General features: G+C 38.8%; 2 protein-coding genes across 5 annotated transcripts; one reads left to right on the top strand and one right to left on the bottom strand.

Annotated features, from left to right (window-relative positions):
- Positions 1 to 7,515: 7,515 nt before the first annotated feature.
- On the top strand, positions 7,516 to 18,205 carry LOC135462801 (uncharacterized). Of its 4 annotated transcripts, XM_064740070.1 has the most exons (3): positions 7,516 to 7,683; positions 12,583 to 12,723; positions 13,173 to 18,205. In XM_064740070.1, the coding sequence occupies exon 3, from the start codon at positions 14,476 to 14,478 to the stop codon at positions 15,883 to 15,885; it is 1,410 nt and encodes a 469-aa protein (XP_064596140.1). In that variant the 5' UTR covers positions 7,516 to 7,683; positions 12,583 to 12,723; positions 13,173 to 14,475; the 3' UTR covers positions 15,886 to 18,205. The 4 variants fall into 4 exon arrangements, with proteins under 4 accessions (XP_064596140.1, XP_064596141.1, XP_064596142.1 ...); XM_064740071.1 differs by lacking the exon at positions 12,583 to 12,723; XM_064740072.1 differs by lacking the exon at positions 7,516 to 7,683 and having other exon boundaries at positions 12,347 to 12,693.
- Positions 18,206 to 23,727: 5,522 nt separating this feature from the next.
- Positions 23,728 to 70,171, bottom strand: LOC135462858 (atos homolog protein A-like). The gene is made up of 12 exons (XM_064740144.1): positions 69,996 to 70,171; positions 38,824 to 39,005; positions 38,277 to 38,485; positions 37,010 to 37,144; positions 34,385 to 35,831; positions 31,843 to 31,962; positions 30,673 to 30,746; positions 29,756 to 29,885; positions 28,838 to 28,996; positions 28,157 to 28,225; positions 27,677 to 27,867; positions 23,728 to 26,114 (listed from the first exon to the last, which is right to left on the bottom strand). The coding sequence occupies exons 1-12, from the start codon at positions 70,009 to 70,011 to the stop codon at positions 25,958 to 25,960; spliced, it is 2,889 nt and encodes a 962-aa protein (XP_064596214.1). The 5' UTR covers positions 70,012 to 70,171; the 3' UTR covers positions 23,728 to 25,957.
- Positions 70,172 to 72,089: the final 1,918 nt, after the last annotated feature.

Genomic DNA, 72,089 nt, shown 5'->3' with positions numbered 1-72,089 from the left:
CATCATCGCCATAGCTTTTTAGTGTAGCTTTGCATTTCGTAAATCCGAGGCCGTTTGCGCAGATTTTACCCCGTTCACATGGCCAAAATTTAAACCCGTTCAGATTAAATCAGTCATTCGTAAAAATGCCTGCGTTCACATGACCATGTGGCCAAGCCGGTTTTAAGCAAGTTCAGGAATTTGCCCGTTCACACGGTCAGATGTAAGCCGGTTTAGAAATTACGACATCATCCTGACCTCCACGTATCTGGGGCATTTAATCCAGTTGCCGTTCACACGACACAGTTAAACCGGCTCAAGACCTGAAATTGGTTTAATGCCACGTCGCTAGCAGTGGCAAATAAACCGGATTAAATACCCCCTCTTTGCGTTTACACGGGTGACGTCAAACTGGCGCAAAGCCATTTTGGCAAGTTAAACTAGCTTGATTTTGCTTAATGCTCGTGGAAGAACACCGATATAGCGCGCAGGTCCGTACATCACACATGGGGAAGTTTGTCATGGGGTCTGTAATTTGTCCCAGGCAGCCCCGGTTTCATGGAATCGTAGAACTAAATGTATAATAACCATTGTATTATTGAAAAATTAATTAGATTAAACCCGCAGGTTTCTCTTTCTATGTAACCATAACCAGCTCTGACAACCCAATGAAGGTATCAAGCATTGTGTGGAAAGATTGATTGCAAGCAGAATTAATTGATGTTTACTAAACTCCCTACTTTAGATGTGTTCAACGGTCAGGTTTATGAGTGCAAGGAGGAAACGGGTCTGTCTGGGGGAAACTTGTGTGCATGGAAGAAATCGGTGTGCCTAGAGGAAACTGGTGTGCCTAAAGGAAACCAATATCTCTGAAGGAAACTGACATGCATGGAACAAACTTGTGTGCCTGGAGGAAACTGATGTGCATGGAGAAGACCGGTATGTCTGGCGGAAATGGGCGTGTCTGAAGGAAATTGGTGTGCATAGAGGAAACTGGTGTGGACGAAGGAAACTGGTGTGCATGGAGGAAAGCGATGTGCATGGAGGAAAGCGATGTGCCTGGAGGAAACCGGTGTACACAGAGGAAACCGGTGTACCTGGAAGAAAACGGTGTGTATGGAGGAAACTGGTGTAAATTGAGGAGACTGATGTGCACGAAGGAAACTGGTGTTCATGGAGGAAATCGACGTGCATGAATGAAACCGGTGTGCCTGGAAGAAAACGGTGTGCCTGGAGAAAACCACAGACGTTTACCGGAGTTCTTTAAACATCTCTTGTAAAACAGCGATAGCTGGATTCGAACTTGCGACCTCGTTCTTAATTCCTGATATTCGAATGCAGACAACGCTCTATCCCTTCACTATGGAAAGTGGCCAGCATTAGAAAACGGCGTAGATTACCAATTAAATGTCAAAAATGTCTAAAATCGAAGTACGCATCACTTAAAAGGCCATCTAAAACTATGCATAAATATACTTTCATGTTTTTTATTTTTTTAGATTTTTGTGAAGAGTTAAAGTCGTTCAAACGTTTGAAGCCTAAGGTGGGCTTTATGGACCATACTATCAGAATTTAGGAGCAGGAAGTTTTTCCAACCGTAATCACGAAATTGAATGTTGGAAGAACTCAATTTACCCGAGAGTAAAGGAATATTGAAAAAATGTTCTAAAAAAGTCATTTCTTCCGGTGAACATCAGGTAAAAGATGTCATGTGACGTCAGAATTCCTAGATACAGTCAGTATGGCTCATCAATCCCACCACAGAATTTAAATATTTGAATGCCTTTCAACTCTTAAAAAATCTAAATAGTAAAAAACAAATGAAAGTATGCTTATGTATCATTTTCAGTTGTCTTAATGATGAACCTTAGTTCATATTTTAGCCTTCTTTTACTTTTAAAGTATAACCAAAGCCGTATTTCACTCACAGTATAAAAGGCTACAGGATGGAGAGTATAACCAGAGCAGCGACGACTTTGTGATAGTTGGCAAATGGTCACAGCTAAAACCGGTGAGACACGATCTCTTGTCAGTTTACCTCAGTTAACGTTTTATTTCAACTCTTCATCCAGGCATCACGGATGATTATAGTCCACGACGCAGCAGAATTCTGGTTTATTCAGGACTGCGTTGTATAAAAGACAAGGCGTCTCCGTGGCCGAAAGGGTTAGCACGACAGCACGGCGTAATGACCCAGGAACCTTCCACCAATGCGATCGTTGTGAGTTCAAGTCCAGCCCATGTTGGATTCTTCTCCGATCATACGTGGGAAGGCCTGACTGCACCCTACGGATGGTAGTGGGCTTCCTCCAGGCTCTGCCCTGTTTCGTCCCACCAGAATGCTATCCGCCGTCGTATAGGTTGGAATATTCTTGAATAAAATAAATAAATGAAATAAATAAATAAATATAAAGACTATAGCATAAATAGAGAGTAAAGCCAGATCAGATTCACGCATAACCGTGAATACCTGTGTGGTGATGAGGTCACGATACTGTCAAAATGTTGGGTTTAACACTATTTGTTGTCTGTTGCAAGTGTGTATATACATGGTTTATCAAATAATACCCGTACACAATAGCCCATAAAACTTTTTATTGAAAACCATTTAATCCAAACTGAAATCATGTCTCCCTCAAAACAGTCCTCTGCAAGAGCTACATATTGTTGCCAATGACTTCTCAACTTTTGAAAAGCACACCTTGGAGTCATTTGTTTAATGCACAGCATTGTAGCTCTAGCTCTGCCGTGCTGAAGTGCAAATCACCTCAGCCATTTTAACATTTACAAGGAGAACAGCAGCGCTTAAAAGTGCTAATCTGACACAATACGATTACAGGGGGTCTGACAGCAACCTGCGGATGGACATGAGTTTCCCCCGAGCTCAGTGCGCTGTTTTCTCCCACCATATTGCTGGCCGCCGTCGTATAAGTGAAATATTCTTGAGTATGGCGTAAATCACCAATCAAATAAATAAATAAATAGAATACAGCGTTTTTTTCCCCCATTGTTGTTAAATGTTAAATATCTAAAATGTTGTTGTGATATATACTCAACACAAAAATAAACGCAGGAAGCAATTTTATATTGTATCAGTATAAAATAATGTTTTAACTCAATAATTATAGAGGGTAACTACTTATTATCAAGTGTGCCTGCAATTTCCACCATATTTTCACATTTATTTCCAATAATCGAGGAGCTATGGCAGCGTGAAAACGGAGTGGTCGGTGAAAATACGATAACTCGATAAATACTGCTTCAACCTTGACATATTATACACCGTTTGGCCACAATGTCCAGACCGGATCCCAGGCCGGGCGCTGCCGGTTCAAGTTTAACAAACTGACTTTGTTACCTATCCCCGGATTACGGTCTGGAACAGAGTAGTTTGTTACTGTTAACCAACAGCGTGTTAAAAAAATCGTTAACAAAGTCAACTCTGTTAAAATTTAGTAAAGTAGTATTTTCAGTATTAGCAACCGAAATAAATACAAATGTCCACCTCGAAGATTTAAGATGTCACGTGCCGGCGCATATATACGCATCAAATTATCTGTAGACTACAGAACGTGAGATATGTCTGACCTTTGACATTGTGTGATAACATAACTGATACGCCAGTGAGATGTAAGGTCCATTGATGATATGAATCGCGTGTACTATACACTTCAAAATCTCGACTAACCGTTTGTTTACACATACTGATATGTCTGGGATTCAAGTGGCATGTATATATATATATATATATATATATATATATATATATATATATATATATATATATATATATATATAGCGACGAGGAGTCATTGGCTGTTTGCACCAAGACACATTATATACTGACACCGAACCAACTAGTCAGGTTTCCTTGCTCTATCCTCTCAGTGCTGAGCACCAAGAGGCTGCAACAAGTACCATTTTTTATGTCTTTGTTTTGACCCGACTTCGAGGCGGACGCTGTAACCATGAGGCCACCGAAGTGGTCGGTGGCGCTTGGAAGATGGATACACATTGTGACGCGGAAGACACCACTGGACAAGCTTTATCTTTAGAGCCTGAGAGACGCACGTAGGCTTATTTAAAATATAAGTAAATATAATTAGTCTCACCACGTGTGTCCTACCGCGGAACTATATTTTATCCGCATTCATCAATAAAATTGTTTTAGTTAAAATCATTTCGTATATACTCTTAGATATTAAAAGAGAATGCATGCGAATAAAGTAAAGTTTGAGACGGATTGTGTGTTTTCTGACATCACTTCCTGTCTCATCACCGTGACCCAGTGACCTCGGCGTTGTTCAAGGTTTCTGTACAAAATTTACCAGCGGGGGCAGTGGAGAAAAGCCGAAGGTAGAGAGAGACGTATACGCTGAAAGGAGTATGGAGTTTGCCGAAACACTAGAGGCCTACTTATGTAGCGCTCAGCATCAGTGCGTGTAACCTGGGATTAAGATAATCCCAACTCTTAATCCCAGATATAACCCACCTCCACTGGGGCAATTTCGCTGAAAATAACCACTCGACTGCGTACTTATATTTGGTGTGCATTCCCTAAGATATCCGAAGTGATTATATGTGAACTGGTACCTTGCCGGAACTTGGCGGAAGTTTAAATTTAAAACATGGCGCACGTTGGTTCGACTTGTTCGATTCGAAAGATTAAAGGACTAAATAACTTTTATAATATGGTTCATTGGTGCTGGCTTTGACATATCTTCACTTAACTGGTTAATCTGATGATTTAGGGAACCAATGCATACCAAATATAAAGAGGCATTCGAGTTTTTATTTTTAGGGATATTGTCCACGTGCATGTTACACCAGAGCTGTGCGCTACTTTTGTGGTGTCTTAGCTTCAAGTACACGGCCTCAGACCCGTATTAATTTCTCATAAGCGACAATGTTAGCGTTTAGTGCTGTAACTCAGCCCCAAACATTCCGTGGCCAATAAACTTTGGTGCATACCTGACCCAGCCTGTGAGAAAGCAACCATAATAATCTTGGTATAGGTTGACCGTCAAAATGTGGATCTGTGTGTGCCAGCAGCTGGGAGGGGTGCCTATATCAACGCCCCGCTGACATCACTCGCACCCTCATCAAAAAAAGATTTTACACCCTAAAATACACAGAATTACATCGTCCGCTCTAGAGACGCTCTAAATCGGAAATGATAATAAGGTACTGATTCCACATGCAGCGTGGGCTAAAGTTGCCATTGCGCAGGAAATGACGTCACATTGAAAACGGGGAACGCTCCGGTTTATGACATGTCCTTGTTTATTCTTATAATATAAAGTTACTTGATTGTTCTTTACATTCGACTGTTTTTCACTTAAAGGAATAGACGTCCAATAATCGAGGTAGGCGTCACTAAACAGAGCACTTAAAACTATGCATAAATACACATTCATTCATATTTTTAGATTTTTGTGAAAAGAGTTAAAGGCGTTTAGACATTTGAATTCTAAGGTGGGCTCTATGGACCATACTATTTGAGTTTAGGAACTCTGACGTCATAGGAAGTTTTTTCAACTCAAAAATCACGACACTGAATGCCGGAATAACTCGTTTAGTAAAATATTACTATTTAGTAATTATTATTTAATTATTTAGTAAAATATACTGAAAAAAGTTATCCCAAAATTTCCTTCCTTGAACATCAGGAAGAAAGGTGTGTGATATCAGAGTTCCCAGATACCGTCAGTATAGCTCATAAAGCCCGCCATATTTTTCAAATTTTGAATGCCTTTCAACACTCTCAAAAACAAGAAAAACAAAAAAAATTGAAAAAAAATAAATGAAAATATCTTTGTCACTTAATTGTTGCCAAATCGAAGCGGTTTGCCCCATTCATAGTTTTTCAGTGATGCATAGCTGCTCTGAGCCAATCATCAGCACACGTGACTAAAGCACAGGAGGTGAGTTCAACGTCGTAATTTACGATTTTTCAGTCATATGACGACGAAGGAATCCTTTGAGTGCATGTAATGTGCCTCCAAGTTGCAGAGGGATTTCCACCGGTCTTTTATGTAGAGACGACTGACTGAAGGTAAGTAAGCCGTAATTCTATAGCCGTAAGTCGTAATACTATAGCCGTTGCACTATCCTCTTCATGCTGAACGCCAGGCGAGGGAGTTACAACTTCCTCTTTTCAGGTCTTAGTTGTCCCTCGACCCAGGATTGAGCCCGGATCTACCGCTCCCGAAACGGGGCTCTACCAACTGTGCTATCGGGGACGGTTCACAGGAGTTGAAAGGAAAGTGAATTTAACCCAGGTGAGATAGGTATGGTAGACGATCTCAGCATAAACAATGGAAAAAAAATTGTTTTCAGGTAAGAAATTATTTCCGAAAAAGTAATCAGTGTGTCTAGCCTTCAAATATACTAGTTTTAGTGTCATGTAGTACTTTGAAATCTGCAAAAATTAGCATTTCGCCCATTTAGCTCTATGTTATTATCACTTCCTGCTGTTTGCCCAGGAATCAGGGTGCTCGAAACTCAGAATAAAGAGCGGAGGTCCCATTCTTTTTATCCCTGGAGACCCCGCTGGGGCGTTGCATAAAATGCGTAAATGTGCTTTTGACATTTCACGGAAAAGTAAGAGTTATGCTATAACACTCTCACACAGACCTTAAAAAATCCAGACAATACATCCAATACTCAATTCAGAAAGGTTGAATTCTACACTCCTGAAATTCGATCGTAAATGAGTTACAATTGCAGTCTACATGCTTGCACGCGTGAATGCTCTTTGCGACCTGGTTACTCGAAGCGTGAGAGCACCCCGAGACCACCGTGGAAATTTATAGAGATTCACCCTGGATAGTAGACGAGGCAAACACGCCCAGGATACAGGCCTACAGTACACCCGGTCCGTGTTTAAAGCGGCTGCAACCAGGTAACGTTTCGTCGGACAAGTTGAATCAATTTCAGTCATTGTGTATATCATCGAACCTGCGCGATTCACGTGTTTGTTGATTTCAATTCAGGCGGACTTCAGGTGTTCAGTAACTACGCCCTTAATTAGGTATGTGAACCATTACATTTGCATAGGTCTTTTATATACCTTGATGTGTTCTGTTGACCTCTATATCACTTTACAAGACGTTGGTAACACCAATTTCATACAGAGCTATGCTAGGTGTGTCACGGCTGTATAGTTGGCCTTTACACTACGCTCTACATATAATGCGATGCTTACAACATTAAATATAGGCCTTAAATGTTGCGTACGAGATAATAATCATAAAAGAGGTATGTCTTCTGAAGCGAGTATACATGTAGGACAACAGTGTAGCTGCCGCAGTAGGGCAACCCCTTCACCCTCACCCCCTTTCCCCCAACCCAACCTTCCCCCAACCCAACCTTCCCAATAGTCATGTGATTTAGGTCTACAACAGCTATCACAGTAATGCACTGAAGTCGGCCTAAACATGTTCCTTTAACCTGGCGACGAAACTATACAGGGACCGTAGCTACCACTGGAAGCCTCCACGGTGGTTATACACGCATATAGTCTGACATCATGCCTGTAGCAGTATTTACAAGTATAGATCAGTTGATAGCTGGCTGTGTCATCGATTAAGTCTTGGGCTGGGGCGATCAGGTAACACAAATACCTGTCCCCCGTGTTCCGTATGTCTATTGTAGCTAAGCAATTGTGAGCTCAATAGCGAAAAGCTGTCCCGGACTGAACAGGTGAGTTGTTGTTGTTGTTATTGCCACCTTTAGACAGGAAATGATCACTGCAACACAATTGGGGCCACCGTGGCTCAGTTGGTTGGCGCGCTAGGGAAGCGTATTGAGGCTCTCACCCATGCGGTCGCTATGTGTTCAAGTCCAGCTCATGCTGGTTTCCTCTCGGGTCGTACGTGGGAATGTCCTGCAGCAGCCTGCGGATGGTCGTGGGAGCCCGCGGGAAACCCACCATAATGCTGACCGCCGTCGTATAAGTGAAATATTCTTGAGTACGGCGTGAAACACCAAATAAATAAATAAATAAATAAATCACTGTGAAATAAGGACGGTAGATACGTATATGCATATAACTATTGGCCTATATATACATATACATGTGTACGTGTGGCTGTTTTGTCAGGCGAGGCTCAGTGTAAGTAACTATTCTTAAGCAACGTGGGGTGCCGGCTTACAGTCAATTTCCGTCGTTCCGTTCACACGCTGTATGTATAGTTTACATGGCGGTATCCACTTAAAGTCTGGAGTCTAATTCATTTAGTTCGCCTTTTACATGGCGGTATCCACTTAAAGTCTGGAGTCTAATTCATTTAGTTCGCCTTTTACATGGCGGTATCCACTTAAAGTCCGGAGTCTAATTCATTTAGTTCGCCTTTTACATGGCGGTATCCACTTAAAGTCCGGAGTCTAATTCATTTAGTTCGCCTTTTACATGGCGGTATCCACTTAAAGTCCGGAGTCTAATTCATTTAGTTCGCCTTTTACATGGCGGTATCCACTTAAAGTCCGGAGTCTAATTCATTTAGTTCGCCTTTTACATGGCGGTATCCACTTAAAGTCTGGAGTCTAATCCATTTAGTTCGCCTTTTTTTTAACTGTATGTATATAGCGGCACATTTTTTCTTTACACTCGGTTATACCACTTTCTTTATATGGTAGGTTTTAGTTTAATTTTGTGGTTGCCACGGGTGATATCATAAGCGTGAGACTTTATTTTCACTTGGTTCATCCAGCTCCCAGCATCCCTTTTTTCTCTTCCCAGCATCCTCCTCTGACAATACTTAAGGGTTGTCGTTTCGCACCCTTTTCGCATTTCATTAGTTCACTTCCTAGCCATCATGTCATAGTCTCGTCAAATTTGTTATCCCTCTGTCTCACCCCATATACCAATTGATATATATTTCTGTTTGTGTATTTTCTTCTTATTATTTTTCCTGCTTCAAGTTTTGGTATATATCCGTATATGTGTGTCATCTATGGGACCATCCACATTTGCATAATTATATTTGCTTCTGGGCGGACCTGCATTATACTGCATATAGAGGTTTTGGTCCACTCTGTAGTGACACAGACGTGCATGTTGGGTTTGGTCACAATTTCTCCCTCAAATTCAATAAAACAAATACTATATTTGCACTTAATTAGAAACAATGGCTTCATTCACTGCATGTACGCTTTGATAACTGCAGTCAAAAAAAAAAAGAAGTGCCCATTGTTTTAGTACTCGCCCCGAGTCCTAAAACAATGGACACTTCCTTTTTACTGCATATTGACCTGCATATAAGATTGCGTGACTTCATGTTGATGACGTCATATAGTTTGTTTTCATACGTTTAAACTGTGTGCCGTACCAACCTATTCTCCCTGCGGTTAAAACAGCCGCGCTGAACTCTATGACGTTACTCCACGACAGCAGCGGAGCGTCGCTTGAAAAAATTCACTGGATATACGGTCCGATATATGCAGTCGACGTCCCTGTTCTCTGTGTAATAAGCATTTGGCAGATGTGTTAGAATTACAGACTAAGAATTATCTGTTGAAGCCATAGTGCTAGGCAGACGTGTGGGTTGTTACTATATAATTGTTTACATGAACAGCTATAATAAAACCCAGACCTAGGTAAATTGACAAGAGGCCGTATTTCACCGGTTAGGTGTGACCATTTACCAGTTATCACACTGTCGTCGCTGTTCTGGTTTTGCTCTCTGCGCATGCTGTAGGCTTTTCACATCATTACATATGTAGGCCTTCGTGTATAGCTTATAGCCTGTTCAGTTGTTCGCATACACATGGTATATGCGATTACAAAAGACATACACCACATACAGTAAAACCAGCAGCGACGACAGTGTGATAATTGACAAATGGTCACGTGTGACCGGTGAAGTACGATCTCTTGTCAGTTTACCCGAGTTGGGGGTTTATTCTACCTGATCATGTATAATGCTTAACTAGTACCAAGTTACACGCCCCCTAGAACCACTGCTTACGCAGAATCAGGTAAAATAAAAACGCATTCGTGTTAGTGGCAATTTATAAGACGTCACTGGTCTAGGATTATGCATAACATAATCAAGAAATACAGACAGAGATTTGTATATAGGCCTACTTCCGTCTCCGGTATTACCCCTGCAAAATGTACTTGTTTCCGCATGTCTTTTTTTTTGTCCCTAAATCAATCGTTGCCTGGCATCCTACGTCATGTAGGTTGATTTATAAACTTATTGATGCTGTCATGCTATAAATCAAATCGCACAGTACGCAAGGCATTGATCAATTACAAGCGGTATTGTTACAAATAGGTCAACAACGGATGTCCCACACATTGGTTTCAAATGTTCAATATTTTGTGACGTCATGACGTCACAATTGCTGTCACCGTGAATGGAATCAAAATAGACCCAGGTGGCTGTTTCAACTCCTCTTTTTATACCCGGCTCGCGGAATAACTTTTGATAAACCATAGCCCGCTTCACGCCATGTCGGATAAGTCCTTTCTTAACGATGTCTGCAGTCCAAAACAGGCGCCATCTGTTACCTGTCAGCTCGACCGCACACGCAACATCCAGGTATGTTCCACTTGGTAGTGATACACCAGTCCCGTATTCGCGATATTACAACCTATTTCACCTAGGCTAGGATTAACGCGCCTGCGCCGTCCAGGAATGACAACTTTTATAGGACCCATTGTTATTAGAATATCAGATTGTGTCACATTCAACATAACTTCCTGATCTAATATAATGGTTATGTTGAATTAATAATATGTGTGTTATATTTAACAGAATAATTTGTTGTAATAGCTGAACACATTCTAGCATCACTCAGGCAACAGTTTTCTGTTAAAAGTAACAGATTAATTTTTTGGAGTGGGAGATTCAAATGACATCACGCAGTACAGATTATAGGGTAAAGCGAACGGAGGAATGCTCTATATCTAATATCGGTAAAAACTTGTTTCCGACCGTTATATACGGTACACACATAGTAATACACTCAAAAAATTAGTCTGTTAAATTTAATAGAAAGTCTGTCGTCTGAGTGATGCTAGATTGTGTTCGTTTATTAAAACACAATATTGTGTCACATTCAACATAATTTCCTTTTAGTCTAATTGAATGGTTATGTTGAATTAATCGAATATGTATGTTACATTTAACAGAAAAATTTCCTGCAATAACAAAATGCAATCTAGCATCACTCAGATACTGACTTTCTGTTAAATTTAACTGTTTATTTTTTGAGAGTATGACGGTTTGAATAAACACACAGACTTCAAACCTTGTTGGCTGTATCTAGACATACAAGCCACACCTGGCGTATCCATTAACTTGATAAGACACTGGGTTATCATGCAACTTGTATATACTTGTTCCAGTAAGTGCCGTGAACTGGAACGTACTGGATAGCACAAGTCTGACAGCTTTGCGTGTCATGCGAATGTTGTCACAGATTTATATAGTAAGCGTATTTGTCGGGCGTCTCATGCTGCGGGACCCACACTCCTTACAGCGCATGCTCTCTGAGCTCGTTATACATCACGGTCACAACTAGACAAATTTGACCTTTGAGTCACGTGTTACACAGGTAGGCGTGTTTAGGCTTAGCCTCACTAGTGATCCTCATACGGAATTATGATCAGCATTCATTAATAAAACTTGTTGTGCATATTTTAAATAATAAGGATTCATATGTACCTTTTTATTTTGAAAAGTGTACAAATCTTTTATATCTGTATGCATGAAGTCTTGGTCGAAATATTGATCAACATCTAAGCTCTATGAAGGTTGTTCTGCAGTTCGACTCCTCATTATGCACATGCGCGATCTTGATCTCTCTGTCTTGTCATTACGCTCACAGCTGGCTTCTTTGAAAGAGAAAAAAACCCAAAGTAGTTCAATACCAAAGACTACACAGCAACGGAGAGGAAAACCAGAGCAGCTGTGACACTGTGGTACACGCAAAAAAATACTCTGTTAATTTTAACAGAGAGTCAGTTGTCTGAGTGATGCTAGAATGTATTCCGCCTTTGCAGCAGGTTGTTGTGTTAATTATTACACACATAATCTATTAATTCAGCATAAAGATTCTATCTTAACTATCTTGACTTTGACAGAATATTGTGTTAAAATAACAGCATACATTCTAGCATCACTCAGACAACAGAATCGCTGTTAAAATTAACAAATTATTTTTTGAGTGTAGAATGCATTATATTATTATTAGATAAGACTGTGTCATATTCAACATTAAGTTCTGTTTGTCTAACAGAATATTTATGTTAAATTAATAGAATATGTGTGTTATGTTTAACAATAATCAGTTTGCGATATAACAGAATACATTCTAGAATCAACAAACCTTCTGTTAAAATTAACAAATTAATTTAATGATTTATTTACAGTAAGGTGCCGTAAAGGTACAACATCGCCTTTAGTTTTTAGTTTTAAAAATGCTGAAAAGATACAAACATTATTTAAATATAGTCCTGCATGTACACCTGTATGATGTAAATGTACATCTAAAATGAGTGTACCTAATTTAGTGGTAATTCAATATTGTAAATCCACTGTAGATATATTCTGTTTGTATTGTAGTACTATTTCCTGTCGTAACTTACAGAAACACACTGTGGAATTTCGCCCCAAAGTGCATTTTGGAGGAAAATATGGTTTTGGTGAGGAAACCGACATTTTCCCCTTAGGATTGCATCCCAACTTTTCCTAAGATGAGGTAAAACGTGAAACTTAGACGACGTTTTAGGTCAGTTAACATCTTTCTTGCTGAATGTCTCTCTGTCTGTCTGTCTGTATGTCTGTCTGTCTAGTATAAGGACTAGCTAACGCAGATTGTCCATACTATCAAAGAGTTTTCCGTTACATGCGTTCCCAAAGGTATGACGGGTTGTGATTTAGTTGATCTAACAGACTTAAAAGAATAAGTAATTCTTATTCTCATAGAGCTCATAGAGCTTACGACAGCAGAATGGACTCTAGCATCACTCAGACAACAGGCATTCTGTTAATTTTCACAGTAATTTTTTTTTGGAGGGTATACGGTCCTGAAGAACTAAGAATTTCTCCACCACATGAACATGGTCACCGCCATAACAGTGAAAACTTCTTCAATACAGTGTTAAATACCAATCAAACAAATAAATATATATGCCAATAATAAAATATAACCGTGTGATTTTGGGTTTGTATTTTCAGAGGACACCGCTGCTAGTCATTGCTGGTTGATGTCAACGCAAGACCGGATATACACACCTAACCTAGCTGATTTCTAGAGCCCGATTATTGGATCGTTACGCTCACTTAATTATCTCAATAAAGCCAGTCACCGTTCTGGCATAAACCTGCATGGTGCCGGACAGGGTACGATGGTCTCCAACTGCGGTAGCCAAGACAAAGCTATTCAAATGTTTTGACGTCTTCTAACAGCAGGGTTATAAACACATATGTGCTTGCTTGCCAACAGCCCTGTTCTACCGAGTTTATCTGAGAACGCTCTGGACTTGAGGCCTATTAATAGAGGAGTTTTAGGGTTGACCGTTGTATTGCGCGAACATGACATCTGATGCATATATGTCAGGATAACAGTATGTCACTGGACAATATGACGGCCAAGGAAACCATGTGTTGACGATCAACTCAGATGGAGATATAGCAGGGGAGTTAACACGGGACGATAATCAGTCGCGATTCATTGTTTTATTCCATTGTGGCCTTATTTCCGTTCGGTTGTTGCCATGGGAACACCGGCGAGTGTTTTGAATGGAATAACTCCTCACATATATTTCCTTACAATGGATAAAGTGAATGTGCCCTTTGCATCGCAGTGTGACCTGTAAAGACCAAACACGGTTTCAAGGAAAATTCCGTTCATTTCGCCCTTGTGTATAAGGGGTGGCCAATATACAGGGTATTTTTGTGTAGCCAAAACTGGTCTCTGTATTGGCAACTACAAGGAAATTTCCATCCCATTGTGAGAGTGTAACAGATAATCTTTACCACAGATAATCTTTACCGCTGATAATCCTTACCGCTGATAATCCTTACCGCTGATAATCCTCACCACTCATAATACACAATTTTACCGGAAAATTCCACACCTGTGTACTACGGATGGTCTTATCTCCTATGTAGCTTATACGGAATTTCACGGAACGTCTGTGCATGTGTTGGCTTTACAGGTAAATTTTAAAAATCGGAATAAGCTGCAAAGACTTCCATAGGAAAAACGCTAAAGACCCAGGGGTTTGACGCCTTACTGACACAAATATCTGGATGTGTTACTCTGTGAAAAGTTTGAACTATGTGGTGACGTGTAGGCCTACGTTGTCCATTGAAACCTAATCCTAGATTCATATAGAGTCTATCTGTGTACTGCCCTTGGAATACCTGGTTCTTAAAGTTTAATTTAAAAATCCCGTCCAAGAAGTATTTCACCTTTGCATGTTTTGTAAATATTATCAGGCGGAGAATTGTGGAACTATTTTCTGAATCGGCAATTATGGAAAAACTGTTCACCGCCCTTATTACAAGCATAGCAATCGTGGCTTTGTTTACGGTTTGGGGTCTTTGGAGAACCGGTCAAATCCCGGTGTATCCCAAGGTCAGCGGAATCCAATTAATCACGGTAGAAGAGATAAAGAGACATGACATCTTCAAGAGGTCAGACGATGCCATGACCAATCATCATCGCAAAATCCTCGACTCTAAGGTCAGATCTGGGTCAAATCCGTCTGGACGCGCAAACAACTCCGGAAAGCAAACGAACGACAACTTCAAATGGAAAAAGAACAAACAAATGGAGATTCTTGCCGGGAACGGATCCAGAAAAGAAATCGACAGGAATCAGAAGTGGTCACACAAGAAATATGCAGTGAGTTTTAAAAGGAAACGGCAGAATAATAATGGTACAAAAGTTCACAACATTGGTAAAAAGGTTCCAAACAATGCTACAAAGGTTATCGATAGTGGTAAAAAGGTTCCAAACAATGACACAGGGGTTATCCGTAATGGTAAAAAGGATCCAAACAATGGTACAAAGGTTCTCAGAAATGATAAAAAGGCTTCCGGTAATGGTGAAAAGGTTCCAAACAAAGGTACAAATGTTCTCGGTAATGGTAAAAAGGCTCCAATCAAAGATACAATAGTTCTTATGGATGGTGCTAAGGGTCCCAGTGACCGAGAGCAAATCCATAGTTCAAGGGAAGTTCTCAATTTGCAGAGGTTACATGAAAGTCTGTATTATAATTCCGGCGATGAGCAACCACTTGAGCGTGTGCATGAAGAAGATTTAAGGGAAAAAACTGAACAGGTCAACGATTCGACCAATGTAAAATCAAAACTGAAGCAGCGTAAGTGGGCGTCAACATCTAGACCAGCATCAGGTGTGCTAAAACCAATGAAACTAATGAAGGGACGCCCTCCTGCTAAGCCAAGACTCTCTATGGCGTTTTCCCTAAAAAATGAACGTTATTTTACGTCAACGACGCCTGCGAACATCCAGAGCAGTACTTCACATTCCGTGTTCCCGCGAGGTCATAATTCTTTGCGCCCCAAAGATCATTCCTCTGCGTCAAGAACAAAAACTAAAATTAACATTAACAGTTTTACCAAAGCAATCGTGGCTAGTACTTCTACGCCCTATTTAGACTCAAGGTCGTTGCCTAGCAACACGAAGCTGATCAAGGCGCGGAAGTCGCGGAAGCCAGTGAGGAGTGACGTCAAGGTCACAGTGACGTCACAATCGCTGGTTAAGTCATCTCGCGGCGTAACAGGCGTGCCCCGGCGCCAAATGTCAAGGTTACAATACACCAAACATCATGAGGAAAAACAAGTTGTCGACAAAATGCCATCGGACGTTCAATATGTGTTGAGATTCTCAATGGACAACAAGCGGAGATCTAAGTCCTGATCGAAATATAAGATAGTCATCATAGTTTTAATCACTGTTGAAACAAAAATGCAATTGTGATGGGATTTTGTGTCATATGCACAGCCTTCCTCTTTGCTCTAAAGTTTTTTTTTCTTTTTGGCGTTGTTGTTGTACGGCATTGTTGGTGTTGTACAACTTCAGTATTTTGCAGATATTTCGAAATAAATCTGGAGACAGTATGTCCAGATGTACTGTGTTAAAAGGTCACATGAGTATAACTATACATCCCTTATCTGCAATTTAGCTATCAACGTGTATCTCAGGTTTACTGCCTCGAATCAGCATGCGCGAATAACTAATCCACCCTTAATCTCCATGACGGGAGAACTGGGATCAAAACCTGGTCGGGTCATACCAAAGACTTTAAAAATGGTAGGGGCCTAATTGTTGCTGCCTCGTTTGTCGCTCAGCACTGAGAGGTTAGAGCAAGGAAACAGGATTGGTGGGCTAGGTGTGAGTTTCATGTGACTCGATGGGTTGTTACCATAATGCTTCAGCGGCGGCAGCACTTTGGGAGCATGGACAAGAAGGCACGGTAAATGTATATATACAGACACACTCACTTAAGTTTTTGAGTAGGTCGTAAAACCCAAGAATACCTACATTCATATTCGATATAGCTGATGAAAATTAACAAACGCTGTGTCCAATCAAACTCGTACGTAGTTTTCCCAATGGTGGGCAGAGACGAAACAACAACAACATTCATACCTTGTCATATATGTTGTCATACGCGACAAAATGTCCTCACTGTATTTGGAACAACAGAACCCGGTAGTTGCTGGTTTGCTGTGATAGACGTGATGTGGAAATACTTCCTTGGGAGTGCAATCGCCTTCTGAAGTTGACCGGCCACGTGTTAAAGTGCTTTTATTATTTTGTGTATTTTATTGGTGCGTCTGAAATTTCCAATTTGCATAAATTCTTTGCCCGCTGATTTGATAACTGTGACTGTCTGCAGTTTTAAATCCTGTTGGAAGACGTTTACGTTGGCTCAAGAGAGTAAACGGAGTAGGCCTAATATAAAGGCGAAGTACAGTGCACCTTGCGTCTGGGCTGATTTAATGAATGTCAATCAAGTTTAGAGGGTTGCTGCTCGAATAATAAAAAAAAACCTCTCTAGAGGTTTAAAAGCCTATACTTGTTGGTTTGAGGAGCAGGCAGGAGTCGTGATTATTCACAGTCTGTGATCTCGAGCTTCATTTCGTAACGTCACATACAAATCCCCGTATGTGAGTTTCCCCTGGGTTCTACCCAGCTTTCTCGCCATAATGTGATATATATGTAAGTGAAATATTCTTGAGTACGGCGTCAAACAGCAATCAAATCAAATAAATCTCGGTATGATGCTTGATAAAAAAAAAAACTCCCCATGAATGAAGAGGCAAAGAATGAAATCCTCAAGATCATTTTTTACTTCCTCGATACCTTTCAAATCTGCTCAACTTGAATATTATTTCATGAATTTAATTCCTTGCATCCTTTATATTAATGCCGGACTGTGTTTTAAAAGGTCTGTAGGCTGATCCCTGCAATATTTTTAGTCTTTCCAGTGATGCATATTTATATTGATTACTATGTATTTGACAGTGTTTGACACAAGTGTTTAAAAGTAATTTAATTTAAGATTTAAAAAATTTACTTTTTATAATTTTACCATAACTCAGCGGGGTTTTTTTCTGTGTGTCAAGTACACTCAAAAACTCAATTTGTTAATTTTATCAGAAAAGTCTGTTGTCTGAGTGATGGTATAATATTGGTAGATTTTACAACAGATTATTCTGTTGGATATAACACGCATATTCTATTCATAACAGAATACGCTCTTGCGTCACTCAGATAACAGTCTGTTAAAATTAACAGATTAATATGTGAGTGTAGTATTGCATATATGTGTATTCTGTAGCATTGTCCTTTCAAAGGGCATTTATTTAAAACAAAAGATTTCGCTTTTCCCATTCTCCCATTTTCGCTTTTTCCCATGATGAGATTTTCTTACATTTTTCATGGAAAAGTGTCATATACGTTCATGTTTTATAGATAATTTGTTTACATTCATAAAGTGTGCTTGGCGCTGGTAGGAGTGTACATCTAAACTCACCCAATATGACTACACAAAGGTCAATACCAAGCAAGGCAATATGGATTTAAGCCATGCGAATGTAAACGATATGGATGTAAGTCATGTAAATGTAAACAATATGAATGTAAGCCATGTGAATATAAACAGTATACATGTAAGCCGTGCGAATGTAAACAATATGAATGTAAGCCGTGCGAATGTAAACAATATGGATGTAAGTCATATGAATGTAAACAATATGAATGTAAGCCATGTGAATATAAACAGTATACATGTAAGCCGTGCGAATGTAAACAATATGAATGTAAGCCATGTGAGTATAAACAATACGAATGTAAGCCATATGAGTATAAACAATATGAATGTAAGCCTGTGAATGTAGACAATATGATGTAAGCCACGTGAATATAAACAATATGAATGTAAGTCATGTAAATGTTAATGATATCCATGTAAACTATGTGAATGTAAGCTATATGGATGTAAATCATGTAAATGTAAACGATATATAAGCCATGTGAATGTAGGCTGTGCAAATGTAAGTATTATGACCCCAGCCCCCATGACGTGAGAAGAAACAACATTTTTGCTCGTGACTGTGTACTTAAACATGGCAGCTTAAACTGTCTATTTTTATTAGTACTTCGAAATTCAGAAAAAAAGGCATTAAAATATAAAAAAAAATTCTCATCATTGTAGAATGATTACCATATAATTAAGTATACTGGTGCCAGTCGTTATGTCAGTTTTTCACTCCTTCAAAAATGCCTTTAAAATCTTAATCATGCATTCATATCCATGACAAACTGTAAAATATTCCAAAACAGCTATCTCTTGGTCTTTAAAAGTCTTGACATTGGCCTTCATCATAAGATATAAATTTTTATTATTATTAATATATAGAGATAAAAAGATACATATGCAGTTTTTCTAGATAAACTATTTTAAAAAATGTAATGGTTTTCCAGTTTTAACTGTTTTGGTTTTTCTTATCTGATTTTAAACATATCCAAAAATATTTTTGTTTTGTATTTGATGTTTTCACTATTATATGGAAAAGGTGCACCGTCTCGTGTTTTCACATTTTTTCTCGCCACGGTATGGCCGAGATATTACTAATGCGGCGTTAAGCCATAATCATCCATTCATTCATTCAAAAGTCTTGAAGGAATTGAGTTTCACGTTCCCAGGGGAATGATGGTGTTTTAGGAAAAAAGCTACTTATAGGTTAGCCGCTGGGTAGCCTCTGACAAGGCAAACGCATAATGAAGTCTGATGTATACTAGATTTCCACATTTTCAAAACATTCACAAACTGTTTGGTGCATTTTTTAACATAAATTTCCCATTGATGCATTTTTGCTTTGTTACTTGCCGTGGTCTGTCTTCTTTTTATTTTTTTTTCCTGTTTTTTGTTATTTTGGGGTTTTTTGGGGCTCTGGAACGAGCTCTTGAAAGATTTTATTTTGTAATAAACGAAAATTTTAAAATTCGTATTGTGTGATTGTCTTTACTTACACTATACAGTAAAAAAATTTCATCATTTTTTACTGGTATATTCCAAATTTCTACATTGAGAAAACATATAATGTATTCCATTCTGCAGATTAGACAAGGATAAATTTTTGTGGAATAGCATAATGAGAAAGTGGTCAAGAATTGGAACTTACTTTCCAAATAGGGGACCTCCGTGGCTCAGCTGGTTAGCGCGCTAGCGCAGCGTAATGACCCAGGAGCCTCTCATAATGCGGTCGCCGTGAGTTCAAGTCCAGCTCATGCTGGCTTCCTGTCCGGCCGTGTGTGGGAATGTCTTGCAGCAGTCGTATAAATGAAACACTCTTGAGTACGGCGTAAAACACCAATCAAATAAATAAATAAATACTTTCCAAAGAGTTTAATGTAGACCAAAGAGAATCCCACCAATGCGGTCGCTGTAGGTTCAAGTACAGCTAATGCTGGCTTCCTCTCCGGCCACGTGTGGGAAGGTCTTGCAGCAACCTGCGGATGGTCGTGGGTTTACCCCGGGCTCAGCCCGATTTCCCCCCACCATAATGCTGGTCGCTGCTGTATAAGTGAAATATTCTTGAGTACGCCGTAAAACACAAATCAGATAAATAAATAAACAAAATTATGACAAGTTTTAATTGAAGAAATTTGTCTCTTCGTGCAGAGAGATTTGCTAGAGAGACAAAATAACGATTTTGTCTAAAAAGAAATAAAAAAAAATACTTATTTTTTCTCATTTGAGAAAACTTTATTTTGTTTAGTTGGTTACAAAAAATAGCCTTATTACAATGTTTGACTTCACGCAAATTTAACACAAACGTGACTCGTACATGTACCTTACGCCAATGTGGCTTAAAGGCAGAAGAGTGACCGCGCCACGTTAGCCAAAACAAGCTTCTGAGCTTCTGTAGAAGAAACTCACACCTGATGGGTTTAAAGTGATAACATTTTCATGGTGTGCATTCTTGCTTACTTTGGAATACAATATCTCGGTCATACAGCCTAACAAAAAGTATGCTTTTAACCTTTATTTGGGCTGCTTTATGGATGAATGTACACATTTCCGTGTTGGTAGTCTTTCTTCTAACAGTCTCGTCTTTGGGGTGCGCACCTCGTGCACAATGCCCTGTGACAAATGTTCTGGATTATATCAGGCTGGACCCCGTTTTATCCTTACTCTCGATACAGCGCATATGCTTGCGTTACCCACCTGGTACCACTAGACAAGCTTGACCTGTGGAGCATGTGCGACGCGCGTGGGCTTGTTTAGGCTTAGCTTCACCAGTGGTGCCCTCGCGCGGAACTATTTAATCAGCAGTCAGTAACAAAATTGTTTCAGGTGTTGATCAGAATCAAGTTGTGGACACTTCAGATAAAGGAAATACACGAACAGAAACTATTAGTAGTACGAAGGTTGAGACAAATTTTTTTGCGATTCAGAAATCAAAAAAAAAATTCTGTCAACCATCACTTCCTGAACTTCACCTTGACCCCAGTGACCTTACAAATGTTGTTATTGATGTAAAGCGAATGTAGAGCGCGGCGCAACAGCTGTGAGGAGTATATATTTTTTCCCATCCATAAACCTGACAGAGATTAAAGGCGAAGAAAACAAAAAAATTACACAAAGTTCAGATGAACGAGTGCATTCGAAGTTTGTCGTAAATGTGGTTCACGTATTCAACAATTCTGGAATCCAGCGATTCCATTCCACAAACCAATTTCGACTCGCGTCGTCATTTAAAACACAATACTCGGTTGCTGGTGCTGAAATTAACTGAAATTTTGACTCATTGATCTAAGATAACACTTAGAATACATTCTAGCATCACCTGGATAACAGACTCCGTTAAATTTAACAGATTAATGAGTGTACCCATGCCCACACCCGATGACTCCCGCCACCCTTCAAAACAGACCACGTAACACTGTATTACATTCCGTATGTTTTATTTGTTAACAACGCCTCCATGTAATAAGTTAATGACTACGTTACTCGGATCTTGAAATAAATAGTTTTAACTCCAATATACAATGCACATGTACGTAATAATTCCAACAATGTACGAGTTAACCGGCACAACCAATTAGAATCGAACACCAGCACACTTTCGGTTGGCGCTTCCAGAACTCAGGTGTGACGTCACGGGTCAAATATACGAAGGAATCCCTTTCATCATGCAGTACTACATGTCTCTAAGTGATGATCGTGCGATGGTTTAACACTGGAAGCTTTTGGCAAGGTTATTTACAATTCTCATTCCAAATAACCAGAAAACTTCTGAAATTATATTTTAAACTAAATGCTTAGTAGCGCAAAAGAAACTCCGAGGTCAGCAATCAAGATAAAATAACTACAATTTACAAATGAAACAGATTTTTCCTTCGTGAGAACTATGTAAACCAATGAGACAGGTTTAACATTAACATTTCTATGAAAACCCATACAACTGGATTTTATCTTTACACGAAATCAACAAAATCCAACCCAAATGTTTACGCATCAAAATGAAGCACAGGACATAAACAAATAATGGCAAAACACATGTACAACAAAACCGGATCCAGCGGTTACTTTCGTGAAAGTTAACCCAAAACGACCAATCTTCTCAGTTTAGGGAAAGACAGAAAATACATCATCTTGATTGCCAGACGTGCTTTGAGGAACCGCGACAATTTTAGTGCTATATAAAAGAACAGGCTTCAATTTGTTTTTGCCTTCAACCAAACCAGTGCTTATTTTGGTACTGGCACCATGGTAAGATTTCTGGCCTGGTTAAGGTACTGGCTGCATAGAAATATTAAGATCATATGGCTAATATACTATAAGTATTAACTTAATTATTAATTACAAAATCTTTATTAAACTTAAAAGAGATACAATCAACAAATTAGCATTTTGAAAGACAACTTATAAACAAAGAATCACAGAGTTGGGAGAAAAAACATAAATCGAGGGAGGAAAATAACATGCAGCCCGTTGTAATGAATTTATTTATGTAGGCCTATACCCACAACTGGCTAGGATTGACTGATCTGATCTGCTGGGGCACGTTTCACAAACAATTTCGGGCTTTAGCCTAAAATTTTAACGCAAATTAACTTCTTCAATACATGCATCGAAGCAACCAAACTTTGGACTAATGATTCTAAGATGTGATAGTACAATCTAAGTCAAAGTTAGGCATCCGGTTTCAAATATTTCGTTTTGTGGTGAAATATTAAAGTTTTGGACATTAACCCAAAATGGCTTTGTGGAACGGGCCCCACGGATACGGGGAATGCTAAGCTTAGCCTGCTGGATGCGAGTAGAAAGAGATGGCTGAAGATTTACTGGATTGTACCTTCACACCCACACTTCAAACCTGTCTGTATATAGCAGCCAGTCAGAATTAGCTCTGTTCACATGTACGGTAAATGCAAGAATGAGAAAAGTATAGTTTCATAGACTATCAAATTTTAGAAAATCTTGCTATATTTCCCCAGATTTAAGCGAAATGTACATCTTAAGTCAAACTTACACAAAACCAATGTTCATGCACCAACTAACCATATCCAGTTCCATAATAAAAGCTCTGAAATCCTGCAATAATGGCGCTGCACACGAACCACTGAATACGAAACCAACACACATGCCAAGTACATGTCAATCCAACAAATGTCAACCAATGGTTTCACCGAGCATATAAGGGGCACACCGGTCTCGTAACCAATCACATCAACCATTTCATTCTGGGCGCACCGGTCTCGTAACCAATCACATCAACCATTTCATTCTTTAACAAACAACGATAAGAAAGTGCATTTTGTTATAATCTGTCATCGAGCTGTCAGATTTGCTCAAAGTAACTGGAAGCAAAATGTCAGAACAATCTGATGATGCTGTTTTTTTCCTGCTGAACCTAGCACATTTCTTTTCTGGAATGATACTTTATACCATGGTGATCTAACATCATTTCATGTAGGACTTGAAACTTTGCACTGTCAAACATATACGTTTAAGTATCGTTTACAGGTATACATTAACTGATGATGGAGAAATGTGTGTAGGCTATTACAACTGTCATTTTCGTTTAGAGGGCACTACAGCAACTAATACGCTTACCACCATGCTATGCGAGACTTAAACAAGCCCTTCACCAAATCCTCCAGCAAACAACAACAACTGGCACCCGGACGATCACTGCTATCATTAACTATTGTACTCAACACTTTCTAAAAAAAAAATAGAGCATCGATATATGACAGCTTATCTCAAATCATGTTAGTGGTGACCCACTCACTACACCCCTCCCCATCAAGACCACACCCCTTCATGGTAAAACCACACCCCTTCATGGTAAAACCACACCCCTTCATGATAAACGGGGATAAATATTTCCAGAAACAAGAACAGTGGCAGTCAATTAAATACATTCACAATAGCGCCACCTGGTGGACTGCAGCCGGTAACATTTTTGTGATGCCAAGCCAATCTCTCAGGGCTCCTACTTCCTTATACATCAGTACACCCTCTTCAAGAACCCTCAAAATCTCCTGCACGTACCAAAACCCCTTTTTGTTGATTGTTTTTAACTACTGAGCTAAATATCTTGTGCGAAATTTTCTTTAAAACACCAAGCCGTATAAAGTATACAGCACTGCTCATTAATCCTGAATTTCATCAGAATACTGGTTATTAATTCGCCTAACAGCTGGTTTCCTGGACATAAACTGTTAAAACATCATTCATAACCCATGAATTTCATCAAAATACTGGTTATCAGCACACCTTCCAGCTTGTCTGCCTCTACTGTTCAACGCAAAGCATGAATGGATCCAACACATCTAATGTCCCACTGCCCTTTCTCATGACAACGTTACTTTTCATTTCATACCCAATGAAAGTAATAGTGACGTCAAAAATTGAACATTTGTAACCATTGTGTGGACATCCGGTTGAAATATTTGCAACAATACTGCTTATGATTGGTTAATTGTCTGTTCTTGATTGACAGTTTGGAATGATCCACTGTACTAAAAAGCCAACAGCAGCACTCCAAACTAGATCACCAACATGTGTTTCATCAGCTAAACTCATTTCATTAGCAACCTCATCAAATTCCCAATCCATCGGTAATGTATTTTTTTTATATCCTTATCCACACGATATCAATGTTTTCGATGGCATGGCATTTACTCCTGATGGCATTTGACACTGACGAGCAAATCCATACTCTATCCACAACAAAATGCCACCACAAGCTACCTGTGCGCATACACATCTATCTTGCCAGTGAGTCAGTGACATCTGCTTACAAAAACCTGTTTTACACTTGCAACAACCTGATGCGTCTTCAACAACATCAGAGTGAATTTACAGTAAATGACCTAAAATTTCACAAATGTCCTAAAATTTGCACATCTTGCCTGATTCTGAGAGATCTATTGATCGTAGTAAGGTATTTTGAGGTTTGTTTGGAAGGTAGAAATATTTTCTATTTGAATGAGCGATCTATTGATCGTAGTAAGGTGTTTTGAAGTTTGTTTGAAAGGTAGAAGGATTTTCTATTAGAATGAGCGATCTATTGATGGTAGTAAGGTGTTTTGAGGTTTGATTGGAAGGTAGAAGGATTTTCTATTAGAAGGAGAGATCTATTGATCCTAGTAAGGTGTTTTGAGGTTTGTTTGGAAGGTAGAAGGATTTTCTATTGGAATGAGAGATCTATTGATTGTAGTAAGGTGTTTTGAGGTTTGTTTAGAAGGCCTGCTATTGGAAAAAGGTAAGTTTCAGCGCCAACACTAATATTTTAGGACATTTTATATTTGCTTCCAAAATCTGCACTGTTTTGGGCAAAATTTTAGGCCATTTACCATACGTGTAACATTTCAGATTATCTTCACACTTCACTCCTTGAAAATTACTGACATGTGTAAAAATCCTGTAGCATCTGTCAGCTTCAGCAGCCCCATCTACATGTTGGACAGCAACACCAAATTACTTGTATGTGGGAACTTAGAAAGATCGCCTTTATATAAATGTGCTCTTCTGAACATCAACAAATCTGTCATCTCCACAATTCAAGAATTTATCATACACAATGCATGTACGAAAGATGAGGCTTGGACATTCTTGTACAAATGTGCCACGAAAACTATCCCTCGTTCTCTAAATAGTCTTAACAAAGTTATCCTTGTGTTCTTTTGAACACCAACGATTCTGACAATGTAACAATTCAAGAGTGATCACTGCCGATGCTTGTACCAAAGACAATGCTTGGGACATTCTTGAATGTCAAAGGAGAACAACCAATAGTTCAATAAATACTCTCAACAGGTCATGTCTATGTTCTTCTGAATACCAACAATTCAATAACAACGAACAGCATTAACAACCTTGAAGAGACTCCTTGAAATCATCTTCATGTGTCCATGGCAACAATCCTTGGGTAAAATCATTCCAGTTTCTAAGGTGGCATCTGGGTCACCTTTTGGGGGAAAACTTTGGATTTTTCGGTCCTTCTGTGAAGGACCGGAGTTCATAGTTTGCGACTCGTGGATCAAACTCAAATTTATCCCGTGCAAAGATGAGACGAATGTCCGTGTGCAAATGGATCTTCCCACTCTTACTGCTGATAAACCTGAAACAGACAAGACATAGAAATGAGTACCTTATGTGTCTTTCAATTTCTTCAAAAACGTTCATTTTAGATGCAAAACAAGCCTTCCGGAAGCTTTACAAAATCAAAGCAATAGATGCCCCCTACTTGTCTGATCCGTCAGAATAATGGCTACATGTACACATACTGTAAACCTTCAAGCTTTTCAACCACTAAAGCACTTTTTTTAAGTTGAAGTTATGCTTCCAATTATTACGAAAATGATGCTAAAATGATTTGTTTGTGTCGCTAAAGATGCAAGCTTCATAAAACTATGCAAATTATTTCTGTACGCCCCATAGTTCTCTCAGAATGTTTCAAAATATTGGGTGCAGAGGCAGTAAAAAAGGTTGAAAAATTAGGCTATGTCAAAGTTCATCATACCCAAGTCGTTACAACAAGTAAACCCATTCGAGGGCCACAGAGTGATCCTTTGACACCAAATGCAGTAAGCAACATCACAAAAACGTTGAAGGGAACTAAACCCAATGATGATTGGCCAACAGCAAGGATTATGCAATCCATCTTTATGGTGTGCGACATGATTTCTTGATTTCCATCCAGATAATTTACAAAAATAGTCATAATTTTGCTGAAAACGTAAGAAATGGCCCAAAACCCCAATCCGTGTATTATTGTGGTGAAGCCACATACCAAGTTTCAACTCAATACAAATGGCCTAAAACCCCAATCTGTGTTTTGTTGTGGTGAAGCCACATAACAAGTTTAAACCCAATACAAATGACCCAAAACCCTGATCGGTGATTTGTTATTGTGAAGCCACATACCAAGTTTCAACTCAATACAAATGGCCTAAAACCCCAATCTATGTTTTGTTGTGGTGAAGCCACATGCCAAGTTTCAACTAAATACAAATGGCCCAAAACCCTAATCGGTGATTTGTTATCGTGAAGCCACATACCAAGTTTCAACTCAATACAAATGGCCCAAAACCCCAATCTGTGTTTTGTTATGGTGAAGCCACATACCAAATCAATAATTGAGTGGAAATTTGGTATGTGGCTTCACGATAACAAATCACCGATTAGGGTTTTGGGCCATTTGAATTGAGTTGAAACTTGGTATGTGGCTTAACTTTCTCAACTTTTTCACAATATTATGAAGCTTCCATCTTTAGTGACACAAACGAATCATTTTAGCATCATTTTAACAATAATTGAATGCTTAAATTCCACTAGTGGTTGAAAAGGTTGACGGTTTACAATAAACACCATATTTCTTGTAACATCACTTCAATAAATGAAGGACTCGGGGAAAGGATCTAACAACTGACAAATGATCCACCTTTAAAATTAATTTTGTGATATTTGCGGCAAAAGAAAATCAAACTAATAGTATGCATGTGTATATCTGGAACATTTTTTATTTATCTGATTGGTGCTTTATGCCATAATTATGTCAATAATGGCGACGGCGGGCCAGCATTATGATGGGAGGAGATCAGCCAGAGCCCTAGGAAAATCGCGGACCATCTGCAGGTTGCTGGCAGTCCCTGGAACATTACATACGTGTACTGATTTTACCTTAAATGGATGAGGTAACGTAGAAATGAGGGCTGACTCTCGTCATCGGTGTCATCACTGCTGGAGTCCTTGTTGACCGGAGTGTACAGGGTTCGTTGACGGAGGAACGTTTGGCAATTTGGAGGCATGTCAGAGAGATCGTACCTCACCACAAACATTTTCACCACGGTCTTGTTAGGGTTGAAAAGTGTCTAAAAAAGAAAAATGATTTATCATGTTTTACACACAGGAAAAAACAAAAACAAATTCAACGTTTTAGGCTCACTGCATATGACAATGATTGGACCTGCTTACTCTTTAACAAAACTGCTATGCGGACACACACAGGGACTTGAAAGGCGTCACATCCTCTCAAACATCTACTGCACATGTTGGCCATGTCTATACTTTGTTACTTGCTTTGACAGCAGCCTGAACAACTAAGATCTGGACAGGAAGAAAACAAGAACCCCCTTAAACCCCCTGAGGACAAGTACTTACCACCTGCACTGTTCCAGCTTTAGGCACGTGGTAACCTTTCCTTCTGCCACAATCCAAATTTATATGACCCTGTAACAACAAGCAGTGGGGGAAATATTGATGATCAACTTGAAAATATAGATGATCAGAGCAGTTGTAATAGTTTCTGTCCTGGTAAATGTAAACAGCTGTTAAATAACAACTCCTCTATCCTGAGCCAGGGCCTCCGTGGTTCTATTGGTCAGCGCGCTAGCGCAGCGTAATGACCCATGAGCCTCTCACCAATGCAGTCACTGTGAGTTCTTTCAGCTCATGCTGGCTTCCTCTCCCGTCGTGCGTGAGAAGGCCTGCCAGCAACCTGTGGATGGTTGTGGGTTTTCTTCCACCATAATGCTGGTCGTCGTCATATAAGTGAAATATTCTTGAGTGCGGCGTAAAACACCAATCAAATAAATAAATAAATGAACTGTCCTGAGCCAGATTTTGCTTATTAATGTCACAGATTTATTTATACATTTATCTGATTGGACTTTTACAACGTACCCAAGAATATCTCACTTATACGACGGCAGCCAACATTATGGTGAGAGGAAACTTGATATTTTTTAAAACTTTAATATCTTGTTTAACAACACTACAAACAAAACAATGTAAAAAACACCGTAATAAAGTGTTGTAAAGCTCTCCACCTGTCTGACTCACCAGGTAAGGGGATGGAGCGTTGTCATCAGAGACACTGAAGAAGTAAGCGGTAACTGGAAGTGTGATGTGTTTGGGACAGAAGGCCCCACTGGCTCCAATCTCAGCACTGAACCCTTCCACAACACCAATGGGCTCTATACGCCCGTTCAACACAGACTCCTGCAAACAAATTCAATCTCAGATTTTAGTTGAATATGCATCAATTTATAGAAATCAAAGACCAAACTACACATAGGCTCCATAAACATAAATTAACAAAAGTATTGTTTTCCCTTTTAAAAATTTGCCCCTGAAAAGTACATTAAAGGCCATACAGGTTTACTTTTGGAGTTGAAACTTGAATTTTTCTTGTGGGACATCATCCTACATGTACATTCCCGACGAAAATCAAAACAATTTTCGGAGATAAATAAAATTCCCAGAATCAGATAAAATGAGTAACTTGCTGAATGTAATTTCTGCCAAAGGAACTTGCAGAAAATCTTCAACCTTTTCAACATTTAAAGAGCTTTTTCACAGTGGAATTTATGCTTGCAAATATTATTTAAATGACACTAAAAATTATTCCTGTGTGTCACTAAAGCTGCAGGCTTCATAAAACTGTGCAAATTATTTCTCCACACCCTAGATCCTATCACTGAGTACATGAGTAATTACCACATACAAGGAATTTAATGACACTTTGGACAAGACGGCAACCTCTTCCTCAGATCATCTATATACTTGATATATATGTATGATTTTTCAATGATTTTTAAAGCCTTGAAAACTTTTAAAACAAAATACAAGTATTTTCAAGGCCCACTAGGAAACCTATGCACAACATTGGAAAGTCTTGTCCCCAAGGTCAAAGACTGGCCAACGGGGAATCCATTCACCAATCACTTCTCCACTTCCTCTATTCAAATGTCAACTGACCTCAAAATTTCCTAATAAGGAGTTGGTGGAGGCGGGAGCACTGGTACTCAGTGTTTGGTTGGTCCTGACACTGGAGTCATTATCCTCTGAACTGTCAATCTTCAGACTTAACTTGGAGCAGGATATTGCACTGAAGTACAGAAAAGTTCATTAAATGGTTGTTCCTATGTATCTGTGTTTGCTTACCCTTTTTTATAATTTACACGTATTTATTTGATTGGTGTTTTATGCAGTATTCAAAAATATTTCAAGTGCATGATGGCGACCAGCATCATAGTTGAAGGAAACTGGTGAGAGCTTTCTGCCATGATCCCTTACAAGACAACAGAGTAAAATCCCACGTCATTTGACTGATATGTTTTAATTACACTTATTTATTTATTTGTCTGATTGGTGTTTTACGCCGTACTCAAGAATATTTCACTTATACGACGGCGGCCAGCATTATGGTGGGAGGAAACGGGGGGGGGGGGAGGGGAGGGGAGAGCCAGGGGGAAACCCATGACCATCCGCAGGCTGCTGGGTGACCTTCCCACTTACTGCCGGAGAGGAAGGCAGCATGAGCTAAACTTGAACTCACAGCCACATCATTATTTACACCTGTAAATCTGTGTAAGAACACCAGTGTCAAGGTAAGCACATAGAAGCACGTAGCTTGTCCCACACAGCAGCAGGATTAAATTCGTCAAATGGCAGCCCTGACATGCCTGATGTAATCACATGGAATTGCACTTGATGATTTTCCAGTTTTATTTTTATACTCTCCTCTGATATTAATAAAGTAAAACAACTGTGACCTTTCTGACACACAAACTACTTCAGCATGCTATGAAATATAGCAGATTTGTCCTGTGAAATATATATATATATATATGCGTTTCTTTCCTGTACAGGTATATTAAGTACAGATGGCTCACTTTTTAATTGCCCTTGTGCTTGTGAGTGAACTGTCATAATCAAACTTTCCAGAGGACTTCTTCTTAGTTGGAGCCTGAAGAATGACAAGAAAACATTTACAAGTTAATACACAACAAAACAGCAGATACGAGTTGGTCTGCCGGGGAGGGAGTGTTACCATCACGTACATGTAGACCATCATTCCTCAACCTCTTCACATGTGGAACAGCAATTTTCTGCACAATTTATACACATTTTTAATTTCAGGGCTTCACAAAAAGTATAATTTTATCTGTCTACACCCAACACTGTCTTCAGAACGTGCTTGAAAACAAGGTCGAAGAATTACATAGTACTGTTTCAGTCATACAGAATCTTCAAACAGACAAGTATATACATTGTAAACTGTGCAAAACTGCATATCTAAAGATTAAGTATGTGTATATTTGGGAGGAACAAGGGAGATAACTGGAAAAATAAAGATTTGAGCTGCTGTGTTGATGCACCACTATGATTACCTCCCTTGTAACTGATATTTGGCTTATAGATGTGGTTCTTCATGACATTAAGGGACTGCATCCAGCCTTGGTTTTCTGAGTGTATATGAACGTGTACATATATATATTGAAATCTACCTGCAATTAACCTGACATCACCACAGTCAGGTAATCTTAATCTATACATTCCTATACTGTACGCACACAGACAATCAAACATGGCTTTGGGTATTGATACTGAAACTATTTCGCTGCTAACAAACTTTCACATGTAGGTATTGTAGAGCAAACTTGCAAGGACAAGAAGAAAACAAAATTAACTACAAGATGCATATGGGCATAAGCAACGTTCATAATGCATGCCGGCACCACAAATGTTCATACTAGGAACGGGACTGCGTCATTGCGTCATTCGATAACATCTTAATTTTCTCTCTGTACAACCATGTATTCTTGTGCCATTCATTAAAAAAGTAACAGGACTTCTAACCATTCTTTAATTTTTGTGTAAAATTTTCATTTTCTCATTTTTTTCACATAAGGTATGTTCCTTAGTTTGGTGTATAATACATATGTTACTGGATACATAGGTGCTGTTGGTGACAAAAATAACACACAAAAAAAGAACACATCTGCCCATATTGTTTCAGTACCGGTAACCTATCAGTGTTGGCCATGTGTGTTTAGACTTACTGGACTAGACCTGGAGGGTAAGCCTGTGGATGTGCTGAACACCATACTGACACTCTTCCCTAGGGACTCCCGGAAAGCTGAGATCTGTCGCTGACTAGGAATGGATGTGTCCGCACCGTTCTACCAGAGGAATATCAGAGAGAGTTTGTAGCACCGATGACATACATATACAGCGAACCAAAAAAAGGACTTGGTCCTACCAATTTCTAGTAACTACCACGACAATGTTATTTCATATACATGTACGTATATTGTGAGTGTACATCTTGCTACAATTAGTTTGACATCTTTATGGAGATAAGCACCAGGCCCCGGGATCACGAAGCAATCTTAAACTCAAGTCAAAATTTAAAATCACTTTAAAATTGTTATTTCTTACGTAACAAGGGCAAACTATTGCTTGGCAACCTAAATTCTGAGTTGGTTACTACACAACAAATTTCAGCCAAAAAAACAGGAATGAAGATACCAAATTTAACGATTGAAATTTTGATTTAAGTCTAAGATGACTTAGTGATCCTTGTTCGAGACGTCAGAAAGTAACGGGCAACTTTTGGGCTCTCATTCAAACGTTCATCCAGCTGTGAACGGGAAAGCTGAACATCATCATCTTTGGCTGGGCTCTCGCACAAATATTTGACGAGCAATTCTGACATATAACCAACTACATACAACCAAGGAGAAACCCTGCGAAAACCACAACCATGCAGTAGGTTGCTGGCAGACCTTCCCATGGAGAGGAAGCCAGAATAAGCTGGACTTGAACTCATGGAAATGACACTGGTAAGAGGCTCCCGAGTCTGTGTACCGCGTTAGCAGCCTAACTACATTAGTCACGAATCCCCTATCCAAAACAAACACCTATTCACTTTCAAGTATGAATTTTGTAAATACATGCAAAAACTAAATTCCCTTTAAGAATTAATCTAATACATGAACACAAATGAACCACAATAAATGTTCTGAAAGTATTGGAATCTTTTGGATGAACAACTCATTCAGTTTCAACTCTCAATCTTGGCCTTAGTAATCATCCTTAGCCTATTCATGTAAAGGGAACATTATACATGTAACTTTGTAAAGACGTATATATATATATATATATATATATATATATATATATATATATATATATATATATATATATATATGTATGTATTATATTCACTGCAAGTTTGTAAGACTTCATTTTTATGAACCACACGGATAAATCAAATTTCACCAAAAAACACACAGTGCTATCAAATGCGTCACTTGAAAAATTCCTAACTTTAGGTGACATACAGTACTTGGTTTATTTATTTTTTTTATTTATTTTACTTGATTGGTGTTTTACGGCGTATTCAAGAATATTTCACTTATACGACTGCGGCAAGCATTATGGTGGGTGGAAACCAGGCAGACCCCGGGGGAAACCCACGACCATCCGCAAGTTGCTGACGGACTATCCCACGCATGGCTGGAGAGGAAGCCAGCATGACAGTACTTGATTGTTCCATTAGTACCATTACATCTGACAAGGTGAACATTCATGCAGTGCCTAATTCTTTTAATTCCTACCACACCTGGTCTGCTCTTCTTAACCAATATACATGTAACTGTCGCAGGAATATTTAAATGCATGTTCATATCTGGAAAGAAGGTCTTAATTTCCCTGCTATAAACCATTTATCAAACTCCCGAAAACGAAACCTGGAGGCACACTGCATGCTTGCCTTTACAGGAGCTGAAGATATTAACGCCACCTGACGTCAGAGGGAGGAAACCGGTCAGACTGCCTGTGCTCACATGCAGTCACTCGCACAACAATGTCAAAAACGGAATCGATCCGAACTGGAAGTAGGTCAAATTATTTGTGAGGCCAAAGGAGCTTACTACAGGTATGTTTGTTTCTATACGCCACTCAGCTTCCAAAAACTGCCTTCTTTAACCTAATCAACGCAGAGGGTCATGAAAATTTCCGAAAAAGGGAGATAATAGGTCGCCTTACAGAACTTTGGATATGTTCAAATTGGGTTCATGTAAAATTTTGAATATTTCTTTCAAAAAAAACCAACCTCAAACTGAATAAATGTAACCAGTTATTCATTTTTTTTTTCTTTTGTTCAATCGACGGACCAAATATCGGGTTGTCCAGACAACTTCTATGAACTTTTGCTTAACTTTGCCAAAAAAACTCGGTGTGAAATCTAATTCGGCACTACTAATGTCTGTCCAAAAAATTTGAAGAATTGAAGTACATGTATGTGAGTACTACAGTACTGAAGCACCTAAGGTTTGGCATTTTTCAGCTGACACATTTTCCTTCAACCTGATCGATCCATTCACCTGAAAGAGCAACTCTTTCTTATGAAGTTAGATTAATTAATTGTGAGAGAAACTTAAGTGTTGGCATCAAAAGTATCATTTCAAGACGTTTTAATACTTCAGAAAGTACATTTTTACATGCCAAACTTTAGGCGAAATACACCATATAAAATATCATATACACAAGCATCAGGCAGATGTACAAATACATGCACAATCACTACGCAGTACTAACCTCATACTGACTCTTCAACATTGTCTTTTGTAGCGAGGTAGTTCTTTCCCCCTTGGAGGAAATGCCAGGTGCATTGTGGGAGCATGGCACACCAAAGGGACTCGGGAGACGTTTGACTGGGGCACCGTTAGAGATCACAGATTTGGAATTCACACCATTTGAGATGTGCCGCACAACGTCCTCTTGACAAAAGTCAAACACCGAATCAACATCTCCTAAACCAGCAGGGGCACTTTGGATTTTTGCAAAATGCTTCTCTGAGTGAGAATTCTGACCTTGTACGGAGAGTTCATCACAGTTATGGCCATTCCCCAAAGATGGAGAGTTACAAACAGGTTTGTCCTTGGGAGTTATCTCCCCATGAATGTCCTCCATGGATTGTCCAATAGGTGGAGACAGATGCGTTTGCAAATCCATCGAGCCAAGTTTTGTAATTAGATCACTGCAATCTTCTGGTTTAGTCTCCTGAACATGGCACTTTTCTTTGGGATGCAAAGTTGAAAAGCTCTGCTTAAAAAGATTTTTGCATAGTTCGTCCTGATCCTGTAATCCGTTTTTAACGGGTAGTTTTGGCGTTGTAGAGGGATAAGTATCATCTTTGGGGGATTTCTCTGACCCCTGGCTACCTTCAAACTCTTCATTTTTGTCCCCAATATAAAATTTGCATTTGGTCACAGGAATGTGCTTCATCTGCTCATCCCGCCACAAATTTCGCTCCGCGATCGTGGCTAGATATGCCTCCAGTTCCTCAGCAGCATTTCTCGGGGCCATATACGAAGATCTCTGACACTGGCTTGTCAATTTTACTGTGTTCCAATCACTAGGTTCCCCTGTGGCATCAGTTTCATCTGGATTGTCAAAATCAATGTATCGTTTTCGATAAAATGTCTGCCTAGTGCTTGAACTACTGGTAATGAGCACTTTTGGACTATCTTTCCTTTTAGCCTGAACCAATGGATTACGACCCTTAGTTCCGTACTTTGAAACAGGTGGCGCTTCAAACTCCAGCGGTTTCAGTTTCACTTTCGGCTTAGCTGATTGCACTTGTGTAGCACCATTAGCATTTGGATCAAACCCTGCTTTGTCGACTGTATCTGACACCAGAAGGCACTCCACTTGTCTAGAAATCGAGCTTGTCACATTTGGAAATGACGGTAACTCCGAGTCACATCTTCTGTTGTTATTGGTTAAATCTTGTGGATGACTCTTGGGGTCTGATCTGTTCTTTGGCACCGTCTGTGACGTTTGCTTGGCATTTGTGGGCTTTCTCTTCGGTGGAGCTGAATCGCCATAGTGACACAGGATGTTGGGTATTTGTGGAACTCTAGGTAGTGATTCCACCGAGACTTTGATGGTCACCTGATTAATGTCAGCCTGCGGGAAACTATGAACATCAGTCTTCAACTGATTAAAAACTTCTGAACCACTCTCTCCGGGCACAAATAATCTGAGGTTAAACGAGGAAAAAAAAAACACATAAATCAGGGACAAAATTTATCAAATGTCTTAAGGCTTAAAGAAAACAACTCAAACACAGCTAGGATTAAAATGCTTTGCCCTGGGAAGTTTAAAATTTGTGCAATGATTCTTTACTGCATCACGGTGTTATAACCAAAATTTGACTTCTTTCCAATTCTGAGTTTGGCTTTTTAAGCTCTTGGAATTTACAAAAACCTGAGTCTCCAGTTGCTTCATAAACACAAGCCTACAACTTAATCTGTTAAGGTTGTTTCATTGTGTTAAGTCAATGATCAAGCAGCAAAAAATTCTTAATCAAAATTATAGAAATAAACAATGAATGGGGATTTAATCTGGTCTAAATGTTAACAGTGTTAATATCTAGGTTTAGTCAATAACTGTTACAGGTCAGCATAAAAAATTATCCGTTATGCACAATGGTTTACTGCAAATACATTTACTAGAAGTTGCAAAAATGTCTATCTGACTTGAGCGGACATTTGAGAAGTTTTCTAATACCGCTATCAAAAAAAATGATACCTAAATGCTAGGATGTTGACTTATTTTCTTGTTTATCATTCACACACTCTTTTTTTTATCCCTCAGAACTCTTTGGTACTGCCATTGCAGAAGTGCTTTTTTTTTTTTTTTTTTTTTTTTTTTCATTCCGCCTTCATTCTGTACCTTGCCTCAAAGGAGACAGGGGCACAAGATTTTCGCTCAATGTACAGCTAGCAGTAACATACGAGGGAAAAAGGCGCTGCTCTTATTAGGAGATACTGTATAGCGCGAAAAAATATCCTTCTTCGGGGATGAAGAAACATCATATCTTGTAACTTTCGTGGCTGCACTACCAAAAATCAGAGGTACCAGTACTGTAAATCTTCAACCTTTTCAACCAACAAAGCTCTTTTTCCGATGGAGTTAATACATACAATTATTATGAACACGAGACTAAAAATAAAAGATACAAGCTTCATAAAACTGTGCAAGTTATTTCTCTACACCCCGTAGTTATCTCAGAATGTTTCAAAATATTGGCTGCAGAAGCTGTTGAAATCGCTGAAGACCTGTTTGCAGGTACATGTGTCCCTACATGTAGATCGAAGAGTGTAGGCCTACTGTTCTCCTGAACTGGAAAACAGCTCAGCTACCATTTGTATTTACCTGTAGGCGACAGGATTAGATAGTTGTCCCTTGGTGGAACTAAGCCAGGCACTGAGCTGAGAGAAGTGAAGGTATGAGCGTACAGCCTGTAGTAAGATTTGAGGGGTGACAGAACGCTCCGTCTTGTCACCATGTCTAAAAAAAAACAAGAATAACAACAACACTAAGTACAGATCTGCAATGTTTTTGTTTTTTTTTATAAATTGATGGGAAAGAAAATAATTTTGTCTGTTTGAGCTGTACTTGTATGGAAAGCTTTAGTAAACATAAAATAAAGGTAACTTTTATCGGACATGTATTAATCTAGTACAATCTCTTGTTCATGCAAATGTTCTTCAGTGCCAATTTGTAGCACATAAGCTTACTGTTCTGTGTTCAAGTTTGGCACTTTGACTTTTATTTATCTCCACACTTGAGAATGTTTCATTTATATATATATATATATATATAAATATGTATGTATACTGGCTGTTTTACGTCACACTTAACGATTTTTCAATCATATGACGACGTGAGGTCATTAGGTGTGTGTACATATTCTGTGTCTTCTTGTCTCAGGGCGAGTCCATGCAGCTGCCACTGAAGTATCATGCAGAAGACACCAGACATAACACCCCACCCAGCCATATGACACCGACACCGGGCCAACCAGTGCTGTTTCACTGCTCTCATCTCTCTGTGCTAGGTGCACAGCGAGGCAGCAGTAAGTACTTTTTTCAAAATCTTTGGTATGACGTGACCCGGGTTTGATACCGCGTCCCCTGACTTTGTGACGGCCGTTCTAACCATTAGGCCATCAAAGCAGTCTTTTCACTTATACGATCATATCATGATAGCCACCAGCTTTACATGCATGCACATCCCTTTCCACCATAATTGATATAACGGCGTTGGAAATAGTACGTCATTCTCCCCCAGCCTCCACCCTCCCCTCCAACCCAAAAAACAGTATAAAATAAAAACAATAATAAAATAAATCGAATGTTAAATTGAACCAATTTGATGGTGACCAATAAATGAAGGCCGATACACACACGTGCACTGCGGAATCTTAAGCACATAAAACTACACTGTTTCCAGGGCCTGTGCAGATCCTGGACCCTAGCCCTTGGTACTGAGACAGTCAACCAATGGCCATACCACTTTCAAATTGCTTCCGATGCACCTGTCTAACACCAGAAACAGCAGACTCAAAAGTGCTTTTATTAATTCTGTGGTTTGTTTTATAAATTTTGACATCCCCTTAATGGAGATATTCGTTACCTACCTTTTTGGCACCACATGGATACTCCATCGCTCCAACAAGATTCTGTTCTCCTCAGAAGAGATTGCCGAAGCTCCGCCCTCTACAGGTATAGACTCCGCCTCCAGCCATCCGTGTGAACAGTTGGGGTATAGCGCTACTTCGACACACATCGGGATTCCGTTCCTCCACAGTAATTCCATCTGTCTGCGTACAAGATTTGCCTTGCGACACTGCACCAAAAGCAATGGAATAGTTTGTTTTCATTTTATAAATGTAGTTTATTATTATTTTTAGTTTTCATTACACACAAGAAAAAACATGTCTCCTTCGACCTACCCTATTTATTCCAATATGGCCCCACCAAAGAATTTGCCTTTTTTCTATGTCACATTGATCATTCATTCATTCGTGCTATTTCTTTTGAATCCCCTATCTTTTTCATTACACACAAGAAAAAATGTCCCCTTCAACATTCCCTATTTATTCCAATGTGGCCCCAACAAAGAATTTTTTAAAGATAGCCTTGTATGTATGTCACATTATTGTCCACGCACTGTCAATCCCTCACCTCTTTAACTAGTGGGCAACAGCTGTGAGTGCTCTCTGCCTGTGCTGAGGGACAGTGTGGCCCCTCCACTCTGCCCTTAGCTGTGGCCCCGTGGGGTGTCCTGGCCTCCAGCACCAAGAACCCCACCCCCTGAAATAGCTGCTCCGGCAGCCAGTCCTCTCCGTCCATGTCCCGACTGCATGCTGCAACATCAACGACAGGATATTAGTTGAGATTTCAGGTTCCAGCTGATAATACAACTGTTAGAACGAAAAGCGTTGTTACTCATTTAAGCACAGCAAGTAATTATCAACCACTGTATATAGGAATCAGTGAATACTGTTAATCACCCTATTTTCCTGAAGGTTTTGATTTTCAACAAATATTTGGGCCTCTGTACGAACTCTAGTCACAATGGATATTAGTTGCATGATGAAAAATCAGGCAAAGTTACAGGTACAGTGCATGTCATTTATTTGAGAATAAAACTTGCACTCTGTGTTTTATTATTTTCACACATATCTGAATAAATATCTCTGACAAAAACATTACCTTGACAGAATTTATATACATGTACATAGAAAAATAGATACACAACAAATTACTAGGAGCTGCATGACAAAAATATAAACCTGCTAAGCTTGCAAAATAATAATTATAATGATGAGTTATCTCCCCTGCATTACCATTTAACAAGCACTATGCACTATAGTGGTATTACTTCAGGAAGTCGATCACTTACACCTGTGATCACACCTTGCAAATTGCAGTTATCTGTACAAACATGTATGCTGGTTATCTAGCCTTAAGGAGACAGGTTCCACACAATCACTTTTACCTGGCAAACTGGTGGTGACTTCATACATAAGCGGGTTAATAATGATCAGCTTTGCCATGTGTGCTGGACACACCCTTGTAATGTAGTATGTTTACACACACTATAGCCTGCAGCCACACCCAGTGCAATACATGCAAACATGGCTTAACTGTCACAAGTAGTATGTACATGTATAATGCCTGTTAGCCTCCAAGCTTCTGGTATAAAGTAATTGTACAACATGTGATGTGTATCTACTGGTCCATCTGTGATGTGTATCTACTGTACCATCTGTGACACGTCTATCTACTGGTTCATCTGCGACGTGTATCTAGTGGTCCATCTGCGACGTGTATATCTACTGGTCCATCTGTGACGTGTATCTACTGGTCCATCTATGACGTGTATATCTACTGGCCCATCTGTGACGTGTATATCTACTGGCCCATCTGTGACGTGTATCTACTGGTCCATGTGCGACATATATATACTGGTCCATCTGTGACGTGTATATCTACTGGTCTATCTGCAACGTGTATCTACTGGTCCATCTGTGATGTGTATCTACTGTACCATCTGTGACGTGTATCTACTGGTCCATCTATGACGTGTATATCTACTTGCCCATCTGTGACGTGTATATCTACTGGCCCATCTGTGACGTGTATCTACTGGTCCATGTGCGACATATATCTACTGGTCCATCTGTGACATGTATATCTACTGGTCTATCTGTGACGTGTATCTACTGGTCCATCTGTGACGTGTATCTACTGGTCCATCTGTGACGTGTATCTACTGGTCCATCTATGACGTGTATATCTACTGGTCCATCTGCGATGTGTATATCTACTGGTCCATCTGCGATGTGTATATCTACTGGTGCATCTGTGAATTGTGTATCTACTGGTCCATACACATTGAATATATCTCGAATACTTTGTTTGTTTTGAAGGGTCTGAATACCATCATGCATAGGGCCTACAAGTGGATGGCTTTATCAAAGCAAATGAAATTAGCTGGTGAAAAACTCCTCATTTATTACAGATGACTTACTGCAGTTTTCTTCGGCATTTAGGAATTGGGATGGTATAGAGTGACAGAGGCATTACTTATGGATAACAACTCCTGGATTTATTGTGTTGGTGACGTTTTGATGTGGGTTCTTACATGTCACCAACACAATAAATCCAGGAGTTGTTATCCATAAGTAATGCCACTATCACTCTAGACTTACTGCAGTTGTTTTTATACAACTTTTAATTGAAAATTAAACTCACAGGTTATAAATTTGTTCTAATTTTTAGGACAGATATTCACAGTGTTGAAAAAAAGAAAAAAAAAGAAAAATAACATTTCACTCAGTTTTTTAGAGGAAAAGTAAAGATACGGATATGTTGTTCATTACAGACTAAGAGACAAAACAGGAAAACCTGTTACAATTAGTGTATACTTTTTAAAATGGAGCGATGTCCCAGATGTCTCTAATGTTTGAGGGTCAAATGACAACCTGGTGATGACCACAGACGAACAGAAGCTATAGCTGTAGGAGTCAGTGAGTGAGTGCTTGGGGTTTAACGTCGTGCTCAACAATTTTTCAGTCATATGACGATGAAGAATCCTTATGGTGTAAGTAATGTACCTCCTTGTTGCAGGACGGATTTCCACTGCTCTTTTATCTAGTGCTGCTTCACTGAGACGACTTAATGAAGGAAAGTAAGCCGCCCCAACCATTATATTGATATGGATCAACCTGTCGTTGCACTATCCCCTCCATGCTGAACACCAAGCGAGGAAGTTACAACTTCCTCTTTTAAAGTCTTAGGTGCGACTCAACCCAGGATTGATCCTGGATCTACCACTCCCGAAGCAAACGCCCTGACAACTGATAGCTGTGGGAGATGTTGTTGTCACGGTGCGTCTAAGTGTGGGTGGCTAGTCTGTCTTATAACCTGGTCATTCTAGCAGATGTATATCCCTAAAAGAATGTGTCATTTACAGGTACATGTACTTGCATTCTACTATCTAGCTTAAGAAATACATCCTTTCTGTTCAAAAAAAAAAAAAATTCTTCCTATAACCCATGTTGATTCTTGCCCATTTTCTGAAGGAATGTGAATGTGTGGTTGATGGAACAGCCGCTGGGAGTGTCTACTTAATACCCATTGAGGCAAACATGTAGGTCTACATTCAGTATCACTGATGCAGTGCTGTACAGAACAAACAGCAGCGTAGTTATATGGACAGGTGCCACCACTCATAAATTCACCAGGTACACTATACACATGTAGTCAATGGTACATCACACATTATCTGGAGATTTCCTGAGAAATGTACCAGTCTACAGAGAATGACTGCAAGCTTCAACAATGTCAGAAGCTGCTGATGTTTTCATGCTGTCAATAACCCTTCTCTCCATACACAAATTTAGGTGTGTACATTGTACATGTGCTTGCTCTAAAAATATGCTACTAATGACTACCATGCTTCACTTGAAATGTGTGGTCATTTAAACTGACCTTCAACCCTATCACTCATGTCATGTGTAATGAGTCTGACCCTATCACCCATGGCAACTGTTCCTGAGGAGTAGCCCAGTCTTGGACAGATCAATTCACCTCAATTTGAAAAGGGGGGTGATGGGCAGTCATGTAAGCTGCATGTAATGGAGGTCAGTTTTATCAGTGCTGGTCTATATTTACAGGTCATAGGTATGTGACCAGCTATTGACAGTAAATCTTCTAATAAAATACATGTGATGGACACTAGAAATACCAATCAATTTCCAAAATTAAATGTGGCTTACATGTAATGTTGCTCTAAAGACTATATTAATGTGAATAATGAATAATTCCTGATATGAAATATTTTCTATTTCACATTTATATGTGATATAACAACTTATTACATGACATAACAGCTTATTACCTGACACCACATGATCATTAGATGATAAAACAACTTACTACATGATATAACAAGTTATCACCTGATATCACATAATTATTATATGATAAAACAACTTACATGATATGACAACTTATTACCTGATATCACATAATTATTACATGATATCACATAATTATTACATGATAAAACAACTTACTACATGATATGACAACGTATTACATGATATAACGTTATTATTCTATATACTGTAACAACTTATTACATGTGACAACTTATTACACGACACAACAGATTATTACAAGATATGACAACTTATTACATGATGTAACAGTTTATTACATGACATACCAACTTAGCACATGATACAACTTATTATGTGATATACAATCTTGCTGCATAATACAACAAATTATCACAGGATAGAACAACTTATTGCACAATATAACAATAAATGTTGTTTTGTGAGTGTGACAGGTGTACAGATTGTACAATTAAAGAAGTGCTCAACAGTTAGGCTACATCTAGTATGCTACATGAAGAACATCTTGTCTGTAGCCTCTTTTGTAAGCCTAAATCATGTGCATGCATGTGACTTCAGAATAAATCATGTGCACGCATTTGACTTCAGAATAAATCATGTGCACGCATGTGACTTCAGAATAAATCATGTGCAAGCTCATGACTTCAGAATAAATCATGTGCACGCATGTGACTTGTGAATACACAAAATGTGCATGTACAAGCACACTATCATCATTATCTGAATGCAATATGCATTATCTGAATGCAATATGCATCATCTGAATGCAATATGCATTATCTGAATGCAATACATGTATGCATCATGTTCAACTTCAACATCAGCAGCTGACACTTCAAAGCAAAATTAAAGAGTACACACTAACTTAAATTTTGTTTAATGCATCAAAAGTATGTACATGTACTCTAGAAGTGGGTCATTTGAACATATTTATGTTGCTTAATTTACAATATTTGCACATAAGTACACCTAACTTAACATGTAGACGGTTAAAACTATATGTACCACTCAGAATGAATATACATGTATATATCATCACAAATGGATCCAGTCTATATTTATATTTTCTTGAGTGGTGTTTAACGCGGTGCTCAAGAACATTTCATTTGTACTACTATCTGTCGGCCAGCATTATGGAGGGAGAAAATCTGGCAGAGCCCAGACGAAACCCACGACCATCTGCAGGTTGCTGGCAGATTTTTCCATGTACAGCCTGAGTGGAAACCAGGATGAGCTGCACTAGCACAGCTATATTTATAAGGCCATGTAACTGTGTAGAGCTTAACATGCTCAAGGTACAACTTGATACCTTCATGTATAAATGTGCCTGTGTATGTGCTTGTACAAGAATCTTTACTGTATGCAGTGGGCCATACATGGGAAGGTCTGCCAGCAACCTGGGGCTGGATGGCCCTGGGATTCCCCTGGACTCTGTCTGCTTTCGTCACACCATAATGCTAGCCGCTGTTGTAGAAGTGAAATATTCTTGAGTACGGTGTAAAACTGTGTACACTGTATGCAGTGTACATGCTTGTAGAGCTGTGATAATTAGACAATCTACGGCAGGGTACTGCAGGTTGCAGCACTGACATGTAATCTCTCTCCATGTTACTCCCTTCTACTACATGTGGCTCAGGGCTATAGCTGCCTCCACCCCCTACCCCCTCACACAGGACTGGCTATGTAGGGCCAGAACAAGGCACCCTCTATGCATGCCTTAAACTTAACATTGTATCTGTGTGTGTGTGGAATGCATGCCCTACACTGAATCTAAATCTCTGTGGCAACATGTCATCCCTGGTTACTGATTTATGATACAATCTGGAATTTCAATACCAATCAAAAGTACATGTACTAAAACACATCACAATTCTTTTCACTGGGACTTAAATTAGTATGCTTTTAACTCATTACTGGTTAGGTCTACATGCATGTACATGCTTTTAACTCATTACTGGTTGGGTTTACATACCTGTACATGCTTTTAACTCATTACTGGTTGGGTTTACACATGTGTACATAATTTTAACCCATTACTGGTTGGGTTTACATACATGTACATGCTTTTAACTCATTACTGGTTGGGTCTACATACATGTACATGCTTTCAACTCATTACTGGTTTGGTCTACATACATGTACATGCTTTTAACTCATTACTGGTTGGGTTTACATATGTGTACATGCTTTTAACTCATTACTGGTTGGGTCTACATACATGTACATGCTTTTAACTCATTACTGGTTGGGTTTACATATGTGTACATGCTTTTAACTCATTACTGGTTGGGTCTACGTACATGTGTCCACTTGTTCATGTATGATGGCATATGTTTATCTACCTCGCCAAAAAACAACAAATTACATCTATATGCATGTACACATAGCTACATGTACATATACATAAATAACTTGAAAATAATTTTAAAATGTTAACAACAAGATATATGCAATTTATTTATTTATTACATTGGTGTCTTACGCTGTACTTAAGAACATTTCACCTATACGACAGTGGCCAGCATTATGGTGGGAGAAAACCAGGCAGAGCCCTGCGCAAACCCACGACCATCCGCAAGTTGCTGGCAAACAATGTAGTGTCATGTGATCAAATATGTGGGTAAAGCAATTTTAGGTCCAATCACAGTACACACACGTTAACCGTAATTCTTCAACCTTTTCGCATGTTTGCAGAGTGTTTATTTAAACACATTATGAAGGCAATTCTCTGTGCTGACTGATAAAATAATACTTTTTTTTTTGAACCCCTGATATTGGCCAATCCAATCAATGTTGTTTCTCTTTCATATGCAAAAATGTAGAGGAATTAGGATCCATGTATATATATATATATATATATATATATCCAAAGCAGAATTTTAAAATGTCAATAACAGGACACGAATATGATTACTGTATGTCATCTGATCAAATTTGTGGATACTGTAATTCTTCAAAATTTTCGCATGTTTGCAAAGTGTTTATTCAAACATATTCTGAAAGCATTAGTCTGTGTTGACTGATAAAATTATACTATTTGTGAAGCCCTGAAACTGGCCAATCAAATCGATTATTGCAATTTTGTCACCAGAAAGGTTGAGGAATTAGGGAGGACATTGTAACACCACCATTATGTGTATACTGTCTCCAGCAAAGAGTGTCTGCCAGTCAATTTGTATGCTTAATTTTGGGCGTAATACAAGCTACAATCCAATATGCACTTGTACGCATCCTGTTTAAAATGAATACTTATGGCTTATTTATGTATTTGGTTGGTGTTTTACACCGCACTCAAGAATATTTCACTTATAGGACAGCATCCAGCATTATGGTGGGAGGAAACCAGGCAGAACCCAGGGATAAATGAAGTGTTAACTTTTCACAATTTATATTAGGTGTCCATGCATACTGTATCAGCAGTAAAAAAAACCATATTTTAATTCCCATGAATCAAGCCTTTGCCACATGTAAGTGATGATATAGGTCATGTGTATCAAGTTCCTCAACAAGATACAAGCTGCAATTAAACCCTCCCAACCCCCTGATAAGTGAATAAACAAGTCTATCAGGGCTTGTAAACTACTTGTACAGCCATGTTGTTCAGTGTGGACTGGCCCATGTTATTGGTGCGGGGGTGTGAATCTAAAATGTCAATGTCAAATGATGAATACAAGACTTACAAGTAGAGGTAGAGCTGTACACTACCCCATATTACACAAGGACACACTTCTGAGCTGCACATAGGAAGATGTACGTGAACATGTAACCTATACACAGACACACATGTACACTGTACCCGTACATCAGCGTCTTGTTCCACTTCACCATACACACAAGTTCATATGTACTTACACAGGACTAACATGACACATGTAAGTGCTGATATAGGTCAGGAAATATACCATATGGCTGAAGTACTGTCAATGTGGCGTTAAGCCATAATCAATCAATCAATCAATCATTCATTCATTCAATAGTGCTCTCTGTAGATTTGTATCTGAATGGTGTCAGTGAACATTTGCTGTGACCACATAGACAAGATTCACTTCACACTACACTACTTGCATGTACCCAAATTTTGACCCAAAAAGTGCATTTTGGACATGGTAAAATGTTATCACCCAATAATTTATATTCAAACCTGAAAATACCCAGTTGGATATCACCCTGTAATTTCTATCCAAACCTGAAAATACCCAGTTGGATATCACCCTGTAATTTCTATCCAAACCTGAAAATACCCAGTTGGATATCACCCTGTAATTTCTATCCAAACCTGAAAATAGTCAGTACGATATCGCCCTATAACATTCATTCAAACCTGAATATACCCAGTTGGATATCACCCTGTAATTTCTATCCAAACCTGAAAATAGCCAGTAGGATATCACCCTATAACACTCATCCAAACCTGAAAATACCCAGTTGGATATCACCCTGTAATTTCTATCCAAAACTGAAAATCCCCAGTAGGATATCACCCTACAATTTCTATCCAAATCGGAAGTACCAATCCAAAATCAACAGAACTTTCAGAATCTGGAAAAACAAGCAACAATGAAGAACAACGTTTTATATCATTAAGGGTATTTGTAATACATTTTAATTCAATTTAATAATCTGTTTTAATCCATGGGGAACAGGGTTTTCATGCACAGTACATGCTGTACTACACATATATGTAGATCTACTATACAAACTACATGTGCATTGCCAATACTGTATGAATATGGTACTTACATATACATATACATGTCATGAAGTTTATAGCTGGAGGTGACTTATTTTTGTGGAAGTGCACATGTTTTAGTTTCTACGCATTGGCGATAAAAAAAATTCTGCTGTAAACATACAAGTATAAAAACATAACGTCAGTGATAACTGATTCCCTTTCTAATTTCACTACAAACTCAGCCAGGTATATCAAGCGATGACTTATCATCCAGTACATGTGAGTGTACAATTGTACTGGATTCATTTCTGGCTACATCTTTAATTTCTATTCTCAGTTCTGGGTCAAGACAGTCAATGAACCTTCAAGGCTCCTCCCCATTCTGTAAAACACCTGCGCACCCGGCAGGGAACACGGGGCAGCCATTCTCCGGGAGGAGTAATTCGGCTTTCTGTATATAATGTCTTCAGGGTGCTGGGACTACGAGCCAAGGTTCACTTATTATTAAACCTTGATCTGATAACAAAAAAGTGCCCCAGCTTACTGCTCACTAGCTATCACAGGCATTTGCCATGACTAACACAAAGAAAAGGCACAGCGAAGCATCTTAACACACAGTATCAGGCATCTGTGATCTCAACAGGCACCTTCAATGTAACAGACAACAGGCATCTGTGATCTCAACAGGCACCTTCAATCTAACAGGCAACTGGCATGTGTGATCTCAAAAGGCACCTTCAATGTAACAGGCAACAGGCATCTGTGATCTCAACAGGCAACTTCAACGTAACAGGCAACAGGCATTTGTGATGCGAATACACCTCTAGTACCTCAAGAGGCACCTGCCATGTAACCCCACAGAAGAGGCACAGCACATCAGGCATCATGATGTGAATGTACCTTCCCTTACAGATATGAGGTGTACATCGCAGTGTGAGGCATTGATGAAGTGTATATGCTGTGTATGCCTCATGTATATCTTATTGTGAGGTATAACTATGCAGTGTACACCCAATCTATATTACCTGAGCTGAACTGTATCTCAAGTACGCCATAGCCATATGTCTACACACTGTACATGTACCTCATATGTACCTCAGGGACTTTGAAAAAAAATCAACACCTGAGATGTATCTCAGGTACACCTTAGAAATTTTGAAAGTTAAAAAAAGGGAATGATGTACCTGAGGTACACCTTAGAAACTTTCTGAGTTTTTGAGCAGTTTTTGAATATGAGATAACATACATCAAATACACCTCACCAGCTCTGAACAAAAATCAACACTTATACCTCAGGTACACCTTAAAAACTTTGAAAGTTAAAAAAGTAAATGACATACCTCAGGTACACCTTAGAAACTTTGATACTCTTTCACTAAAATTTAGTGACCATGTACCTCAGCCACTTTTTTTTTCTTTTTATGTTCTTAAAGTTTTAAAACAAGAGATTAGACGTAAATATCTCAAAATTACACATTTTTGTGCAAAAAAAAATATTTACTAAATACGTATAAGCCGTTCTCTCACCCCATACTGACTTGCCATTCAGTGTGCAAATATTGACCACAGAGCAACGATATATTTACCCCTGATTATTCCAAGATGGCTGCCCTGAACAATGTGCACATATATTCCACGCAATGGGAAAACAACCCAATTATGCACTGATTAATGCTTCCTTGGACAGAATTTGTAACAAGTTTGGGTACATGAACAGTTCTAAAGGGCATAGAACAGGTGTAGTACAGAATTTTGATCAAATGGCTAGAAAGCCTCATGTAAATGTATACCATTGTTGTTGTTGTAAATCAGCTGACATTTAGATACTGTAAAAAAAGAAGAGCATGCACAATAAACTGACTTAAATGTACCTATAATGTATACAGCCAACATTTAAATGTACATGTATGTGTCTTGAGGTTGTTTTCTATAAAAATAAAAGTGAAAACAGTGTACATCCAACTTGCCTATAAGCCTGTATACCTTAACGGTACACCTAAGATGTACCTCAAGTATTACCTCCAGTACACCTTATAAGGGTAAAGGTTGGCAGGTATCTGTGATGAGAAAATATTTACATCAACAGGTATCTGTATTGTGAATGTACCTCAACAGGTATCTGTATTGTGAATGTACCTCAACAGGTATCTGTGATGTGAATGTACCTCAACAGGTATCTGTGATGTGTCTGTATTGTGAATGTACCTCAAAAGGTATCTGTATTGTGAATGTACCTCAACAGGTATCTGTGATGTGAATGTACCTCAACAGGTATCTGTGATGTGAATGTACCTCAACAGGTATCTGTATTGTGGATGTACCTCAACAGGTATCTGTATTGTGGATGTACCTCAACAGGTATCTGTATTGTGGATGTACCTCAACAGGTATCTGTGATGTGAATGTACCTCAACAGGTATCTGTAATGTGAATACACCAACTCCACAGCTACAGGTATCTGACATGTGAACACCTCAACAAGCATGTGGCAAAAAGGTATATGAAACAGTATTGTGTGGATGATGTAACGGACGATACCACGTCAGAATGCACATACATGATTTATAACATGCAAACAGGTAAAGAGTGAGAGGATACAGTAGCCAAACTATATGTGTGTTACAATTCATACAATAACAGTACAAATGTCCTCTTATGAGCTTGAGATTAGAATAGTCTCACCTGTAGGTCATGAGGTCAAACCACTTTTATGTAAGGGGTTCTCAGGGATGTGCATGTTACCAGTTGTGGGTTGGTAATCTTGACTTACATTGTACCTGTATATACCTGTACCTCTCCCTCTACAAGTGTATGTTGTGTAAAGTACAAACCCGTATGTCATGAACAAACTTTAGTTGACTGTTTATACAGACTATAGTTGACTGTTTATACAGACTATAGATACAGACTGGTATATCTGCATCAACAAGATGAGAGTCCAGAGGGCAGTCTAAACATACAGGGATACAGTATTAACATATGAACAGGTAGGATACCACACCAAGGGCATGAGCAGGGAAGGGCTGTGCTCTAAACATTACACAGGTACTGTCTACATGTACAAATGAATGTTCCTAATAGGACAAATAAAAACAATAAAAAATAAAATTTAAGAAAAAGCTTAAAATTCAGACAAAAATTCAGCAGAATACCTGATAAGGCATGCTGATTGATAACATGTACAATTATGTACTACCAGCACATGGCTGTATATATATATATATATATATATATATATATATATATATATATATATATGTATACATATACATGCATGCAAGGATTTGGCAATTCTGGGCTTGGGTGAATCAGTGATATCACAATCAAACAGCCCCCGGTATGGTGGCCATGCCAGGCTGTTATGTGGCCGTTCAAAACGTGCCATGACCATGCAAGGCTCGGGTGTAGCCATGCAAGGCTCGGGTGTGACCACGCAAGGCTCGGGTGTGACCACGCAAGGCTCAGGTGTGACCATGCAAGGCTCGGGTGTGACCATACAAGGCTGATGTACTTGGCCATCTATTAAAGACTCTGATTTGGACCCTGGGGTGGCCATGCATGCCAGATCAAGACTGACTGTACCCATGTAGGTCATGACATCCTCAAAATATCAGGCAGGTCAGTTGGAAATCAAGCGTCAATCAATACGGTTATATCCTATTTTTTAATAATGGCCACAGTTTTTAATTTGACATGCTGAAAGTAGTAGTGCACTTCACATTTTTACATTTTCATCAAAGCACATGTGACATGTGCTCAAGCATACACATAAAACAGCTGGAATATCCATCTGCCTCATGCTGTGTACTCACACAGGTGGAGGTGCTACCAGTCTACCACATGACTGGGGCTACAGTGTCCAGTCATAATCAATAGTGAACTCCCAGCCTAAGTAACCCAAGCTACACTTGTACATCTCTATGTATGACGTACATGCATATGTAGGCCTATGTATGCTTGGGGTGTTTCTTGCTTTAAAGATCAAATTTATCAGTCGTATTACGAGGAGGAGTAGTCATTAGGTGTGTGTACATAAACTGTGATAGGTATTCTTATGGTAAGGCAAGTCCATGCCGTCAGAGTGATGGTGCCACTGAAACATCAGGCCAAAGACACCAGACATGACACTCCACCCTCAGTCACATTAAACTGACACCGGGACAACTAGTCCTGCTTCCCCGCTCTAGCCTCTGAGAGCTGAGTGCCAAACGAAGCATGTATATTCATCTGTATAGGTTCTTGTGCTTTGTGTGCCTATACCATGTCCTTGAACACATGCTCCTCACAACAAAACCAACTCCACTGTTCATAGTGCACTGTCACTACTTCTGTTTACATAAACTTCCATGTCACCAGAGTCAAAAGCTGGATTTCAGATGTACATGTACATGTGTATATGGTATATTTACAACTGTTCTGGCGTCGGTGGTCAGTCTACGGCCTTATTTCCAGCACCTTTTTGCGCACAGCTGTCACTGGGGTTATATTATGTGTCATGTCATGAGAAACTATACATTGCTTACTCAGACAGATGAGTTTAAATATCTGTAGACCTGTAGACCACTTCAAGCCCAGAAGTGTGATGATCTTAAACACCTGTAGACCACTTTAAGCCCATGCAATAGTACGATGTTTTTAATTATCTATAGAGCACTTGAAGCCCAGTAGTATGATGATATTAAATATCCGTAGATCACTTCATGCCCAGTAGTATGATGATTTTAAATATCTGTAGATCACTTCATGCCCAGTAGTATGATGATTTTAAATATCTGTAGATCACTTCATGCCCAGTAGTATGATGATTTTAAATATCTGTAGATCACTTCAAGCCCAGTAGTATGATGATTTTAAATATCTGTAGATCACTTCATGCCCAGTAGTATGATGATATTAAATATCTGTAGATCACTTCATGCCCAGTAGTATGATGATTTTAAATATCTGTAGATCACTTCAAGCCCAGTAGTATGATGATTTTAAATATCTGTAGATCACTTCATACCCAGTAGTATGATGATTTTAAATATCTGTAGACCACTTCAAGCCCAGTAGTATGATGATTTTAAATATCTGTAGATCACTTGATGCCCAGTAGTATGATGATATTAAAAATCCGTAGATCACTTTAAGCCCAGTAGTATGATGATTTTAAATATCTGTAGGTCACTTGATGCCCAGTAGTATGATGATATTAAAAATCCGTAGATCACTTTAAGCCCAGTAGTATGATGATTTTAAATATCTGTAGATCACTTCATGCCCAGTAGTATGATGATTTTTAATATCTGTAGATCACTTCAAGCCCAGTAGTATGATGATTTTAAATATCTGTAGATCACTTCAAGCCAGTAGTATGATGATTTTAAATATCTGTAGATCACTTCAAGCCCAGTAGTATGATGATATTAAATATCCGTAGATCACTTGATGCCCAGTAGTATGATGATATTAAAAATCCGTAGATCACTTTAAGCCCAGTAGTATGATGATATTAAAAATCCGTAGATCACTTTAAGCCCAGTAGTATGATGATTTTAAATATCTGTAGATCACTTCATGCCCAGTAGTATGATGATTTTAAATATCTGTAGATCACTTCAAGCCCAGTAGTATGATGATTTTAAATATCCGTAGATCACTTCAAGCCCAGTAGTATGATGATATTAAATATCTGTAGATCACTTCATGCCCAGTAGTATGATGATTTTAAATATCTGTAGATCACTTCATGCCCAGTAGTATGATGATTTTAAATATCTGTAGATCACTTCAAGCCCAGTAGTATGATGATTTTAAATATCTGTAGATCACTTCATGCCCAGTAGTATGATGATATTAAATATCCGTAGATCACTTCATGCCCAGTAGTATGATGATATTAAATATCCGTAGATCACTTCATGCACAGTAGTATGATGATTTTAAATATCTGTAGGTCACTTGAAGCCCAGTAGTATGATGATTTTAAATATCTGTAGATCACTTCATGCCCAGTAGTATGATGATATTAAATATCCGTAGATCACTTCATGCACACTAGTATGATGATATTAAATATCTGTAGATCACTTCATGCCCAGTAGTATGATGATTTTAAATATCTGTAGATCACTTGAAGCCCAGTAGTATGATGATTTTAAATATCTGTAGATCACTTCATGCCCAGTAGTATGATGATATTAAATATCTGTAGACCACTTCAAGCCCAGTAGTATGATGATTTTAAATATCTGTAGATCACTTCATGCCCAGTAGTATGATGATTTTAAATATCTGTAGATCACTTCATGCACAGTAGTATGATGATTTTAAATATCTGTAGATCACTTCAAGCCCAGTAGTATGATGATTTTAAATATCTGTAGATCACTTCATGCCCAGTAGTATGATGATTTTAAATATCTGTAGATCACTTCATGCACAGTAGTATGATGATTTTAAATATCTGTAGATCACTTCATGCCCAGTAGTATGATGATTTTAAATATCTGTAGATCACTTCATGCCCAGTAGTATGATGATTTTAAATATCTGTAGATCACTTCATGCCCAGTAGTATGATGATATTAAATATCCGTAGATCACTTTAAGCCCAGTAGTATGATGATATTAAATATCCGTAGATCACTTGATGCCCAGTAGTATGATGATTTTAAATATCTGCAGATCACTTCATGCCCAGTAGTATGATGATTTTAAATATTTGTACACCACTTCAAGCCCTGTAGTACAATAACCCAGAAAACTCAGTACTACACAGCAAATGCCTTTTACATTGCAAGAATGTATTTGGCCTTCAAGGCCGAAAATTTATAAATACATTTGTTTCATGTTGGCAATGGTGTAAACTTCATGTGTGCAAGAAATAATGAAATAGGGTTCTATTAACCCAAGTATCCGGCAACTTTTGAGAGCTGATCGATATGGCACTTCGATTTTAAAGAAAAAGAAAGCTAAAATATGAAGTAAGGTTCATTACACTCACAACTTCATACTATGCATAAAAATACTTTCACTTCTTTTTTTTTAGATTTTGTCTAAGAATGTTGAAAGGCACTCAGATACTTGAAAGAATTTTTGTTAACATTATTTCAGTAATCTTTTCCTCATGAATAAAAAGAGCTATTCCAACATTCAGTTTCGTGCTTAGAGTTAGAAAAACTGTGATTGTGACATCAGATTTCCTGAACTCTGATAGTATAGTCCTTAAAGCCCACCTTAGAATTCAAATGTTTCAACACCTTTAACTCTTTTCACAAAAACCTATAAAAAGAAATGAAAGTATATTTAGGCATAGTTAAAGCGCTCTATTTAATGATGCATACTTCAATTTCTATGTCTTTTCCTTTAAAGCACCACAAGCAGCTAGCTGAAGTACAATAACAATAACTCTGCTAGATGTCTGTGACAGGTGATATATGATATAATGTGCAATATGATCATTACGGGAAAGCTGGGTCCATTATGTGAGCATGCACTGAAAACAGGGTACATGCACTCTAATAATGAAATAAACGTCTCATCATGACACTGAGGAACCAAGCTGTCCAATCTAGAAAACCGGTACATATAATATTGCCTTCTGTAAAATTCCGGATTTGAAATGTTTTATATTTTTAGTTATTCAAGAAATTTTAAGAATTCTCGATTAAAATTCCTGCTCTGCTTCCATTTCAGGAATGAGTTTTTCTATTTCAAGAACGTAAGTAAGGACACATGTATGTCAATAAACGAGGTGTTAAAAACTGCGTAACTTTTATATTCATGTTTAGACCAAACTCTTTTTTGTGATAGTCTACATGACAGTATTATTTCAGATCTGATCCTCTCTTTGGAATGTTTAAACAGGTCTTTCCAGGAGAGAAATTGTGAGAAAAACCAAGAAATTCTGAGGAACTCGGCTGAGAAGCCAGAGGAAAAGCCACAAATAATCCACAGTCACAGGCAACTAAGTGCAATATGAACGTGTGTCATTTGAATATGAGGAAATGTCTGAGCTGTGGTGACATCAGAGACAACGGAGCCGAGTACCACATTAATGTGTGCTTTTCATATAAGGAAAGGCTTGGAGTCAAGTGACATCACAAAAATGCTGGTTATAGCCTGAGTCACGAGTCCTCCTGATCTTAGTCAGCTGCCCATGACACACACCAAACTAGTTGATGACAAACAAACCTGTGCGTAGACAGACAGACTGATTGATTGATTGATTGACGGCTAGGTATACATGTAGTTGCCGGATCGACACAACCTGGAGGCTCCTGGGTCACTGCGTTGTGCTGGCGTGCTAACCCACTCGGCCACGAAGGCCCCAAAAGAAATTTAATACATGTGTACCTGCACATGTATATATACAATGAGACCAGGCAATAAAGTACTGTCAACTTGATAGCATGTAGAAAAAAACACACCTAAAAGTCTCAGGTGATACTATGTAACTTTACAACACTTACCTACATGTATGAACATCTCATCTACAAGGCCTAAGTACATGTACGTCTCTATCCTGCACAGGCCAACAACATACATGCATGCAATTTATACTGCAACGTTCTGCAGGGTGCCATGGGCATAATTCCACCTGAAGCTAGCACCAGGCTTAGAAGTTTGTGTACAGGTTGTGAAGCCCACAGCTTTATGTCAGAAACTCAGACAAATGCTTGGAGACTATGTAGAATACCAGGCCTGACTATAGGTCTACACAGCACAGTTAGGTGTGACAGCTACTGTGTCCACACTTGAACTGACCAGAATTAACTGACCATGAAGCACTATCAGTAATGACACACTGACTACCCAGACCACTGGTCAGATTATCTTAATCCCTGCATGGCAGTATATATGCAGACTGACCCACAGGTCACTATGCAGTCAGCTAAGGAAGATGGATGGTTCAAACACACGTGCCCATTTAAGCTGATAAAGCTGATTAATTCTCTAACAAAACATGGACAACAAGGCTATAGTTCCTGATGTTTAAATTGCTAGATGTATGTCTTTTCACTGTAGTTCCTGATGTTTAAATTGCTATATGTACGTCATTTCACTGTAGTTCCTGATGTTTAAATTGCTATATGTACAGTACGTCATTTCACTGCAGTTCCTGATGTATATGTATGTTGCAGCTTGCTGTTTAAGCTAGATTATCAGCTTCATATTAAACCCTTTGCTTTATAAGTCTCATTTGTATGTTCTGTACAAGTCATGACAAAAAAGACCACATGTGTGAATAAATGTGATGTTATCTAACCTTTTTGTCATTGTTTCTTTCAACTTTCATAGCCTGTGTCAAATACATGTCACTCATTATATACACATTTACATTGTATTCAAAGCCTTTTTTTTTTTTTTTTTTGGCACAGAACAAAGCTAGGACAACTATACATGTAACAACGATCCATGTTATTAAACTTATATGTTTTTGTAACTCATATTGAACTAAAGGACAAAAGAAACTAAGTACCGGTGAGCTCCCACGTGTTCACCCCTGGCCAGAATTAATTAGGCCATGAAGTCTCGCACAGTTCATGGTCATTCAATTACAAGTCATCATAACTTAGCAATTTGCTAAATGTGTCATTTAATGACATTTAATATATTTAATAATCCAAGAGCTGGCTGGGACACAGCTGTCGATCCATTTGATAATATGACAGCTGGGCAGGTCGTTTACAGACAGATAGTGTATACACGTACAGCTTAAGACCATTTGCTATCACTTTACACACAGTAGTTGATTGTTTCAAGGCTATAACCATGCACTGTTTGACTCAAAATTACATGTACCGGTAAAACAGTAATCAGGGCTTATGAGTAGCTATATTTATTGATTTGATTGGTGTTTTGCGCAGTACTGAAGAATATTTCACTTATACGACGGCGGCTAGCATTATGGTGGGTGGAAACCAGGAAGAGCCCGGGGGGAACCCAGGACCATCCGCAGGTTGCTGACAGACCACCCACATAGGGCCAGAGAGGAAGCCAGGATGAGCTGGTCTTGAGCTCACAGCGGCCGCATTGGTTAGATGCTCCTGGGTCATTACTCTGCACTAGAGCGCTAACCAACTGATCCACGGAGGCCCTGATAGCTTTATTCAAGCAGCTTCTCCAGTTACATGTACATGTAGAGCATGCATGTACAGTGTTGTTAACTCTTGCAGGGCAGAAATCCCTTCCAACATGCCACCTGTGCATAACTGCATAACTGAATATCATTCCATATCAGTACATAATTTGGTGCTGGGGCATATGGGTCATGTTTATATGAAGTCTGTTGTGGCTGTGCAATTCACTGTACTGCTAGACCCATTCAACCAGTGACCACCATTTGCTATGTGTGTATGCTTGGTGTTTCGTACTTAACAATGTTTTCAGTCATATGACGACAAGGAGGACTTGTTAGGTATGTGTGTGTGTGTATATATATACTGTGGCCTCTTGTCGCAGGGAAAGTCCATGCTGCCACCACTGAAGTATTATGCCGAAGACACCAGACATGACACCCCACCAAACCACATTACACTCACACCAGACCAACCAGTCATGTTTCCTTGCTCTAACCTCTCAGTGCTGAGTGCCAAGAGAAGTCTTTGGTATGACTCAACCCGGGTCTGATCCCTGGGTCTCCTGACCTCGAGGTGGACGCTCTAGCCACTAGGCCACTGAAGTGGTCTGCCTTTTGTTAGGTGTATTGGTCATATAAGCGGCAATGTGTGGATGGGCAACCCTGTGGTTCTGACACATGATGGATAGATACATATCCCCTGTGACAGACATACAGGCGATTACAAGAATCACTCATGTGGTCACATAGATCCATAGCTGATGGACCTTGACCAGGGCATTAACTGACCACTGGTCAAGCCAGTAGAGCACAAGGGAATAGGGACTATGTTGGTCACTGACACCGTACGTACAGGACAATAAAACTATCATTTTGGAAGGTTAGGCACATTCTGATTACTTTTCCAGAAAATAATTCTTATTTAAAAGGTATGTTTTTCATTATTCATGTCAAAATTTTATTGATGCCGAAATGACCCACCAGCCTCTCACCAATGCGGTCGCTGTGAGTTCAAGTCCAGCTCACGTGGGAAGGTCTGTCAGCAACCTGCGGATAGTTGTGGGTATCCTCCGGGTTTCTGCCCGATTTCCTCCAACCATAATGTTCACCGCCGTCATATAAGTGAAATATTCTTGAGTACGGCGTAAAACCCCAATCAAATAAAATAAACAAATAAGTAAATCAAGGCCTATCTTGCATGGGCTAAATTCAGTTTGTTTTCACCTCTAGTACTCTAGTCAAGTCACTAAAAAGTGTACTGATGATTGGCTCAGAGCAGCTATGAAGCTAATGATTTTAATGGCTGAAAATTTTTTGGGCCAAAGATCACAAATGCTAAAAGGATTTACAGAATCATCGCTGCAAAATTTTGATAATTTTAGTTTCAGGTAGTGAACATTTATTTGGTGTGCATACAAGTGTGACCTGCATGGTTGGCCGTTTTAACCCAGTATATCCTATCTTGACTGTTTGCCTATCGTCTTCATTCCTGCAAATCTCTTTAGCTGTATATGCAGGTAATACTTTGCGTCATTTCAATTAGAATAGAAATAAGTTTAAGCGCACGTCCATAAAACACGAAATAAAATTAAATCAACAACATCATTAAAAAGAGAGTTATAAGTGCATAAACATGCATAGGTCAACTTCACATTTCAGAAGGACACCATTTTTTCACAGAAATGTCGCAGGATCTCGCATTACACTGGAAGTAGATGCTAATTTTCACTCAACAGCCTTGGTACATAAATATGTGTTTCATTGAAATTTTGCATAGGAAAATCATGTCCCAATTCGCAGTAACTTGAAATAAAAACAATAGAGAAACTGAACACACAAAGTACAAAGTGTCACTTTGAAAGCTTGCCATTTTATTGGCTGTGAAAAACAGAAATTTCAAAGGCCACTGTTTGCGAATGGGTCCTAATTTGATCACGGCGGCTTTACTGCACGAGTGTAGTGGCGCATACCCCCAAATACGAATGTCACTTCTTATAGAGGCAAAACAATTACATGCATGCAGACCGGTTTTAAGCCAGTTCAGGGATTAGCCCGTTCATACGGTCCCATTAAAGCCAGTTTAATAATTATGACATCATCCTGACATTCACATAGCCGAGGCATTTAATTCAGTTACCGTTCACATGGCACAGATAAACCGGCTCAAGCCTGAAACTGGCTTATTTATTTTATTTTATTTTATTGGTGTTTTTACGCCATACTTAAGAATATTTCATTTATACAACGGCGGCCAGCATTATGGTGGGAAGAAACTGGGCAGAGCTCAGGGGAAACCCCTGACCATCCACAGGTTGCTGACAGATCTTCCCACATACGGAAACTGGCTTTTAGCCACATCGCTAGCTGGGGCAAATAAACCGGATTAAATGCTCCAACTTTGCGTTCACATAGGTGACGTCAAACTGGCTCAAATTTAAGCCACTTTCGTGATTTATACCAGCTTATCTTTGCAAGTGTGAACAGATTAAGAGACGTATATGTACCTACTTTGCATGGTTCTTTAGATACACATACTACACTCACCCTATACTTGGGTTACCTACATGTATGTGAATACATGTACATGTGCATATATTATGTGAGAACAGAGGATCCTTACCATGTGTTAGACCCCGGGACACCCTGACATGACTGAACATGTGAAAGATCAGGCCATGGGGGCATGTGGTCATGCTCAGCAGCTGGTCACGCTTTGGGGGGGTGGGGGAGGGCTGTTTGGGAAGGTGGGGGGCTTATAGGCCTGCAGCTTTATGAATGGAAGTAGGGTGGGAAGGCAACACCTGATTCTGCATATATTACTAAAGTGAAGAGCAATTCCCTACGGTATGTGTAAATTGCATGTATCTGGATGGAATTAAAATATTATACATTTACTTCATTTTTCAACCCAAAAATTATTGCCAAATAAAACTTAAGTAGTATACATTACATTTAACAAATATTTCTCCCCAAACACCTCCAAAAAAAAATAATAATAATAATAATAATAATTTGTATATATACTGTTTATCACAAAATATGTGCACCATTCTTTTTTTGAAACCACTTTAATGATATGCCAGTTTCGAAGTTACCTGCATTACCTATTTCATTAAAAACAAGTAAGAAAGGATGGACTGATGAACCAACTGGATGTCAGCCTGGAGTACATCTTTCTAAAAACCTCCCTGCAGCTATTCGACAAACACAATCATGTTACCAAGTAACAAGATGTATATATATATATATACGGTAAATTCTTTAACATTTTTGCATGTTTGAAAGGTATTTGTAACTCAAGCGTATTCTGAAGACATTATTCTGTGTAGACTGATTGAGTTTTACTTTTTGTGAAGCCTGCAAACTGCCACTTCAACCAATTCAAGTTTTATCTTCAAAAACAAATTAAAAATGCAAAATAAACTGTACTGTTAATGGCTCGATCTTCCATAAATGCGACAAAAAGTCGAGGAATTAGGGTATCCTGACTTATTGTACACAGGGATAATATTCTGTATGCCAGGATTATGGCAGACAGTTCATCTGTCTGAACTACAGATGCATGGTACCTTCATGTACAGCTACATGTATTACCACATCAAACTCCTGTGCTGCGCATATGATATAATATGATATGATCTACTGTCAATGATGCAATGTTTCAACCTTGACTTTAAATTGCTCATTTCATCTTCACAATGTAGGAATGTGTTTTATGATTTAGTTTGCTGCATGTATCATGCTTAAAAAAAAATGATACAAAAAAAACTTGCTACACCCAAAATTGCCTTTAGTCAGTGACACGTAACAACACACGCTCTGCACATAGATATGCTGGAAGTCCATATAACTGCGCAGAAATCCACACTTTTTCTAACTGATATAATTTTACCACATAAGCTCAGTTTTGTTGGCAAGAACTCATTACTTCATGTTTTATGATATGTATTTAAGGCCATTTTTTTTTCAAGCAAATTTTAGGGCAATTATATAGTACTGTGTGCGCAAAGGTGTAACATCCTCAATGAAGTCTTATAATCCGCCCCCACCCCCATGTTGTGAAATGCGAAGGCAGATCACCATGCAACAGCTGTGGGCATAAATGCAGTCAACTGCAATGGGAGTTGTTGCTGAGTACATGTTAATACAAACAGGCGACTCCACTACATCCATGTGCTATGCACATTATCTGCTAGAGATCAATAAACCCCTAATATTAAAATGAGATGACCATGCATGCTGTGTTAATCTGCTTAGGCACCTAAATCTCTAGGGACTTTGGGGAAGGTTGAGGTTACTGGAACAGCTGTGAACTCTGCTACAAAGGTCACAAGCAGTCACCTGTGACCTCTGGAAAGTTCATGCTCATTGGACAGTGGTAGTGCAGTTGGCGTAAAGCTTCATTCAGGGTTGATTGACTGTGCTGGATGAGTTAACCTGCATTCAAATCTCACATGTACATGTTTAGAATTGGAGGATATTGCACAACAATGGCTGAATACTGTACCATAAATTTATACCATCAGGGTGAGTGGAGAAGATAACGCACCCAATTTGATCTTATTTGTTTCAATGTGTTTTATGCCATACGCAACAATATTTCACTTATACAATGGCAGTCAGCGTTATAATGGAAGGAAATCGGGCAGAGCCAGGGGGAAAGCCACTACCACCCACAGCAGACCTTCCCACATACTGCTGAACAGGAAGCCAGCATGAGTTGGACTTGAACTCACACTGACCCCATTGGTGAGAGGCTCCTGGGTTATTGGCGTGCTAACCCCCTCAGCAACAGAAGCCCCATAACCCACCCAAAGTAAAATGTAATTTGCAGGTCTTTTATTAGGACATTCTCACGTGAGCTCCCGTTTACAGCGAGGTCTCTCAACATTTCTATTAAAAAACACGGCGGCCGTCTGAAATGCAAATATGACTTATATAACCATTGCTTTTAACGATATTGCGACAAAAGATGCATGTAGTGTACATGAAGTGTGGTAAAAATCAAACGAACTGAATGAACTTTACATGTAGTGTGGTAAAAATCAAACGAACTGAACGAACTGTACATGTAGTGTGGTAAAAATCAAACGAACTGAACGAACTGTACATGTAGTGTGGTAAAAATCAACGAACTGAACGAACTGTACATGTAGTGTGGTAAAAATCAACGAACTGAACGAACTGTACATGTAGTGTGGTAAAAATCAACGAACTGAACGACCTGTACATGTAGTGTGGTAAAAATCAAACGAACTGAACGACCTGTACATGTAGTGTGGTAAAAATCAAACGAACTGAACGACCTGTACATGTAGTGTGGTAAAAATCAAACGAACTGAACGAACTGTACATGTAGTGTGGTAAAAATCAAACGAACTGAACGACCTGTACATGTAGTGTGGTAAAAATCAAACGAACTGAACGAACTGTACATGTAAATTTGGGCGTCTTTGTACATGTAAGTCCCCCATTGTACACGCAGGTCACTCCCTGTTAGCTGGAAAATGGATACTGATTGACTGATTGATTGATTGACTGACTGATTCATTCATTCATTCATTGATCGCCATGGTAAAGATATTTCATTGACACAGGACAGGTTTATGGGTGGAGGAAACCAGAGTGCCTGGAATATTCCACCATCTTGAATCTAGTGAGTGAGTTTAATGTTGTATTTAACAATTTTTCAGTCATATGACCACAAAAGAATCCCTAGAGTGCATGTGATGTGCCTCCTTGTTGCAGGACAGATTTCCACCGCTCTTTTACCTAGTTCTACTTCACTGAGACGACTTACCAAAGCCAAGTAAGCCGCCCTGCTCGAGCCATTATACAACCAACCAGTCATCGTACTATCCCCTAAATGTTGTACGCCAAGCGAGGAAGTTACAACTTCCTCTTTCAAAGTCTTAGGTGTGACCCGACCCAGGATTGACCCCTGGATCTACCGCTCCCAAAGCGGACGCTCTACCGACTGTGCTATTGGGGGCCAGAGACTTAGTGAATCTACATGCATCTGAATAATGACTTCAAATCAAAATTAAGGTGCTACAAGAACGTGTGATGTCTGCGGTTAATGGAAATGTGCTTCAAATTACTCAGCTAGATGACAACTATCACATATACATGTAGGTGTGTGTTCAATGACAGCTTGATGGCTTGGGAATTAAGCAATCTAACTGTCTATACACGTAAATATTCATCCACTAAACTGTAAAGTACCCACCGTATTTTACCAAAAATTTTGTCTATGATCAGGTTACTTATTTTGCATGAATTTTCAGAGTTTTTACTGATCTTAATTATTTTTTAGCTTTATGTGGAAGATAGGATGATATCCTATTGGGAAAGTGTATTTTTACCACCAAAAGTAATACTTTATGACCTAATTTTTATCCTCTAAAGATGCACTCTTTGTGGGGTGTTCCAGGCCAAACACAGTACATATGTACAGTACCGTATTTCACCTTAAGTTTGGTCAGTAAAAATGCACTTTCAGAGGCATTTCAAAAAACATAAATTAATGCTTTTAATGCCAAGAAATAAATTCTTCTGACAAAAAATTAATTAATCTTCACAACAAAACCTCTGGTGGTCCCATAAGGTCGATGAATTAATCAGAATCAAGTAAAATGCGTTACTTGAAAAAAAGCTCAATTTTAGATGAAACATGGTAGCACATCTGACCATGGCCATAACAGGTTTCTCTGGAAATTCAAACCAGGTCAAAGGTCAGGAATGTTCTTACAACAGAGTTGATAACATAAGACATGCCCTGGATGCTGACACAAATTGTCTGTTTTATCCATCAACGCCCTAGACAAAGCCCCTAAAGCTACCAGGGCTCTTACAGGATGAGTGGTGGGTCAGGTACTTGTACTAATGTACTGCACACACTATATAGTCTGATGCGTTAGACACCTGCAGCATGAGGAAATCTAAACGTAAGCACTATTCTAGCTAGTACACAACATAGGTAGCCCATATACAGGCCTTGTAGGGGGCCAAAATCAGACACTCAAGAGCTCAGCATACATACATGTAATCAGTGGTAAATGTTTCCAACAGCTATTTTCTAGAACATGGCTGAAGGGGAATCTCTATTATGATCAGGGGATGGACACATGCCCTGCACAACAAAAGCCCCACAATCAGCAGTACACATATATGATCAATGATACATGTTGATGGCCTGAGCGCTTGAGAAAATTTGAAAGTCTCATCTCATTGAAGTGACGTATAAGATTTCAATTATCAGCTTTACACACCAAAAATATTTTATTGCTGTTTTCATTCTTGTTTGGAAAAGTGTAATACTACCTGTAAATATAATCTCACTGGAAAATGTGAAAAAACAAGCATTCCTCAAAAAATTCAACTTCTGCATGACCTTGACCTGGGACCAACTATTGTCCAACGTTGATGCTTTACACAAAGCTTCACAAAATTTGAACATAAAGCTTTCCTTGATAAACTGAAACTTGGTAACATGACTTTTATGATATGCCTAATTTATCAGTTACCTTGACCTTTGGGCTCAGTATGACTTGCATGAAAGAAATTCTGCAGGTCCATATGTTACATTATGAAGTCTCGAGATCAGAGTCCTTGAGGAAGAGGGCTAATCCCAAAAAACAAGACACGGAGGTGGCAGCGGTAGTTGAAAAGTTGGTAAGTCTCATCAAGCAAACAGAGAGAAACAGCCCCAAATATGCCTTAGTATTGGTAAGAAACATTAAATATTCCCTCGTATAAACCAACGTCAAATGTCTGGTCACCGTAATTAACCAACCTGTTGTGAGACTCGCCAAATTAAAAGGGTCCATGGCAATCATGACTGTTCATGAAAAATAATAAAATTTTCGGAGCCTATATCATAGCAGTTAGTGAGCTGTCGACATGGAGGCCACAGTAGTGAACATGTAGACGCCGAAAATGTCTTTTACATCAATTTGTATTAATGCCAACATAAGAACAGCTTAGTTCATTTGTAAGATTGTGAGGTTGACATCGATTTACATGTATGCTTGGGAAGATTTACTGCCTGTTTGAACAGCGGTAAAATGTTCCTTACTATCAATTCAACACTTTTGGGGCTATTTCTTCTCTGTAACTGTCACAACTGTGTTGCTCAATGAGAGTTACCCCACTCTGCAACTATGGCAGCAGATAAATCTCGAAAGAAGCTACATGTATATAAGCAGCCCTGGCAGCCAGACATATGGTGGACAGATTGAATGGTAGCAGAGGCTTTGGAGAATAGGCTTTTTAATAATTTGATATTAGACAAGTGCACTGTATTGCCATGCATGTAGTTTTCGAAGCAATTCACTGTGCACAAAGCATGTGAAGTTTAATAAAAACTTCCTTTTATAGGTTTTTGGAGGGTGGATCATCTTAATATCCTTCATGATGACCTTGTACTGCTATACTAGTCACATTTTCCACAGGCAGTTTCATGTCAACATTAGGCAGAGTGTGTTTGTATATTAATACAGACTATGTAAGAACATGTGTAAGTCTGATACAAGTACCTATCATGTTATATGTTTGTCATGTTGCTTGTTTCCAGTACATCATTTTTCATAAACTTGTTGACACGGCATTGTAATTAGCCAGTGTATTCATTCATCAGAACAGAAATATGCACTTAGCCAATGTATTCATTCATCAGAACACAAATATGCAATTAGCCAGTGTATTCATTCATCAAAACAGAAATATTCACATAGCCATTGTATTCATTCATCAGAACAGAAATATGTAATTAGCCAGTATATATTCATGCATCAGAATAGAAATATGTAATTAGCCAGTGTATTCATTCATCAGAACAGAAATACACAATTAGCCAGTGTATTCATTCATCAGAACAGAAATACGCAATTAGTCAGTGTATTCAATCATCAGGACAGAAATATGCAATTAGCCAGTGTATTCATTCATCAGGACAGAAAAATGTAATTAGCCAGTGTATTTATTCATCAGGACAGAAATATGCAATTAGCCAGTGTATTCATTCATCAGAACACAAACATGCACTTAGCCAATGTATTCATTATTCAGAACAGAAATATGCAATTAGCCAGTGTATTCAATCATCAGGACAGAAATATGCAATTAGCCAGTGTATTCATTCATCAGGACAGAAAAAAGCCAATGTATTCATTATTCAGAACAGAAATATGCAATTAGCCAGTGTATTCATTCATCAAAACAGAAATATTCACATAGCCATTGTATTCATTCATCAGAACAGAAATATGTAATTAGCCAGTGTATTCATTCATCAGAACAGAAATATGCAATTAGCCAGTGTATTCATTCATCAGAACACAAATATGCAATTAGCCAGTGTATTCATTCATCAGGACAGAAATACGCAATTAGCCAGTGTATTCATTCATCAGAACAGAAATATGTAATTAGCCAGTGTATTCATTCATCAGAACACAAATATGCAATTAGCCAGTGTATTCATTCATCAGGACAGATATATGTTACTAGCCAGTATATTCATTCATCAGAAAAGAGATATGTAATTAGCCAGTGTATTCATTCATCAGAACAGAAATATGCAATTAGCCAGTGTATTCATTCATCAGGACAGAAATATGCAATTAGCCAGTGTATTCATTCATCAGGACCGAAATATGCAATTAGCCAGTGCATTCATTCATCAGAACAGAAATATGTAATTAACCAGTGTATTCATCCATCAGAACAGAAATATGCAATTAGCCAGTGTATTCATTCATCAGAACAGAAATATGTCTGGGGCCGATTCCACAAAGCCAGTTTTGACTTAAGTCAAAACATGCAGACTTCAGTCAAAACATTGAAATGTTATTTAGTGAGTGAGTAAGTGCTTCAAGTTTAATGTCGTACTTAACAGTCATACGATGATGAAGAAATCCTAACATGTAATGCACGTAATGTGAGTTCTTTTTGCAGGACGGATTTCCACTGCTCTTTTATCCAGTGCTGCTTCACTGAGACGCCTTACCGAAGGCAAGTAAGCTGGCTGATAAAAGTAAAGTTCTGCCATAGAAGAAGTATGATGACTATACTCACACCCTAGCCACAATGTATCTTTATTCATACAACTTACAGTAAACAGATTGACAACTGGTCAATCCAACCAATGTAGTTTTGTCTCCAAAATCACATTAAAAATACACATAAATTGCACTGAAAGTTGCTCTTTCACACCAGCACGCGGACAGGTTGACGAATTTGGGTACAAACCATATCATTTCTTTTTCAATTCAACAAAAAATATTTCCTGGTGTAAATGTACCAACTCCTAAAATGCTTGAATTAACATGTATAATCACGTGAGAGCGTGAAAAAAAGAGCATTTTGGGAGGCAAATGAATGTCATGAGATATTACTTCTGTGCTAAATTTACATTTTTCCAGTGGGATATCATCCTAAATTCCAACCACCTCTCAAAGCACCTTTCTTAAATCAGGGAGAACTCCCAGAATCCGGAAAAATGAGCAAACTTAGTCATGGACGACATTTTAGGTCATTCAGGGTACATATGAACTCCCCTGTACAAACACACACACATGTACGTGTACATAAAAGTGACTGTGAACTGAACCATTTAGGTGATTTCTCTGTCTTTCAAAGGTCTATGAATAGATGCATGGTCACACATCACCATGGCAACCCGTTCACTCACATGTACATATATACTCTTTTTTAACTGTTGTGCTCTTATCAGAGAAAGACAAAAAGCAAAAGTTAACCACATACACATAGATGTGTGTCAGATGAAATGCAAGGCTTTAACTTCAAGGATATACATTTACAATGTGCATGTATACCCATATATCCATTGTGTACAGGATTTAAGGATTTAGGAAAAGTGATATTTCTACATGTACTCTTCATGTAATTTATTTATTTTAACACATTTCCTACAATGTATGTGTATGAGTACAACCAACTTTCTCACCTTTCTTTGTACGGCATAAATGTATGTCTGACCTAGGCTTCATCTGCTCTCATCACTCAAAATACTACTACTACTAATAATAATAATAATAGCAATAATAATAATAGCAGCAATAATAATAATAGCAATAACAACAAAATGGGGGGGATGGAAATTTAACTATTACCTCCCTTATCTTAATCCATATCTGTTGTTTGGCTTAATCAGGGGGACATCTGAACAACACAAACATGATCGGCATAAACACTACCAATTTGTGTTTAATATAATTACAATTTAGAATTTATATTTAATATAACATCAAAACAAATGCAGCAATTAAACCATGACAAACACTGTGGTTTTTACGTCTTACGGCGAAAAAATTAAGACGCTTTGTTGTGCCTTTATTATTAAGTCACATCCTTAACTGCAATTTAAGAAAACAAGCCCCAAACGTTTCACGTATCCTTTAAAACTAATGAAGTGAGTCAGTATGTGTAGTCATAGTGCTGTGAGATGTCAGGTACACATACATCGTAATCTTATCCAATATATGAGCTCACTTACAGATCTATATAGCAGTCCGTTTCATGTGTTTCAATAAGACGTGAGTACCAACGATAAACCAAGACCTCTTGTGTCTAAATGACAAACTTTCTACTGTTTGACATACGACGTATATACATGTATATTCTACATTGGTGAAAGACAAGTGGTTCTTCTTCAACAAACCTAACAAATGGCCCCCACAAGCAACGCCAATTGCTTATAGTCACTAAGGCCCCACATATTGTGAGAGCTGTGAAATCTAGAAATAATCCAAATCGACATTTCGGGGATCTTACTAGTTCATGCAGATATAGGCATAAATGGGGGCTCTCGCAAACTAACATAGGTGAAAGGCGTGGTTTTGCGACAGCTAATTGCTAGATTTTAATATATAGGTACATCTCATTCTGTCTGTCGACTCAATGGCACCCCTGACACCAGAAGTAAAATCGCATCTTTTAGCTGCTGTGGTTTGCCAGAGCCCTCACCCGGTCTCCCCTAAATCTGCATTAATTCTCTGAGATCTCTGAAATGGCCATTAGGCTTACTTCCTATAGAAAGGGGCATGTTTGAATCAGTAGGCCTCTAGTAATCAACATACATTTGTGGCTACAGTACAGTATGTATGAGATAATTAAGAAAGTCTCTTTGATTTCAAGTCAAGGATGAATAATATAGGCCTCACATTACACACATCATGACATGTACACATGTAGGCCTAGGTTTCAGATTATCAAAGTCACATGTACTGGTCTATATTCACAATATAGATAATAATCGCCGCTACATTCGGGGAATATCAAATGTTGTAAAACGCCAAGGCGAAGCAAATGAAGTTTGAGCGTCCACGTAAACAATGACAGTCAACAAGTTGACTTCTTATTCAAGTTGACGTACAGAAGGTGTTTTTCAAGCTGACGACATCCAAATTTCAGGACGTAAAGTTGTTCAACAGATTTTTTGATTTTTTCATTTCCTGAAAGTCTGAGCCGAGAGTGATACAATGTTGTTGTTAAACGGCACTGCCAGTTTACGGAGAATTTAAATGAAGTGAGAGAGGAAAGGGCGATTTAAACTGTTAAACAAAAGGCAATCAATGATTGCATTACAGCCTTTTACGGAAATATCCGAATGGGATCGGACAACAACGTTGAACGAAAAGATGAGCACAAATTTTCAAGGACTTACCGCTGTCTGGCTTCATTTCTTGTCCTTTCCCTTAAAAACACCTGCTCAAAACGAAGCAGTTACGTCCGTCAGACATCTTCGTTACGCCCTGCCGTGGAAATAAGCCATCCTCGTTTGTTTTCCGCCCACAATTCCCAACTTTCTTCGTCTGTGTTTCGACCGCCACTTGCCTTCAATCTGTTACCCAGCGAATTTCTGTTTGTTATTATGTCGTTCGCCAGGTCACGTGACAACAAGATTCTGCAATGTTGTCGAAGATTTACGGAAAGTTGAATGTGAAAAAAAATCGTTCCTCCCCACTGTGAAAGGGCTCCAAATCTAATGACAACTCTAGTCAGCTGCCGCATGCGGCAAAATTCGTTAAAAACTATTAAACATAACGCGGAAAAGTGTAACACTTTTTGCAGCCGACAGCTGTGACCTTTGACCTTTATCCTGCTGACCTCATTTCTCTTTGCCCTTTTTAGCGCTTTCGCGTTTTCTTCCTAACGCCCAACATGAGTCACAATGAACAAACAATGAATTCAATTTTCTTTTCAAATATATTTGGTTCTGGACTGATTTCGACTTGACAACAACACGTAATAATGAATTTACACGGCCTGCAAGACATCCTTGAAATCAGCTGTGTGCATTTGACACTAATGATTGACAGGTCAAGATCACCAGGGGCGATAACCATACACACTGTCCAAAATACTCTTTCTATACTGGATTATGTCCCTTGGAAATTACAAAATATTCATGGATTCCTTGCAGCTATGGATACATTTTATATTTATTTATTTATTTATCTGATTGGTGTTTCACGCCAAACTCAAGAATGTTTCACTTATACAACGGCAGCCAGCATTATGGTGCGAGGAAACCAGGCAGAGGAAAACTCACGCCCATCCACAGGTTGCAGACAGACCTTCTTACACACGACCAGAGGGGAAGCCAGCATGAGCTGTTCTTGAACTCACTGCGGCCGCATCGATGAGAGATTCCTGGGTCATTGTGCCGCGTTGGCATGATAACCACCTCAGCCACTGAGGCCCCCTGATAAATTTGATAATTAATGTTCCAGCCGACTTTTCATTTAGGTGGGTCTCATTTTTTTCGTACTAATTTATTGAACGTAATATTACCAGATTTTATTACCACTACAGATTTTTTTTATTCAAGTCAAGATATGTAACTATTTTATATTTACTTTGTTTTTCCAGAATTATAACTTGCAATAGATTAGTCATGAGCACATGGCCACATTATTTCTTCACACTGAAAGTCATAACCCTTATAACACCTATTTTTATGTTCTGACAATCACTCTTTAGTCACTTAGCTTACCTATTAATTTATTTATTTCATATTTTTAGGCTTACTTCTATGCTCCGGCATTTTTACTTAATTACATGACAGCAGTCAGTTTTATAAGTGGAGGATATCGAAGTGCAGTGCATAAACCACTGACCTTTGGCAAGTTGCTGATGGACTTGTTAGTGTATTACATATAGACACATGTACTTGCTTCATCGAACGTTAGACTGTGAATACTGCCACATCAGCAAAATAAAAAAATGAAAAAGTGATTTCTACAAAACTAGGCACTTTCCACCATCATGAATAGTCTGTTCATTTGTTCATTCTATGGCAGTGTGGGTAGTTTTATCTTAACACAAATACAGCTACTTAAAGAATGAATGAATGAATGCTTGGGGTTGTACGTCGCATTTAACAACTTTACAGTCACCTGACGACAAACAGTCATTGGGTGTGTGTGCATATAATGTGTCTTCATGTGGCAGGGCATGTCCATGACACCAAAGTGAGGCTGCCACTGAAGTGTTATGCCGAAGACACCACTAACGACACCCCACTCAGTAACATTACACTGGCACCTGGGCAACCAGTCATGTTTTTTCACTCTAACCTTCTCATGGTGAGTGCCAAGCAAGGCAGCAACAAGTACATGTACCATTTTTGAAGTCTTTGGTATGACATGACCTGGGTTTGATCCCTGATCTCTCGACTTTGAGATGGACGCTCTAACCATAAGCTTACCGGCCACTTTAACGGATAGGCAACTCTACATACCATACCATAAAGCAG

The sequence above is a fragment of the Liolophura sinensis genome, chromosome 2, assembly GCF_032854445.1.
Source record: "Liolophura sinensis isolate JHLJ2023 chromosome 2, CUHK_Ljap_v2, whole genome shotgun sequence".
Classification (NCBI taxonomy): Eukaryota; Metazoa; Mollusca; class Polyplacophora; order Chitonida; family Chitonidae; genus Liolophura; species Liolophura sinensis.
The sequence above is the reverse complement of the archived record's forward strand: the minus strand, read 5'-3'. Positions and strand labels throughout refer to the sequence as shown.

Coding starts and splice junctions, on each gene's coding strand:
- LOC135462858 (XM_064740144.1), bottom strand. Junction 37,145..38,276: donor ATCCATGTGGTGCCAAAAAG/GTAGGTAACGAA, acceptor GTTTTTTTTTAG/ACATGGTGACAAGACGGAGC. Junction 27,868..28,156: donor AAGCTGGAACAGTGCAGGTG/GTAAGTACTTGT, acceptor TTTCTTTTTTAG/ACACTTTTCAACCCTAACAA.
- LOC135462801 (XM_064740071.1), top strand. CDS start 14,476: ATGGAAAAACTGTTCACCGCCCTTATTACAAGCATAGCAATCGTGGCT.